Raw genomic sequence first — 72,089 nt, forward strand, 5'->3', positions numbered from 1 at the left:
ACATACTGTATATACACGGATACAGACTTCACGTTAGAACGGGGAGATGTGATACGTCGCGCAGCAGCTTTGCAGGCAGGTGCCGCGGACCGCAAGAGCGACGCGCTGCTAACGATGTGCTATTATGGGATAGCGGTCCTAGTTGAAATACCTTATCCGTTCGCCCGCTACCGCCTCCTTCGCAGGCGGCGCCGCGCCACCACCCAGCGGCCTGTAGCCGAGCTGCAGCCCGACGCGCCGCGTTCCGTCGAAGGGCGTCGGGCTGCAGCTCGCACGGCCCCGGCGGAGGTGACGGAAGTTACGTCACACCGCGTAAACGTCGAACAAAGTTCCCGTCGCGTCGTTTTTTTGTTTGTTTTTTTCTCAATTCGAAAACACGCCTCACTTAGATCTCAACCACGCCGCGGCCCCACGCTCTCGAACAAGACTTGTCAGGGCTTGACAAATAAAGACAAACGTCGTGATGGAGTCTATGGTTTGCCCCCCCGAACCGAAGCAGTGGGAACCGTTGAATTCGGAGTGAGCGATTTCCGAGCGCCATGGAACGCAGCATCACGCACCAATGGCTGCCGCTTGGACGCGGCAGGTGTCTGTCAAAGTAAAAAAAAAACAAAAAACACGATATAATAAAAAACGTTAAAAAAGTCCAAAGTGCATGTCCAGCAGGTAACACAAGTCTGAACTGTGACGCCTCACACGGCTGACGTCCATTACGACGCCGCTTACTAAGTCAGGGCGGTGCTTTTGGAGCCTCGGCTGCTTCCGTAGCAGGAAGTTTTGCGGCGTTCACTTTGTTCTGCACTGATTTAGTTTCCACGGCCCAGGTCGGAGTTTCTCCTCCTTTTGAACACAAAGCGTCACATCTGTAAGTTCAACTGCATATAAAGGCTTTTAGTGGCAGCCGTTAAACTTGTTTAGTGATATCTTCGTCAGGATTTAGACCTCGAAACAATGTTTATTTGTGTTGTATAGATTCAAGATTCAAGATTTTTATTTGTCACATACATATACATACTTCCATACATATATGCAGTGAAATGTAATGGGCGGTGTCACTGTGTAGGAGCATGTTATGGTCTTAATTACCACGTGTTGTTTGTAATGATGTAATTATGTACTTTTACACACCGTGTTACCACAGTATCACTGCGTGTACTGTATTACCACCGTTATTACCTGTATCACCGTGTTGCCACAGCATCTCTACAGTATGTGTATTATGGGTGGAGTTATCTATCTATCTATCTATCTATCTATCTATCTGTCTGTCTGTCTGTCTGTCTGTCTGTCTGTCTGGCTGGCTGGCTGGCTGGCTGGCTACAGTCTCTATCTGTCTATCTGCCTAGCTGTCTGCCCCCCGCCCCCTTCTAGTAGTGCAAATACATTACAGACCACCACAGCTGCAGTATCTAATTCTTAAATATAGCATCAGTTTATAGGTGCACAGTATAGATCATCTCATTATATATAATCTACAATATGACACAATGGAAGTAGAGTGTTTCCTCTGCTTGGAAATTATTACATTATAGGCAACATGACTCTAAGTAGAGCTGGGTGATCGCTATATTTTTGGACGAAAAACCCCCATATCGCTCATAAGATATTCACGCACAAGAAATATTGGAGAAACAATCATCAGATATGAGTTCAGAACACTCCTTAAAGGTGACATTTATCACCATATTAAGATAACCAGAATCCCAGATGGTAATTACGCTCATGTCACATTCAGAATCTGTTTATTTCGCCAAGTTTTCGACAGAATTTTAATGATTGGTGCTTTGTTGAACAGTTAATTAATTGCGTTACGTCAAAAAATTGTAGACTGTAAAACATACAACAAGAATAGGAAATTGTACAAAAATAGGCAAATTTCGTCAAAATATGCAAAATATGCAGGATAAACAAAAAAAGCAATACTATGCACAGGTTTCTGTCCGACACTACTCCCGGAAGTGACATCAGTCACGTTTTTTTTTTTGTATGCACGGGGCTTAAAACGAAGTCAAAAAGCGTTTATAAAATAATGACGTTAACATCAACGATGGATGTCACCATATTCACAATCAGTACATCTAATTTCGTATAAGGGAGTTGTGCGTATTTGCACTTTGTAAAGGTAGTTTTAAACTCATTCTTGGAACATGGAAAATGTCCAGCTGAGGAAAACTACTCGCTGTTGTTCTGGAAAAGACGAGTTCTCCCACTTTCCCTGAGAAATGTTGTGATGTGAAAACCACAGTTCATCCGCAGCCAAAGAGGAGGATACGCCTCTCGAATACGGTGTGAAACAAGCTTGAGTGGCACTATGGCTGCTAGTAATGTTACTGGTATGAATAAAATACAATTTAAATATAGGTGGATGTACTGTACAGATGAATTAATATGAATGCAATACTAAAGAGAATACCAATGTTATTAAACAGATACATGGCCCAGTCCTACCTCAAAGGGTTCTGCAGTCTGCGTTAAAACTTCAGCAGCATCAAATGAGCTAAATACATCTTTTAAGCTGACTCTTTACCTTAAAATATTGGTTTATACTGTGTGTCCTCTGATCTCCATCCCTGTCCATTCAGTTCTGCAGGACTCTGTGAGAAAAGGTGTAATAACACGCCTGTGTGTGGTGATCAGCTGTCAGATGATGACTTCATTGTCAACGTGATGAAGAGCAGCGAAAGGTAGACACACACACACACCTACATATGTGTGGTAATTTGATGTTCTCTTTAATCAGAATCTGTTTTATTCATCAAGTGTTATCAAATCATCCTAAAATGAAGACATGGCTGTTTCATGAGAAATAGTGCTGGTTGCTGGGCAGGATCTCACCATCTTAGTCAGTATCGATTCAATCCAATATCGATCAAATGGCTCAGTGAATATCAATTATACATATATTCTATATCCATATATTGGCATTTAATACAGAATGAGAATCACTGCCATATTTTTAGTTTACCATCTGACGTGGGTTTTAAAAATATTTTAGCTACAAATTCGGTGCGGGGTCCTTGTGGAGCCGCACGGCATTTCTCTATTTTTGTGCGGGAGATCTATTTTTTATTTTCTTTCAACTGCGCGTGGCTACGCAGCCTTTTCAATAGAAACATGAGATAAAACTACATAAAAATGTCTACATAGAAATGAAAATAATGTTTATACCCGTTCTACATAAAAAGAACTAACTATAGTGCTTGTTTTATTTATTTTTTTATTGTGAATGTTTTCAAAATATTATATATATAAATATTTAAATATTTACAAAAATTAATATTTGAATTACCCACTGTCCTGGACACCTCAACTTATGCAAATTATAACAACCAACCAATGAACTTGAACCCTGTCTCCCCCACAGTCATACACACACTACTTTTGAAACACTTTTTACACCTTTTCACTTTTTTTCCTTAATTAGAAAGACACCGAAACTGTAAAACAATGATACATGCCAAACCATGAGCCCATTGTACTGTTTCATCCCTAATAGATAGATAGATAGATAGATAGATAGATAGATAGATAGATACAGTATACAAATATATAGATAGATAGATAGCTGGATAGACAGAAGGATGATAGATAAATAGATATATAGATAGATAGATAGATAGATAGATAGATAGATAGATAGATAGATAGATAGATACAGTATACAAATATATAGATAGATAGATAGCTGGATAGACAGAAGGATGATAGATAAATAGATATATAGATAGATAGATAGATAGATAGATAGATAGATAGATTCAACCCGGAAGGGAAATTTCAGTATCACAGCAATACAATAATACAGCAATAAAGTAATGCAATAACAATATAAAAAAGAAAATAGCCATAAAAGGTCATATTAAATATACGGTCCTATACAATAAACAGTGAAGCAGAAAGAGGAATGTACAATAAACATGACGTTAAACACGCCCCTTAAACGGCAAACAAAATGTTGGCAATAAGCCGATACACCAAAACCTTAAAACCGACTGTAAACATACATACGTATTAATAAATTCACGTTATGGTGGTTGTGCAAAGTTTTTTTTTTGTTTTTTTTTAGGAAATCCAACGTTATTTCACTGTAACTTTTCACAGTTCTCACACTTGTCTTCTATCTTTTACTTCCTCGTTCTCCCTCGGTTTCAGAGCAACGTCTGGAAAAATCCAGAGTTACATAATGCGGGTTTCTAGGAAGTCAGCCTCAGCCTTAAGAGCTTTTGTAGGATCGGTTCCCTGTTTTTCACCCAGGTTTATTATTAAAATGTTTATACGTACTGCTCTGCTGCAACTTCCCACTTGGGCTTCAATGCCATCCAATGGGGCAAGTGGTTCATGTTCTTTTTTGAACATATTCCCAGGTGTCTTCATGTACTTTTGAACATTTGTTGAATAACAGTAATATCAAATTTTTTTTCAAAAACTTGTAATCACTGCAGTACATCCAGAGCATATTGTTGCTACAGCAGATTGGTAGTAAGAAGCGACACAACCTCCCGTTTCTATTCTCTAGTTTGTGTGGATGTAGCTCGAAGAGCCGACTTCTAAGAAAGCGCAAAGGAGTTAAGTAAAATGAATAAAGACAACCAACGTGACAGTGGAGTATCACTTTGATTGTTTTCCTTCATGCATTTTATTCTTCTGTCCTTGTTTTTACTTTCCAAAAAAATATTCACTCCCACAATCAAGATTTTATTATCAAGTTCGGAGGGCAAAATTTTACTGGCTACACTTTATACACCACACATCAGTTAGTGTGTTCATATATATATATATATCCACACACACACACACACACACACACACACACACACACACACACACACACACACACACACACACACACACACACACACACACACACACACACACACACACTCAGTTGTTTTTTCGTTTTCTGTTTTTGATGATCAAAAAAATGTAATATGGGTTGTTTCTGTTTTTTTTGTACAAACAGAATATTTTTAGAACAGGAAACAAACTAGATAAAGTCGGCTTGTGGCTTCAGATAAAAAAAAAATAGTCGCTGAAATAAAACGCTGCGAGTACTCGACCAATCAGAAATGTTCAGCGCTGCAAGCCACACCCCACCAAAGTTCCTGGGCTTTCGAAAAGTACTACCCCCGGAGCAGGACCCCCGAGCAGGGACACAGACCCTGGTCCCCGCCGTTGGAAGCGCAATGAGTTCCTCCAAAGGCTCCTTGATCCTGGGGGAAGGTTCCTGCGGTGGGAACGCGGCTAGTGATATAGTCAAGTCAGGTCAAGTCAAACTTTATTTAAAAGCCCATTTCATAGCAGGTCAATACAGTGTGCTTTACAGAGAAATACAACCAGAGAAAATACATAAAATATCTGTGCAACCATAAGCACAGTCAGTGCAGAATTAACAGATCTCACAGCATAGAGAACACACACATAAATCTCACAACACAGAACACACACACACACACACACACACGCACACACACACACACACACAGAACTCAGCCATAGACTGTTGTGAACAGCAAGGCAGGGTGTTCCATTTACTTGGGCATGGATACAGAAGGCAGCCACTGCCTGTGGACTCGAGAGTTCTTTCTGGTTAGTGTGTAATGAGCATTACTTTTATATACTGAGGTGCAAGGCCATTTAGAGCTTTATATATGAGTAGCAGAATCTTACAAATCAATCCTGGTTTTAACGGGGCGCCTATGTAAAGATATACGTGTGAGAGGGGTTTGTGGCTCTATGGACAAAGGAGTGGCTATAATTACATCAAGCCTTTCCGAACCGGTTGTGTTTGTTTAATGTCAGGGTGTGATCCTCTGTTTACCTGTGTGTGTGTGTGTGTGTGTGTGTGTGTGTGTGTGTGTGTGTGTGTGTGTGTGTGTGTGTGTGTGTGTGTGTGTGTGTGTGTGTGCGTAGCCCTGCCCAGCGAGGCCTCCTCCAGCTATGGAGGCCTGGGCTCTGTGAGGAGCTGAGCCCAGAACGACCCCTGCTGTCCAGGCCCGTCCTCCAGGTGGCACTGGGTGACCGCCACGGCCTCCTGCTGGCCCAGGGTGCTGTAATATTATTCATACCATTAATGTTTTTCAGCCCCTTTGGGATTTTGCGCAATTGTATTGTAACTGTTGTAACCCAAAAATACTGGCTTTTTGCAGCATTTTTTCTCAAATTTTGAAATTTAATTTGCAAACACGCAAAAAAAAGGTTATTTTTAACGTAAAATAGCTGCAATAGGCAAAATATATAATTTTCTATTTCTATTTAGTTTGAATTTTTATTACCTTTTTTTTTTTTAACAAGACCAAGGAAGACAGTAATACATCATCACTTCCTAAATATTTTTCTGTTCTTTAATACTTTTTGATGATTTTCTAAACATAAAGAGCCATGAGCCCAGAATTAAAAAAATCCCCAAATACTTTTCAACAAACAAACACAGTTATCACTCCTTGTGTCTCATCGGGGAAATGGAGACAAATTTAATGCGGAAAAATATATTCAAATATTGCAGAGATTGCGGTTGAATTCCTTCCATCCTTCCTCCCCTTCTGCCTATCTTCCTTCCTTCTTTCCTTTCTTCCTAACCTTCCGTCCTCCCCTTTTCTCCCACCTGTATTCCTTCCTTACTTGCTCCCTCCCTTCCCAACCCCCTCCAGGTGGTCTGGTGTACTCCTTCGGGGAGTTGCCATGGAGACAGTGCGCGTTGGTCCCCACCGCGGCTCCAGTCCTGGAGAGGGCGCTGCTGGGCCGGCCGGTGGTCCAGGTGTCGGCAGGGGGGGCCCATTGCGGGGCCCTGACGGAGCAGGGCGGGGTCTACATGTGGGGGGAGAACTCAGCCTCTCAGTGCGGGGCGAGCGACACCCACACACAGCAGGGAGAGAGAGGTGGGCACACTCGATAAGTTATACTTCCTTCCTCCCTCTTCCTTCCTGTCCTCCTCGCTTCCTAACTGCCTTCCTTCCCTCCTTACTTCTGTACTTCCTTCCTATCTTCCCTTCTTCCTTCCTTCCTCAATTCCAACTCTCCTTCCCCTTCCTTCCTTCCTGACTTCCTTATGTCTTTCCTTACTTCCCCCTCTGCCTAACTACCTTCCTTCCCTCTTTACTTCTGTAGTTCCTTACTTCCTTCCTATCTTCCCACCTTCCTAAATTCGTTCTCTCTTCCCCCCTTCCTTCCTTCCTTACTTCTGTACTTCCTTGGTTCCTTCCTATCTTCCCCCCTCCCTAAATTCCTTCTCTCCTTCCCCTTCCTTCCTTCCTTCCCCACTTCCTATATTCCCAAATTCCTTCCCTCCTTTCTCCCTCCCTGTATAAACCATTCCCCATCCACCCCCTGTCCTCCGTCAGCTTCACCAGAACCCGTGATGGTTCCAGAACCTTCTCCGCTCGGCGTGGTGGACCGAGATGCGGTTCCTCCCGTCGCGGTGCGGGTGCTGGAACTCTCCTGCGGCCAGGAGCACACGCTGGCGCTATCTGCCCAGAACGAGCTCTGGGCCTGGGGCAGCGGCTGCCAGCTGGGCCTGGTGAGCCGGAGCTCCAGCTCCAGAAGCCCACGGAAGGTAGAAACGCACAAGAAGGGGTGGAATTAGGTATAATCGTTGACACAAACATTGGGGAAATTTTATTAATTTGTTAATTCAAATAAAAAAACAAACCCTAAAATCTTTCTTCCAGAGGTGGTAGAAGTGCTCAGACTGCTTATTTAAGGAAGAGTACAAATACCCTGATATAGCCCAAAATGACTCTGGTAAAAGGAGAAAATAATTATATAAAAAAAACAAAAACACTGCTGAGTAATAGAAATAAGCAGGGATTAAAGTAATAGATGGTCAAAAGCTGTTGACCCTAAACTGATGATGAGATCTTGAAATAAAACAGAAAGTAAAACTAATTTGCACAGAAACTCAAGTAAACTCGCTTTACTTTTTTGTACGCTGTGTCAGCACTGGTTTTCAGTGCTTCTGTTTTTTGTATCCTGTGAAAATGATAATAAATATACCATTTGAATTGATATTCAATAAATCAATGTTTTATTCACTGATCTTCCACTTCCTGGTTAGTACTTCCTAATTATTCATAAATCCTTTCTAGGTTTTTTCTGTATTTTACTTGGCTCACTAAAGATTGTTAAATGCATTTGGTCGTTTCCTTCTCTCAGGTGGAGCATCTGGTCGGCAGACATATAATCCAGGTCAGTTTATTGGTTCTAAATTAACCTCGTCTGAAAACAATCTGTAAAAACATAGAAATATGCAGTGAGAGTTTGATAGTATGTATAATAAACTAAAATTTCGATTTTTATATTTACTTAAAAATAAATATTTATATACAGTATATTTAGGTTTTCAAAGTCAGAAATGTTCTTGTATAGTCCTGAAATTGTAATAAACACGTGGGAAACATTGGAATTCTTGTTCTATGCTTTAAAAGTAAATTAAAAGAAAACTAAGGTCACTTAAATATCCCTGTGTAATACATACGTCTGTATCTGGACAGAAAGCATTATTATTATTATTTTTATTATTATGATGATTCTACAGTATTGAGGACTGGGGTGCTGGAAAAAATGTGATTCCAGATTATCGTCAAATATAATTAAATATCACTTGGCAGGTGGTTTGTGGTGGCTACCACAGCCTGGCGCTGGTACGTGGCTCACCAGCTCAGAACCCCAATACCCGGAATGCATCTGCCAGGTGTGGGCGGCGCCAGCCAGCCCAGGTCTCAGAGCCGGAGCGGGAGGAGACAGATGCAACTGACCACGGCTACTACTGCCCCCTGGGGGTGGAGCTTGCCGATGTCACACCCGGAAAGGCACTAAAGTTTTATGCTTAAACTATCCTGAAATAATAGTAAAAAATGAATAAAAGTACAAAATAAGTAAACCGCTTTCTATGGTTTCAGTGACACTGAAGTTAGTTTTGTGCTTGTAGGCCAGTCCACACAGAGGAAGCCCCAGACGAAGGCCGGCCGCTGGACAAAGGTCAGATGATACTCAAAACCTGCTTTAAAACAGCTGTCATAATCCTTACACTGCCATAAACATGCATTCATGATCGTTAAAATGAACATATAATTATATCTAAACCATATCTAACTATATTACTAACTATAATATCTGCAAGGCAACATGTGATCCCACGTCTTCCTGCGGTTGGTCTCTTAGCAACAGCCCTAGCAACACGTGGTCCTATTTCTTCCTACCTTTTGTTTCTTAGCAACAGCCCTAGCAACACGTGGTTCTACTTCTTCCTGCGTTTGGTCTTTAAGCAACAGCCCTAGCAACACATCGTCCTATATTCTTCCTGCCTTCTGTTTCTTAGCAACAGCCCGAGCAACATGTGGTCCTACTTCTTCCTGCGTTTGGTCTCTAAGCAACAGCCCTAGCAACACATGGTCCTACTTCCCGTGTTTGGTCTCTTAGCGTCAGGCCTGGTAACATATTTCTGAGAAACAGCCCTAGAAACACATGGTTCTACTTCCCGTATTTGGTCTCTTAGCGACAGCCCTAGCAACACGTGGTCCTACTTCTTCCTACCTTTTGTTTCTTAGCAACAGCCCTAGCAACACGTGGTCCTACTTCTTCCTACGTTTGGTCTTTAAGCAACAGCCCTAGCAACGCATCGTCCTACTTCTTCCTGCCTTTTGTTTCTTAGCAACAGCCCTAGCAACACGTGGTCCTACTTCTTCCTGCGTTTGGTATCCAAGCAACAGCTCTAGCAACACATTGTCCTACTTCCCATGTTGGTCTCTTAGCATCAGGCCTGGGAACACATTTCTGAGAAACAGCCCTCGCAACACATGGTCCTACTTCCTGCGTTTGGTTTCTTAGCGACAGCCCTAGCAACACCTCTCTTGGCAACAGCCCTAGCAACACATGGTCTTCTTCCCGTTTTCGGTCTCTTTGCAATAGCCCTCGCAGCACATGGTCCTGCATCCTGCGTGGGGTCTCTTAGCAAAAGCCTTTGTGACACGTAGTACTACTTCTTCCTGCGTTTGGTCTCTTAGCAACAGCCCTAGCAACACAAGGTCGTACTTCTTCCTGTGTTTGGTCTCTTAGCAACAGTCCTAGAAACACAACACCCCCTACAACCACTATAACCGCAGACCACAGAGGCTCATCAGGGAGGGATCAACAGGACCCGGACGGACAGGCCCGTCCTTGGACCCAGGCAGATGGTGGCCCTAAAGCCTGCCCCCTGGTGGGCTGGAGGGCCAATAAGAACTTCCCCGATGAGGCAGAGCTGAGGGAGTTTCTGAGGAGGCTGTCCGGACACTCATTGGAAGAAGACGAGGTCAACCAGTGTCCAGGGGCCAAAGAGGCCGGCCCTGCAGCCAATCAGACGCCAGGTCAGGGAAACAGGAAGTAACTGTCCTTAAAGGAACATGATTAGGTCCTTGCACTAACTTTTATAAATGGTTGCCAAGTTGGAGACCATGCATCTGCTGTTGGTTGCCAAGAGTGACAAAATGGTTGCCAAATTTGAATGGTTTTATAAATGGGTGAAACTGATGTGAAACTGAAATAAATGGTGGAAATTTCTGAATAACCGGACGGGCACAAGACGGTTGCAACTGGGCAACTGTTATTGTCGAGCCCTGATTACACTCTGGAGCTGCTTCACAAAACACGAGGCTACCATTGCTGCTAATGCTACCGCTACTGGTACTGCTAATGCTATTTCCATAGAAAAACATGAAATGGCTAAACACCTCAAATAACTGCTCCTCTCTCCCTTCTCTCATAAAATTCTCCCTTTTGTCCTCCATCAAATGTTGTTCTTTCTCCTTTTTCTGTCCTCTGCCCATCCTGGCCCTCCGGCTCCACTCTTCCAGAACCGTATGTGGATCCCTTTGACTCCAGTTATGACGAACACTCCGTGGCTGGGACTCACACCGAGGGGTGCGTTCCTGTTTGGTTTAATATTGTTACGGTTCACTGAGCGTGAATTCAGCACTTTAAATCGTTTCAATACACGCCTATTTATGCAGATATTTATACCTCTCAGGGCTGATTTCTCATCTTGAACCCAAAACCCTGTTTACAGCAGGTTTGTCTAACAGTACAGTGGAAGTGTCGACACACTAAAACGTAACCATCGCGGTTACCGCGGTTACCCACCCCAGTCTGATAACTGTTTAACGTGGCGGCCATTTTGCTTTTACATCACACTCTGGGTGGGAAATTCAACCTGGAAGAGCCGGTGAACAACTGGAACACTAAGCCGTTCTGAGGAAGTGGACCAAAAACCTGGATTCTGTCCCCTTAAACACTCTTCAAAGTTATAGAGAAACAGGCAGATGAAGATGTAAATATAATAGACACCGACTTTTATTTGATCGTGTTGTTTTGGAAGGGGGAAGGATTACGTTAGCGTTGTACCACTCTTCAGCTGCCCACTTTTACATGAACTTTTTCCACTTTGTCTCTAAGGTTAGATGGGGGACGGAATTTGGTTGTTTTTTGGTCCACTTTGCCACGATGGCTCAGTTTTCTAGTTGTTTAAATAGCTCCAAAATGGCAGCCATGTGAATATGGAATATGTTAATGAGCCCGTGTGCAGAACCGCAACAGCAACAAACAGGAATTGAAACAGGAAACAAACAAGCTGACATTGGTAGAAATGGCCGCCCTCTCTAAGCAGGTGGCTTTGAGTCCTCTATACTGTCTGAGCTCTGACCTCAACCCCCACCCCCCACCCCAGCAGTGGAGGAGGCCCTGCACTGCCCCCCTCTACTCCGTCGGGTGGTGTGGAGGAGGTGGAGGCAGTACAGGAGGAGGAACCAGCTGAAAGGACGTCCAGTCCGTCACGTGTCTATGGGAAGCCGAGGAGCCCGACGACCCCCCGGAGCCGCATGCCGCCTGGATCCCCGTCCAGCGGCCCTCGAGGTCCGTACCCCAGACTGGACTAGGACCCGTGTTTATCAAGCGCCTCAGAGCAGGAAATCAGACCAAACTGCCCAGAAATTCTCAGTGACGCAGATTAGGGCCTACTTTTAGCAGGAAAATAATTACTTCATCTTTCTTAAGAAGGAGACTGCTCCTATAGGTGACGCAGATGGCGTTCAGGTATCTTCAATAATAATAACAGTGGCGGGGGGTGCTGACGGCACCGGGTGACACCGTCAGAGGGGCTGACACTGTGGCTACGTCTTGCCCAAATCATCAAAAGTTAAACATGCATCTTGCCCATCCAGTCAAAAGTCGCTCTGCGATCAGACTCATCAGAGCGGGTGACACCAACCCCCGGTGACGCCACTGGATAATAATACAAATAATAATACAAATTATAATAAACTTTTTAGCTATTGTAGATCATTTCTGTGGTAGAAATAACACCATATAAAATCCTGTGCACTTTCTACAGAAACAAAAGTTCCTGTAACTTTACGTTTTTGAGGCAACAGAGAAGCTCTGACTTTGTAAATGTGATGATTTAGGTCCTTCACAGCTCATCACATTGCCCCGACAGTGCCAATAATAATGATTATAATGCATTTATGCAAATCTCTGGATTCCCTTGGGGTCATAGGTGTCATAGATGATGGTGTATTAAGATGTTGGCCCCTTCACAGACAAGGATGAATATGTTCTAAAAGAAAAATTCAATAGGACTATGTACGTCTTTGATGTTTCCATTTTGCAGCTCAGTTATAAAACCGTGATGTCATTGCCTCTCAAAGAGAAGTCCCACTCCTGTGAAGGTGGAGGAAGCTTCAGAACTGACTTTATGTCCTTGTGGACAGCTCTGTCCACCCGACACAGGTTCTTGGAGGGAGACGAAGACTTCCTGGCAGTGAGGTGCCGACACGGCGGGTTTTTATTATAAACAACCAAAGAAAAGGCTCGCCGTCCAAACGTGAACATAAACTATAAATCGGAATGCTCAGGGCGCCACAGCGTCCATTCTGCCATCTGGTCTGCATGCTCTTGGATCCTGCACCACCCGATCCTCACTGCAAGACAAACAACACATAAGTAAACTCTCCCAGCAGATTCTGACCAATCAGCACCGTCGGTGGGGGACAAACGGCATTGTGCTGTTTGTCCCCGCCCCCTCATCTGCCACAGTCCTACTCTAGTATAGGTGTATTTTTCTCCTAGTGAAACTTTTAGGGCGATTCCTATGAGTGATTCTGATGAATACAGGCCCTGGTCTTGCCAAACCTTGTCAACAGCAGAACCTGGTGTGTGAATGTATAACCAGTGGAGTGTTTGTTCCAGGGCGTCGGAGTCCCGGAGGAAGCCCAGGCAGCAGGCACCAGGCTGGGGAGGCTCCGGAGGAGTTGCCCTCCCTGGAAACAGAGGTGTGGAGCTGGGGCCGCGGGGCGGAGGGCCAACTGGGACATGGAGACCAGCTGCCCAGGTGAGGAGACAGGTTCTCTCTTGTGTCCGAAGTGACAATGATAGACTGCAGTGTTCCTCAACGTGGGGCCGGGGACCCTTCCAAATCCTCCATCGGGTCCCCGGGCAAGATGATCACTAGTGAAACTTCACTGTTATTTCATTTCCATGACGTTAGAGAATGTTCAATAATGACTGTTTGGATCTTTGTTCAATTGTTCTAACTAGAGTATGTGTTCTAACATTATTTATCTGACTATTATATATTTACATAACTATAATTAGTTTCTATAATTAATTTCCTCCCTGTTTCCAGACTCCAGCCTCTGTGTATTGACACTCTAACAGAAGAGGAAGTGGTCAAAGTTGCTGCAGGAAGTCACCATTCACTGGCACTAACCGCTGACGGCCAGGTAACACAAACCCACACTGTCCAGATATTATTATATATATGTCTGTCCATCCATCCATCCATCCATCCATCCATGCATCCATCCATCCATCCATCCATCTGCTGTGTCTTTAATTCAGTTCAACTCTTTGGTTTGTTTAGATCAGGTTATGATGGACTAGTGCTCCCTCAATAACTGTCTGTTTCAGGTGTTTTCGTGGGGTAGCAACAATTGTGGGCAGCTGGGACACATAAACACTCCAGTTACTGTTCCTCAGAAGGCTAAGGTAACAGACAGACACACACACACACACACACACACATAGTAACTATACAATCATTGCCACGTTCGGAACTGAAACGCGGTATTTTGTCTGTTTCCGTAGCTACCAGACGACGTCTCCGTGTGGGACTTGTCCGCCGGCCTGGACCACTCGCTCCTGTTGGTGGACAGAGACTGCATCCAGCCCGTCATCCTGTACTGCGGCCAGCAGCGCCAGTCCCTGAGTCAGAGGTCGTCCCCGGGTCAGAGGTCGTCCCCGGGTCAGCGGTCGTCCGCGGGTCAGAGGTCGTCCCCGGGTCAGCGGTCGTCCGCGGGTCAGAGGTCGCCGAGCAGGACAGAGTCGTACACCGTCAGACCGTTCTTACTTCCCTTCTGTGTGGAGGTCAGCATTTCAAATTTACTGTCCCAACCTTCAGCTGAACCTGAAGTGGACTGAGTGTTTATGCAGTTTAATGAGTTGCATACAATTTGTGACTTACGAGATCCACTTTCTTCATGACGTATCCCAGCATGCATTTTGGCAACAATGCAATGACCAAGGGAAAGCCATTTGAAAACAAACCACCTGGAACTTCCCAAGAACATAGTCTGGACTCCACCCTATTCTCCTCCAATACCAAAGTACTGAGGTATTTAGAGTACAGGTACTCCCACTTAACGACCGAGTTCTCTTCCTACAACCTTTACTCGGTCGTTAAGTGGGAGTACCTGTACTCTAAATACCTCAGTACTCCATCTCGGGTCCAGTTTACACAACTTTATGAACAAGCTCTGCACTTGTTTCATGCAATGACAAACTAACCTGTGAAAATGATTTTTAAATCATATACAGTACAGTAACGTTTTACATTTTATTATAAAAAATAGAAATGGTCCTCATCACATCCTCTTTTGTCCCTGACCCCACATTGAATACCACCGCTGTGATTCAGATAACATCTGTCATTGTGTGCGTGTGTGTGTGTGTGCGTGCGTGTGTGCGTGCAGATGGGTTACGTGCACAGTGTGCACAGCGGGGCTCAGCTGTGTGGCGCTCTGGCTGACAACAGCAGGGTGTGTGTGGTGTCCGCTCTGCACGAGCTCTCCTCCAGGGAGCGACGCAACCACCGCAGCCTGCAAGGCGTCAGGAAGGAGGTCCTGAAGACGCTGCTCGCAGGTCAGCACCCCACCACCCCCCACCACCGTTGTTGACCCGCCCTGGACGCTGTTTATAGCTGCAGAGCTCGACATTAACTGGACAACAACGGTAACGATGGGGGGCGTTGTCAACCATCTTGTGTGGTCTGGTGGCCCCGTTATCAGTGTCTTCATTTGACTTGGTGTAATAAAATAAATACGTGCAGGACGCAGTACCTTGCCACCTCTTCAGAAAGTGGAATTAGAGTCATTCAGGTGCATTGATTTACTCCGTCAAATATTGCGAAACAAGTTTGATTGTTTACATATGGGAGGATAAAGTGCCGTTCTCACCATATAGGGCTTTTGCCCGCGATTAATATATTATACTAATTAACTCATTACCAAATTATTGTCATTATGTAGGATGATTATCACACAATTGGGCAACCTTTTTATCAGTCTTGGCAACCGAAAGCTGATGCCTGGCTGCCAATTTGGCAACCTCATAATAATGTGGTGTCGGGCCCTGGGTTGGCTAAATACAGTAAACAGTAAAACACACAAGATGATTTGACAGCTAGTACAATCAGCGTCCTCCATCTTGGCAGGTCAAGGGTCACCAGGGTTTGAACCTGGCAACCATTGGCTTCCTACTGCAAGCGAATCCACTGATCAGGAATTTGCCTTGAAATGAAATTAATTTGGTGTGAAATTGTGTGTGTGTGCGTGCGTGCGCTCTCTGCAGACAGCGTGCGCATGTCTCTCGACTCGCCGCGCACTCGCCTCTTGGTGGCGCTGTCGGAGAGCTTCGTCCGTCTGTCCGTCCTGACGGGACGACACTCCGTTGCCCTCAGCAACTTCCTGCGAGAGTCCCAACACCGTGATGTCACTTCCCTTCCACTGCTCACACAGGAAGGCCTCTTCCAGGAGACTTACAAAGAGTAATTACACCTTGGAATGTAACTGCAATACAAGTGTAACCGTCCGTGAACAATAAATGATCACGCTCTCCTTTGCTCTCTCTCTTTCTCTATCTCTCTCTCACCCCACACTCCCTGCTGCTCTCTCTCTCTCTCTCCAGGTATAGCCATTCAGTGGGAAACTTCCAAGTCATGGGGGGATTCCAGAACCTTCAGAAACTCTCGGAGTAAGATCTCTGTACAAACTGGTCGTACTGGGCAGCTCCGGGTGTCCAATAAAGCCTGTTTCAAGTGATTTAAAGTCATGAAAAATACCTCAAGTGCACGAACGTGGACGCTTTGAGCTTTTCGAAGCGGCTTTCAGGCGTGGTCGTGTTCTGATGTTGTCGCCTGGAATCTTTTTTTACACAATGTAAGCTCAAAACTGCGGTACCAAGTGGCACAGCTAGGGGCGCTGTAGCAGGCACCGATAATAAACCGCCAGAGAGCCTCCCGAATCTACTGTCTTACATCCCATATGGTTTTAATTAATTTATTATCACGTTTTTCTTCCTTTTTATATTCAACAAAAAATGTTCTGCTCCTCATCATCATTCTAATCCTCAGATCAGATTTGTCCTCTACTCTCCCCTCGTGGAGTGCGGTGTATTACCTCCTGTTTAGTGCACAGTTTGTTTCAGCGACGTTTGCGTTGACGTTGTTGCGTAAGGTGTGTTTGGACCCTCGCCGTGTGGATGTTTAGGGGCTGGCTGATGGTCTCGCTGGTTGTTCCAGGAAGCGTGCTGGTCCTCCTCCAGCCCAGCAGGGGGCAGCTCCTGAGGGGCGAGCGGCCGAACAGGACGACCCTCTGAGGATCCTCTACCAACCACTGGAGCTGCTACACCACTACAGCAAGAGCCTGCTCAAACTGGCCGCCTGCTTCCACCCCGTACGGACCTGTCTGTCTTCCTGCCTGTCTGTGTCTCTGTCTGTCTTTCTTTCTACCTTTTGTGGATTCATTCTTTTTTTCAGTTTTTTATCTTTTGTTTGTTTGGTATTTTTCATCTCTTTTTTTCATTTTTTCCTTTTCTTAGTTTCTTTCTTTTGTTTTGTTTCTTTCACTCTTTCTTTGTTGGTTTGTTTATCCCTTTTTCTTTCTTTTGTTCATTTGGTAATTCATTTGTTCCTATGGTTCTTTCTTTCTTTTTCTTTCTTTCTCTGACTGTCTTCCCTTACTTTTAATCTTGAACTCTTCGTGAATGCATCAACCACTCACTCATCAACATCTCTCTCTCTCTCTCTCCCTGTCCAGTCCAGTGCAGAGTACAAGTCTCTCTATCAGGGCTGTTGTCAGTATGAGACTCTCTCTCTCTCCCTGTGGAAAAAGAGGAAAGGGGCCGAAAAAACCTTGGACTTCTGGACAAAATACTCGACAAAACTCCCCGTGAGGCTGTGTGTGTGTGTGTGTGTGTGTGTGTGTGTGTGTGTGTGTGTGTGTGTGTGTGTGTGTGTGTGTGTGTGTGTGTGTGTGTGTGTGTGTGTGTGTGTGTGTGTGTGAGAGAAATTTGCCAATATTTTCGAAATTCCCGAGCTTTTCAATTTTCCCACCCATGGCAAACCCTGGTACTGTGTGTGTGTGTGTGTGTGTGTGTGTGTGTGTGTGTGTGTGTGTGTGTGTGTGTGTGGGTGCGTGTGTGCGTGTGTGCGTTTCAGCGCACGGTATGTGTTCCAGAGCGCCGCTTGGTGTGTGAGAGCAGCGACGGCAGCGTGAGTTTGATGAATGGCGGAAGATTCTGCAGCGATTGGTTCGTCCTGTTCAACGATGCACTGCTGCACACACAGGTACACACACACACTCAAATTAATCTAGATTAATAAATTGAATTCGGCGATCCGATAACAAAAAGGGTTAACACCCTCCAACACCACCAGCCACACCCACATGTGTGACTTGCCAAAGGCCCTGTCCACACGTCTATGAATATTTTTGAAAGCGTAGGACGAGAACAGCGTTTCAGGAACTGGAACAAAGCTTTTGGAAAACTCCTTCCAGGGTTGTGTAGTTCTCCGTGTCAGGAACGGCGTCCTTACAGTGTTGTGTCTGAATATTATGAGGAGGCTCAATACGCTGTGTGTTCCTCATGTTCTTCTGTGGTGGTTGACACCAAGTTTTATGGCATGTTTTTGCCCCCTACTGGCCTGGAATGCTTATGTGAGCGTTTTAAATCGTTTAGTGTTCTCGTGTGGACAGAGATGTTTTGTTTTTTTTAAGTGCGTTTTCAGAAAAATCCAGATACTGTGGACGAGGCATCAGATAGACCTCGTCCACTGTTCCGCCTCATTTTGTTATAAATTGACATTTATTATTATGTAATAACATGCACATTTTGTAGTAAACATCTTGAAATAATACAAAATATCGTTTTGCTGAATTTTGTGATTTTTATTTTTTATTTTAATTTTTATTTTGTGTACGCCTCTGGATTTTCTGGATTTCGGGTATGAAAAGTGAAATGTTATCAAGAACTCAAGTGAAACTTGATATGGATGAAAACAGCAAGTTTTGAGTGTTATTACATAATGTGTTGAATTATTACATATTCATAAAAAGCTGTTAAACGTGTCTAACCAACAAACAAGTAAAAACACATACACTAGATGCAATTCAGTAAAATAAGAAGCAATAAGCCAATGAATGAATAAAAAATAAATACAAATATTCTCTCTCTCTCTCTCTCTCTCTCAGTCTTCCTCTCACACTTTCTATCCGTTGTCGTGTCTCTGGGTTCAGCCTGTGACGGAGGACAGCAGTGGACTGTAAGTAGTACACACACCTCGGTACACACTGCAGTTCCTTGCTCTGGTTCCCATGGTAACCGTGTTGCATTGTCTCCGCCAGCGTCGCCATCAAGCTGACGTCCCCGGAGCAGAGCCTGGTGCTGGTGGCCTCCTCGCCCCAGAAGAGGGTAGAGGATCTGCTCCTACTACGCTAACTGTGTTAGCCCGGTGCAAGGCCGCAGATGGGATCAGCTAGCCTAGCTCCGTCCAGAAATCATTGACGAATAAGAATCTAAACATAAAAAGGAGATGTTAGTTTTAAAATGCAGCGGCGTTCAAAAGGGCTCTCAACTATAACTAGTATAACAACATATAACAATACCCTCCTGCCTTCAGTCCTGAGCAAGGCGGCAGTTGTGGCAGGTGATGCCATCTCAAGGCAGCCATGTTTGTTTGTCCTCTCTGATTCTCTTTCCCTCCCTCCCCCATCCCCCCCTCTCTCTCCCATCCCTCTCTCCCCCCCTTCTGTCTTTCTCACTCTCTTCCTCTCCCTCCCTTCCTCCCTCTACCCCTCCCTCTCTCTCTGTCGCTCTCTCTCTCTCGACTCCTCCCTCTCTCGCACTCTCTTCCTTTCTCTCCCTCTCTCCCTCTGCCCCTCCTCTCTCCCTCTGTTTCTCTCCCTCTCTCCCTTGTCTCTTATTATTTTTTTTTTGGGGGGGGGGGGCAGGGGGGTTCTTTCTGTTTACTTTTTCTCAAGTATCTGTATCTAATTTGAACATATTGAAGATGCTCCCACCCCCTCCCTCCAGAACCAGTGGTACCGCTCCCTCTCTGGGGCCGTGCAGCAGGTCCTGGGGGACGGGGCCCAGGGCCGGTGTCGCTCGGCCTCCTACACCTTCAGCAGCGACGGAGAGAGGGAGAGAGAGCGCGGTCTCCGGGGCGCCCACTACAGCGGTGTCTGGCGGGCAGCGCGGCTACACGGCAGGTCTGTGTGTGTGTGTGTGTGTGTGTGTGTGTGTGTGTGTGTGTGTGTGTGTGTGTGTGTGTGTGTGTGCGTACTGTAAATATGTAAAAATGCATATTTGAAAAAGAGCAGGGAAGCGTAACCATGTATTTTTCTCTCACCGACATACATTCAGGTATTAACTTAAATTAATTGTTCACAAAATTGTGTGAACAATTAATGTGTTTGTGTGTGTTCTGTACATACTGTATATACACTGCAAAACTTTCAGATAAAAAAAAATACCTTTAGTACCCTTTAAACGTAAAACTCTAGTTAAATTAAGCAATTTAAGAATTTTAAAAGATTAAAAAAAAAAAAGCACCTACCAGTTGGGTGATCCAATTTTACTCGATGAAATTTCTTGAAATAATAAAACAAATAAAATAAATCTTGCAAATAGAAATGATCTTTTATTCTTCTAAAACAGTCCATGAAGCGGTTATGCTCTTAAAATAATAATTTATTCTTATTTTACTTCATGAAATCCCTAGAATTAGATATTTTTCTGGAGTTAAGGCAGTTGAAGGGATGTTTTCATAAGCCCCACACGCAGGTCTAGACGAGTCGATTTGTCTTGAAAATAAAAAAAAACAATCCGTGTGTGTGGTGTTCCAGGGGAGCCTTGACGTGGCCGGACGGCGGCAGCTACACGGGGAACTTCAGGAACGGACTGGAGGACGGGTTAGTAGCACCAGGACCAGGTCTGGCCTCCCAGCTGAAGAAATGCTAAAAGTTGTTCAATAATCATGACATTTGAATTCATGCGGTCTTAATTTCAACACAAACATTTTTACTTAATTATCCATACATTTCTACACGCTAATGAATGACTCTTAATCAGATTCACATTTCTGATGATATAAAACCCTGGACCCGATACTTACCTTACTCATTTATCCTTACCTTCATGCTTACCTGGGGAGAGAGTTCCAAGAAGATCCTTGTACCTAGCTGAGGTTCAGAGGTTATTAAAGTACTGGTTCCATGTATTCCACCTCCTAATCACTTTGCTTGACTTACCAGAGAATCACCGAGTTTATAACCTGCCCTGTTTCCACCGGATCCTTACCTCTCTGTTTCAAATATATATATAGTACTTACCTGCAGTACTTTTCCTTCATTGGGTAAGAGAGATGATTTGTCCAGAAACTTGACTTACATCTTGTTAAAATGTGCCTTAGAAGGCTCTTAAATTTGACTCTGATCCCTGCAGCCACTCTTAATGTGAATAAGGTCTTGTTTCCGTGCAGCTATGGAGAGTGTCTGCTTCCCAACAAGCTCCTGGAGAAGATGGATTTCTACCAGGGACACTGGAGAGACGGCAAGATCCACGGCTTTGGGAAGTACAGGTCAGGGACAGGTTTCAGTGGGAGGTCTTTTATGTTCATTTTATGACACAACAGTGTAATAACACCTAGGGAGAAAGGCCATGAATATGAGAGCATCAAGAATCTAGGTGAACAAGTTAATTTGAGTTTAAATGATAAAAACTTTATATTTATTGCATTTATTTATTTCTAACATTGGCCACGAAATATATATATGTCGTATCATGAATATAAAATATCAACTATACCAAAATCTGGCACAAAACACTCATAGAAGTATTATGTGGAATGGAACCCCTCACCCTGGCACTGTTGCTGCCTTGCCCATAGTTATGCCGGTGGCGAGGTGTACGAGGGCTGTTTCCACGAGGGCCATCGCCACGGTTACGGCATGCTGAGCTCCGGCCGGATGGCCAAGGCCTCCGCCAGCGTGTTCATTGGACACTGGGTCCACGACAGGAAGAGCGGCTACGGCGTGCTCGATGACATCACAAGGTACGATATTTAATCCAATATCTCGATTGCCATCATTTGACAATATTTTGGGGATGACTGTTGGTGCTTTCATAGGATATTTATTAACGCACTAGAAATAATCATTAGTAATGTGGATACTATGACCACTGCTTAGAACAGTGAAACAGTCAATGAAGGAAAACAATGAATTTACTGTAATAACGGCCGGGCGATGTATGGATATGATATCGGTGTCGTGACATGCAGAGTTCTCACCAGGTTCTTGAGGTGCTTGAGGTTCTTGAATTTCGTCCTCAGAAATGTATGTACTTGAATACCTTGAAAATAGGCTCTTTTGTGCTGAAGTGCTTGAAAAGTCCTTGAAAAACACACATGAAAACTCATTGAAAACCTGTGATATTTCCCCCTTGTTGCCTTTTTGTCTCCTTGTTGTCTTCCTGTTGTATTATTGTTGTTGTCCTGTTGTATTCCTGTTGTCATCTTTTTGTCTTCCTGTTGTTTCCATGTTGTCTTCCTGTTGTCTTCTTGTTTTCCTGTTGTCTTTTTGTTGTCTTCCTGTTGTTTCCATATTGTCTTTTTGTCTCCTTGTTGTCTTCCTGTTGTATTCTTGTTGTCCTGTTGTATTCTTGTTGTCCTGTTGTATTCTTGTTGTCTTCCTGTTGTTTTTGTGTTGTCTTCCTGTTGTTTACATGTTGTCTTGTTGTTTTCCTGTTGTCTTTCTGTTGTCTTCTTGTTGTCTTTCTTATGTCTTCCTATTGTTTTCCTGTTTTCTTCCTGTTGTCCTGGGTGGTGTCTCAGAGGACAGAAATATATGGGCCTCTGGCTGGATGACCAGAGACACGGCAGGGCGGTGGTCATCACTCAGCACGGCGTCTACTATGAAGGAAACTTCAAAGACAACAGGATGACTGTAAGAACACTTCTAAGGATGCATACTGCTCCGTGCACTTCTAAATGGTGCACAGTATACTGTACGTGGAGGTGGAAGAAGTACTGGAAAGCCGCACTTGAGTAACTTGAGTTGCCAGGTCTGCATGACAAACCCAGCCACCCCTCAATCCACAGACAAAACAAAACAACACTTTAACACTTAAAGAGGGGGATGGTGGCTCAGGCGGTAGAGCTGGTGGTCTAGTGATCTAAAGGTCGCTGGTTCGATCCCAGGCTCCTCCTGCTAGCAGGCTGTAGTGTCCTTGAGCAAGACAATTAACCCCTCATTGCTCCTGATGGCTGCGTCCGTCGGTGTTTGAACAATTGTAAGTCGCTTTGGATAAAAGCGTCTGCTAAATGACTAAATGTAAATGTAAATGTAAAGAGATGCCCATTCCGCAGAAAACCACAGATCTGGCAACTCTGACCAGGGGCTCGAGAGTGTTTGTTTTCACTCAGCTAACTGCTTATATGACGCTTCATTGGCTAACACTCGTTGTAACTGGCTTCACTAACATCATTGGTTACAAGTTTCGCTCTGATTTTATAATGTAGTAAGTAATGAAGGTGTTCAGGGGAAATGTATTGGAGTAAAAGCATACTTTTCTGGAGCTAAACACGTAAAAGTAAAATTCAGCACAAATATAATCACTCAAGTAAAGTACAGATACTCCCAAAAAATACTTAAGGACAGTTGCAAAATATTTTTACTTTACACTACTGAGTATACGTAGAAAAATTGTGTGTTGTGTTTTAGGGCAGGGGTCTGCTGCTCTCGGACGACCACACAGCGTTTCATGGGGAGTTCTCTGAAGACTGGACTGTCAATGGAAAGGTAGGACACACCGCCGACGCACTGCGACGCGCCACACTGTTGGTAGTGATGAAAGGTTGGACTCTCTTTGGAGATCCGGTTCTTGACCAGTCACTCGGTAAAGAGTCGTTCAGTTTTCCGACTTGACGTTAATTTGGTTCTGTTGGTGTAACGCACAGGGAGCGAGGGAGGACTTCCTGAACGATGAACGAGAGGAGGAGTCGGTTCAGCTCTGAGCTGTGAACGGAATTCTCACCAAAATCAGTTAATTCTGTCAAAATTATTTATTTTGGTGGATTGCAAAGTGTACATCAGTCACATTCAATATGAATTGTGCCTTTTTTGCCCTGGGCTTTCATTTAGTCCTCAGTCACTTTCAGTTTGCCAGTTAAAGGTTCACTCTTTTTTTCCTGAGTCATTTAAAAGATTGGTTCCAAAGAACAAATCGTTCACAGGTTTGCATTAGTAGGCCATAATAATATGATCAGTTCTCTGGGTTTCTGACGTTTTTAGTGGTTAGGATGTTAGTGTGACGTCAGATGATATATAAAGATGATTGAGATCATTGTAAAGTTTGTGCCGTGGTTGGAAAACACTGTTTTAACCTATCTGTCTATCTGTCTGTCTGCCTATTGACTGGCCTGTATATCCTATTTTCCATCCATCCTTCTCACTCGCTCCCCTTTCTTTCTCTCCTCCTCTCCTCCTCCTCCTTTCAGGGAGTCCTCTCTCTGTCAAACGGAGACAGTATTGAAGGGGTCTTCAGTGGACTCTGGTCTTCGGGGCTGAAGGTGTCAGGAACGTTCACCAAGTTCCTCCTCCACCAGGAGAACGGGAGCAGGAGCTCCTTGCCGTGAGTAGCTGTGGAGATCCGTTTTCAGAAGCCTTGTGTGTTTTTTCAGCCACTAGAGCTCCAGTTCATCATAAGCTGATCAAAACAAACCAAGAGTTGAACTGGACAACACATATGAGTGATACCTGGACAGATAAAGATGTGTGTGTGTGTGTGTGTGTGTGTGTGTGTGTGTGTGTGTGTGTGTGTGTGTGTGTGTGTGTGTGTGTGTGTGTGTGTGTGTGTGTGTTACACGCAGTGAGGCGGGCAGCTTAGCAGTGTGTGCCGACCAGAGGTGGCAGTGTGTGTTTGACGAGTTTTGGTCCAGACTGGGGTGTTCTGCTGGTTCTACTGGGCACGCAGACTGGAGGACCGCCTGGTACAGCATCGCTGTCACCATAACGACCGGACGCAGGGAGAGGTACACACACACACACACACCCAGTTGAAATGTCTCTTCCTGCTTTTAAAGGCGGCATTACAGAAGAGTGTTTAAGGGGACGTATTATGCTCCTTTTTACACATGTTGATAATATACAGTAGGTCTCTGAGGTCTCCAAAACGTGTCTTAAAAATACGGTTCAGATTATGCATTCCAGCCATTCTAACATGCCTCTATAATATGCCTCTATGTTCAAAAACGGGCTGTTTGAGTGGGAGGAGCCACCCTCCCGAGGCCCTGAGATCCGTGAGCCAATGGGGTTTGAGCCTGGCTTCCGCCTTGCGTTGTATTCACTCCAGAACTTTCACTGATTTCACCTCGTCAGTCCACCAAAATCTGTTTCTGAACGAATCTGAGGCGAGAAATAATGGATCCAGTTGCTGAATCTTCACTCTAGGGTCGCAACGGATCACAGAACTCACGGTTTGAGTCACTGATCGGATAATTCTTTGGATCAGCAAAATAAAAAAAATAAAAAGAACGGTAAACGGTTACGGTTGAGTTACACGGCAGGTGTGTGTGTGTGTGTGTGTGTGTGTGTGTGTGTGTGTGCGTGTGCGTGTGCGTGTGCGTGCGTGCGTGTGTGTAGTCCAGACCTCAGCAGGTCTCAGAGCCGAGCGCTGGAGAGGCTGGAGTGGATTCCACAGCCAGGACAGCCAATCACAGCCTCCGATTACAACAACGTCCGCCACTACCTGACCAGGGTACACACCTGTCTGTCTCTCTGTCTGTCTGTCTGCCTGCCTGCCGTACAGGTATTTGACATCGACGTCATTGACATTGACGTCGTCGTCGTTCCATATTACACTATGAATTACAAGATGTCTACAGATCCAGTTTTTTTTTACTAAAATTAGGCCTTGAATGTCATTGAATAGTCTTTCATCCTAATTTCGACATAAACATTTTGTTTGATTAATTTAATTTAATTGACTTACCTTTCCAAAGTACTGTTCAGATTTATTCCCAATCTCTTCCCTTGCTGTCTGACCTGAAGGAAACTGTTCTAATCCCAGTTCATAGAACGATCCAGCTCAGAACCTGGTTCTACCCGACACTTGCCTCTCTGTTCCAAATACAGCAAATACCTAAAAAAATGAATAAGAGGAACAGGATTTGTCCAAAAATTAGTATTAAGTTTAGTTAAAATCTGTCTTTAAAAGTTTCAAATGTGACTCCCTGACGCCGTCACAAACCCTCAATGATGCTGTTCAGTGTGATTCAGGTTTTCCCGTCAAGCAGTCAGACGCCTGCTGCTGTCAGCCTGGCCACTAGGGGGCAGCGCTGCACACAGGTCAACGAGGTTCACACCCGCGTTTGAACCGGGGACGTCTTGATCCGCAGCCAAATGCTCCACCACTGAGCTCCACCCGAGGCTCCAGATAAACAAAAACGGCCCCATCGCCCTTTTGTTGCCTCCCTCTGCGATAGATAGTGACTTAATAGACATTTATTTCCATTAAAATCTTTGAGATTGGTGATTGGAGTAAATCTCAGAGCAAGTACTTGTTTACTTCCACTGATGTAAAAAGGTCAGTGTGTTACTTCTACTCAGGGTATTTATACTTTTACTGAAGAAAGAAGTCTGAATACTTCCTCCACTGGTACTGTATGAGTAGTGTGTGGGTTCTGTGTGTTAGTACTGAGTGTGAAGACTGAGTACTGTGTGTGAGTATTGATTGTGAGTACTGTGTGTACTTACAGGCGTGTGAGACCCCCCTCCACCCTCTGGGCTGGCTGGTGGAGACCCTCGTCACCACCTTCAGGATCAGCTACGGCGGCTGCAGCCACTTCCTGCTGCAGCTCGCTGTGCAGGAGCTGCGGTCCTACATCAGCCGCTGCTGCGCGCTGCTCAGGTACTGCTCTACTCCTCCCCCTCCTCTACTCCTCCTCTACCCCTCCTCTACTCCCCCTCCTCTACGCCTTCTCCTCCTCCTCCTCCTCTTCTCCCCTACTTCTCCTCTACTCCGCTGCTGCACACTGCTCAGGTACTGCTCTACTTCTCCTCTCTCCTCCTCTTCATCTCCTTCTCTCTCATCTCTCCTTTCCTCCTCTCTCCTACTCTTCATCTCCTTCTCTCTCATCTCTCCTTTCCTCCTCTCTCCTACTCTTCATCTCCTTCTCTCTCATCTCTCCTTCCCTCCTCTCTCCTACTCTTCATCTCCTTCTCTCTCATCTCTCCTTCCCTCCTCTCTCCTACTCTTCTCTCCTCTGTCAATGACAAATGACCAACTACTACGTAAACACCACGTACTTGAGTAGAAAATAAATGTTTTTATCTTGACACATTCATGTCTCTTCTCCTTCGTTTCTGTATTTTAATATTTCTTTTCAATAAATTATTGTTCATATAAATATATAAATGAGTAAACAAACCCAAGTGATGCTGACACTACAGGTTCCTGTTTCCATGGCTACCAGAGGAGGGCGCTGTCCTCCCCTCAGACAACACACAGCAGGGGTGAGTACAAACGCACACACACTGATACACACACACACACACACACACACACACACACACACACACACAAAAATTCATCTAGATTAATAAATTGGAGGATCCGAATTTTAAATTTTATAATTTATAAGGAATTTTATAAGAAATCTGCATTTCCAAAACTGACTACATTGTGTGTGTGTGTGTGTGTGTGTGTGTTACAGTGTGTGTGTGGTGAGCTGCTCCTCCCTCATCATGTCTGTTCTTCTCCCAGGTATGTACCCTCTCCTCCTGCTGCTCCTCCTGCTCCTCCTCCTCTCCCCCTCCTCTCCTCCTGCTCCGCCTCTCATCTCCTCTACTCTCCTCTCCTCTTGCTCCTCATCTCCTCTCCTCCTCCTCTCCTCTTGCTCCTCCTCCTCCTCCTCCTCTCATCTCCTCCTCCTCTCCTCCTGCTCCTCCTCTCATCTCCTCTACTCTCCTCTCCTCCTGTTCCTCATCTCCTCTCCTCCTCCTCTCCTCTTGCTCCTCCTCCTCCCCTCCTCCTCCTCTCATCTCCTCCTCCTCTCCTCTCCTCTTGCTCCTCCTCCTCCTCTCATCTCCTCTCCTCTCCTCTCCTCCTCCTCTCCTCCTCTCATCTCCTCCTCCTCTCCTCTTGCTGCTCCTCCTCCTCTCCTCCTCCTCCTCTCCTCCTGCTCCTCGCCTGCTCCGAACATCTGGTCCTTTCCTCCTCCCAGTAGTGGACCGTGCATTTCAGACCTTGGCCTCCAGGGGGCGTCTCCCATAACAACCATCTGATGAATTGCCTGTAATACAGACATTTATTGGACATGATCATATTTTGGAATTTGATTTATTTTGGAAGGACCCGTCGCTGTTTAACGCCTTCTCCCTTTTCACTTTTCACTTTTCACCTGCTACGTTGAGCTGCAGGAAGCTGCATGTTCATCAAGTTTCTTGACTCAAACAACCGTCGACGTTTGCCTCTAGCATTTGGCAGACGGTCAAATGCTGTAACAATCCATCCAATGGAGTCATTTCCCGAAGCGTCACGTTCTACCATGTTTGTTTACACATCCCAACAGGATGGACTCATAATAATATTATTATTATTGATAATAATTATTATAATAAGCATAATAATAAGCGCGAGGGCCACCACACATAGTACACACACGACATACTGCTGCTACTCCATCCTCGAGGAAACACTGTTTTCATGTCCCTATTCATAGTTCTATTGATACACCACAGTATACGGTGCATACTAACATACTAACATACTAACATACTAACATACTAACATACTAACATACTAAGTAACAGCCTTTATTTACCGGTCCACTCACCTGTTTGACTCGCCTGTGATTTCCTTCCAGATGATAATAATAAACAGGCTTCCCAGTAATAACATATAATAACTTCTCTTCCCTCCCTTCCCTCCAGGCCTGTATCCCCCTCTCCTCACACTCTACTATCAGAAGGAGGAGAGTCAGGCCGCCTCCTATTGGCTAAAACTGCTGCGACTCAACACAGAGGCTGACCAATCGCTGCTCAGCTTCCTGGGGGTCAGCAGGTAGATCGCACACACACACACACACACACACACACACACACACACAATATACACCTAATACAAAGTAAACACAAAACACTTGGCTGTTTTTTGCAGGAAGTTCTGGCCTGAGTCCACATCTGTCCTTCGTGACTCCAAACAGGTCTGTCCGTCCGTCCGTCCTTTCAGCTGTCCATAGTTTGTTTTCCTGCCATGTTTTTGTTTTGATTTGTCCTTTTATCTTCATCCATCCATCTCTGCACCTCCATCTGTCTTGTACAACCCATCTACTCCCTCTCTCCCTCTCCATCTCTTCCCCTCCGCCCCAGGTGGAGTCCGGCACTAAAGACTCCTGCTTCGTTTCTGCGGTGGAGACGCTGCAGCAGATCAGGTCAGAGCCCGGGACGTGATGTCATCGCGAGGTGTCACGTGACAAAGTGTGATTTCAGATGATCTCTCTCTCTCTCTCTCTCTCCCTAGCTCGACCTTCACTCCGTCAGACAAGCTGCGTCTGGTTCAGAGGTCATTCCAGGAGCTGACACAGGAAGTGACAGCTCAGATGGACGGCGCCCACTTCCTGTGGTCCATGGACGACCTGTTCCCTCTCTTCCTGTACGTGGTGCTCAGAGCCAGGTGGGACACACACACACACACACACACACACACACACACTCTCTCTCTCTTCTGGAGAACTTCATCATGCAAAGGACTATTCTGCCACCAGCTGGTCCATGGCAGCCTTAGTGTTTGCAGCTGTAGTGAAAGTGGCTGTCGTCATGGCGACGGTGTTCAGACGTGATGAGTGAAGGTTGTACCGACAGGATCAGGAAGTTGGGGGCAGAAATGAGTCTGATGGAGGACTTCATGGATCCACACCTTCGGCATGGAGAACTGGACCTGATGTTCACCACGCTCAAGGTAGGAACGCACACCCTCCAGGGTTCCTTCCAGGTCCTTGAGGCGCTTTCGTCCTCACCAATCCAAGCGCGGGAATGCCTTGAAGATGGCCCCTTTTGTGCTGAAGTCCTTGAAACAAATCACTGAAAACCTTTGATATTCCTCCTGGCTGTGAGGACATGGATGGTGAAGGGAAGTGTAAATTGAATCCACTTGGTTGAATACTTTTAAAAAGTAGACGACAATGAGATTAATATCAGATATATCTAAATATTACAGATATAATAATAAATAAGACAATGACACCAGAGTATATTTTATTTAATTAAGATCACCTTGAAAATGGATTACATTTGTTTTACGTGAAGTCCTTGAAAATGAAAAATAATCCTTGAAAAGCCCTTGAAAGTGCTTTAATTTCATTTTGTAACGCCCGCTCTCCCTCCCCCTGCCCCTCCTCTAGGCCTGCTACTACCACATCCAGCAGGAGGACACCTAGGGCGGGGCCGTCTCCCTCCCACCACCGGGAATATTTAATATATTATTTGATATGATGTTATTTTTTAATATAATTACATATATGATGCAATCATACGCTAAAAGATTCCAGATATAAAACAAGTCCCGGCTCCTCTCCACAGAGCGACCTGGTCAAATTGAAGGGACATCATTTAAAGTATTGTGAGGAAAATAAACCTACAGTGTAGGTGCGTTGAAACGCTGCATCCGTTTGATGAATATTTTTTATATAATCAAGATCTTTTTCTGTGCAAAAAGGCGATTATTAGGTTTTGGTTTTTTTTTTTACACATACTTTTCAGTTTGTAGGTGTCATTTCTATGGTGTCCTACAGAGGACGCTGTTTCCCACTAATTGTCCATGTTACTGACATGTAATGTATAATAAATATAATTAATAATAATATAGTTATAATAATAACTATAATGTGATAACACTCACATTTTGTATAAAAACCTTGAACGCAAAATATTAGAAGTTACAATGTGTTGTAAAAAAAAACTGAGATGCTATTCACTCCTAAAGTTTGACACCGAATATACATGAAAACAGCAATTTTGAAGTGTTCATATTTCATACTGTGTTGAATTAGTACATAGTCATCATAAAAGGTTGTAATAACCACTGCATTATCCAGACGGGCAGTACAAAATGCAAAGTTAGGTTGGTTGGTTGGAAAAGCTTGTGTTACCTTTGAACAGGAGAACTGTCACGATCATGAAGGACATTTGGGGATTAATAATAATAACAACATTGTCTTCGTTGATTTTGTGCCGCTGCAACGGTGTAATAACACACGTAACCATTCCATGTGTTGCAACATGAAATCTGGATTATTGTGATCAGTTCAAACATTTGTGATCAGTAGATGATGTAATAACAGGGTTTGAAACCTGATTCAATCTTTGACCAGCTAATTAAAAGACACACACACACACACACACACACACACACACACACATACATATATATATATATATATATATATATATATTACTATTATTATTATTTTTTTACTTTTACATTGCAGCGTTTGTAGGGCGAACAACACATTACTACATATAGTGATGGATTTTGTTACAAATTGTATCTGTACTAACACTGGATGTGGAATTTCCAAATTAATATTTGACTTTTAGGAAACGCTTCAAATCGATTTGAGGCATTATGGGATGTTTGATGTGCGGCCGCGTTTATCAAAACGCAATTATGATTGTCATGACTTACTGTGTTAAAACACTTTCTGCTAATCACAGAAACGGACATTTGGTTGAATTTGCATTGGAAAGTCATGATTTCCTGGAGGGACTGGCTAAAGGAAACAGACCTTTTGAGAAAGTGGAAAAATTACATCTAAATATTTTTTCCCAGTTGTGAGTTCAGTGGAGATCTAACCCTCCAGGCAACTCCTTTTACAACCAGTCACTCAACTACTGGGAAATGGGAAATCGGGGAACGTTTTTCCTATTGCAATAAAATATTGGTGAGTAAAAGCAGTTTGTGGTGCGTGTGTGTGTGTGACGCGGTGAATAAATCTAAGAAGAATGAATCCTTTAAGTATCTTTCAAGGGGTGACGTGAATACGCTGATGTCGCCTCAGATTTTGGATTTGGCTGAACCTTTTCCCGCACTTTTCACAGTCATACGGCTTCTCTCCCGTGTGACTACGCTGATGAACTTTAAGACTGGTGGACTGTTTGAACCGTTTCCCGCAGTGTTCACAGTGATACGGCTTCTCTCCCGTGTGAACGCGGAGGTGCACTTTCAGATCGCTGTTTGTCATGAAGCTCCGCCCGCACCGCTCGCAGGGGTACGGCTTCTCCCCGGTGTGGCTGCGGTGGTGTACTTTGAGGTGGTCCAGCTGCTTGAATCGTTTCCCACAGTGTTCGCACTGATACGGTCTCTCTCCCGTGTGAACGCGCTGGTGCTGCTTCAGGTCGCCGCTCACGTTGAAGCTCTTCCCGCACTGCTGGCAGCGGTGGGGCTTCTCCCCCGTGTGCGTGCGCTGGTGCGATTTGAAATGCTGTAACCGGCCGAATCTTTTGCCGCAGTGCTCACAGTGATGCGGTTTCTCTCCCGTGTGGGCGTGCAGGTGGACTTTCAGATCGCCGTTTGTCATGAAGCGGCGCCCACACTGTTGACAGTGGTATGGTTTCTCCCCCGTGTGCGTGCGCCAGTGCACCTTGAGATGACTCGACTGTATGAAACTTTTGCCGCACTCCCCGCAGCGGTGCAGCTTCTCTCCTGCGTGACTCACCCGATGTCTCTTGAGATTACCGCTTCTATTAAAGCTCTTCCCACACTGTTCGCAGTTGTATCGTTTCCTTCCCGGGTGAGTGCGTTGCCGCTTGACGTGGCGAGCTGACGAAACGAAAGGCTTCCCACAACCGCCACAGGTGTGAATTTTGTGCGAGTCGTTCTGTTTGCGGGTGGCTCCTCCTACGGGATGACATTCTTCCGAAGGGAGGAGACCCTCCGCTCTGACCGCTCCACTTCCCAGCTCTTGGACGCTAAAATCACCGCTTCCACTCTCGCCGTGGTCATGGGAGATCTGAGATGTGGAGGAGGACAGACACTCCGGACAGGAAAACCCCTGAGTAGGAGCCAACTGGGGGTCCTCTGCTGGAAGAAGAGGGAGAAAAATACCAGAGTGCAATAAAAAACGAGGCAGAAATGATGCCAAGAATTTAGCGGTGAAGTGACTTCACCATCGACAGCTTCATAAACAGAAGTGAAGTAATTTTATTTTTCTACACCATTTCTAATTCTCTGATGGTCTCTGATGGTGGATAACAGACAAAGATGCTTGAACGCTCTTATCTGGCCTTCTGGCATCACTCAAGGCTGTTATAGTCGCCACAAGCGAGCCATGTGGCGATATTCTCCTGAAAGACAGGGGGCACTGTGCACAAACCACCAGGGTGAACTGAAAGAACTGCTGAACACATTCCAAAGTCATCCTTGGGGAAGGATCTGAAAAACTAGAAAGGAGTAGTAAAATTAAAACACTAAGTGTTAAACGTATACGTATAAAAATATTTGGACAGCGACAGCACTATTCCTTCCATGAATCTGGTTATTTTTGTGGTCAGGCATGGATGGATAGTACCGATTGTACCCGTGGACCTCTTTGCACAACCTTCCTTTGGAGGGCGTCCTTCTTGAATGACCTAAAGTGCACGGCACCGAGTTCCAAAATTTAGGAGGTGCGTGCCTTTGCATAAAAAACCGCTGCAATGACGCCATTTATGGCCCACGCACTAAACGACACTACGGCTGCAGCGACTAAACCGGGCTTCGGCCAGACCACAGTGCACGATTGTACCGTTATAACCAATGATGGTGAATAATGGAACAAATTTTTTTTTTTTCGTACTACTTCCATTAACACCTTAGAAGGGATAATGTGGGGTCAGTCACAGTGTAGCTACACTGCAGCATAGCAAACTATTCACCCAACCAAAGAAAATTAGTAATGAATTATTTTGTTTTATAGATGTGAAACTGGACATAACCGCTTTCATCTCTTCCAGTCTTCCACTGTAGTTTCTATGCACAGTCACAAGGTTTCGCTGCTATCTGGGGTAAGCATTAGCATGGAGGCTGCATGATACGAGTGACGTGAATACAGCCCAGAAGACATTCTTTTACCACAACAATTGATTTATGGTCCAAGAATGCCGGGATTATTGGGGTTGCCCATCAGGAATTGTTGTGTGTCATCGGCATAGCATTGACACACGAAACAGGCATAAAATGCAAGCCATGGAAACAAGTTTAGAGAGAACGAACTTGGACCAACAACAGAACCTTGGGGAACCCCAGATGTAACGGCGGCTGAAGAAAAACAAGGTTTCAAGAAACATTTAATGATTTGACCAAATTACAAGCATCAATAAAGTTGAATTAGTACTGTGAATACCTGTAGTACTATATATTATTATATTATACTAGTATATATATAATTTTGCTTATATTTTATTAAAAAGTGGAATCAACAATTGATGAAGTCATTACCTGCTGACATTCAACAGCTTGGGAGGAGAAAAATGAAAACTTACCTGACGGAGGTTGTCTGGTCTCCTTCCGATCTTCATCACTGTCTTCAGTGTCAGTTTCAGAAGAGTGTGAAGAGAAGAGCTGCTCAGCACCAGCTGGTTCGAAAGCAGCAGCTGGATCTGAGCCAATGGCTGCTTCTGACACTCCCCCGTCCCCTCCGTCAGATTCTGTTTCCATCTGTTCAGTGGAGCTGCTGGCTACAGGTCCTGCCTCTCTCTTCTCCTCTGTTTGGCGCTGATGAAGCTGGGACCACTGAGCGCACTCTTCATCATGTTCAGTCTTCACAGTTACAGGGGGGAAGGGGAACTGGGTGATAGCAGCCTCCTGACCGACACGGAGCTCCTCCTCTTCCTCTTTAATGTGTGGGGGCCCTGGCTCCTCCTGGCCCAGACTGGGGCTCCACCCGTGCTGCTCAGGGGGAAGCTCCTCTTTACAGACAGAGAGCTGCTGGAGCTCTGGAGGCAACACTGAAACACAGACACACAGAAAGACGTGTCAAACCTCAAGATTGGCACATTCTACTATATACACCTGCATTGAGTTTGATAATACTCAAATCTCATCAAAGTTTACAAGAATATAATATACAATAATAATATACAAAAATAATTAATATACAATATGTGATTTTAATAATAAATTACATTTTCCCTATGCTTGTTAATAAACTATTGCTCAATCACATATACTATAACCAGAACATACAGTACATGAAAACATTGATACGAGATAAAAGTTCTCTCTTAGGTGGTGTTCAGTGCTTTGATGGACAGAGGGAAAAAAGAGGTGCTTGCGGCGGTTGAGCCTACACTAGGGACCCTGAAACATCTGCCTGACGGGAGGAGCTGGTACTCAGAGTGGAGGACATGTGCAGGGCCTGAAATTATGTTCTGTGCCTGTCTGATTAAAAACAGCCGGACGGGAGGGATGTTTCCCGACTCCCATAAACTTCATGGCTCTCTGTGTGAGGAGTGTAACCTGGGCCTTTAGCTGGACAGACAGACTGCCAAACCATACGTATTTGCCGTAGCATAGTGGGCAAGGCAAGTTTATCTGTAGAGCACATTTCAAAAAGGAAATTCAAAGTGTAAAACATCAAAAGCATTAAGACAAATGCAAAAGAAACACGTAAGAAAAGGAAATATAATGCAGAAAGTTAAAATATAGAATACATAGAATGCTTAAAAGTTACAGTGCAAGAAATGAATCAAACAAACCTTGTTTTACTCTTTGTCAACAATTATTTGGCCTATTCCCCGAACGGCATCATATTTTGTCAAGGTGATATTCTAGCCCCAGAGAACCTGTCTGGAGATCTTACAGTTTTCTGATATCGCTGTTTCAGATATGCCAAGGTCGTTATAATACAGTGCGCACCAAGCCACGAGTATTCACGTTTCAACAACAAGGCATTTCAAAGTGCTTTAAATCAAACATCAGAAGCATCAAGACAAAGTGCAAAAGAAAGACGTTGTAAAAGGAAGAACACGTTATAAAGCTAATGCATAAAATCAAGTCATAAAAGTGATAGCGCAGTAAAATACATTAAAATTTGGTTCAGTAATACATGCATATTTTGACCAAGAACTGCGTGGTTGGCACACAAAATGTGTGCAGGTTGGTAGGTCTAGAACTCGATAACACGCTCGAGTAACACGTTATATTCACCTAGTTTGTGTGTGTGTGTGTGTGTGTGTGTGTGAGGGTGGAGGAGCTGCCTGAGCCACGCCCACGGTGAAACACAGAGCAGATGAGAGAACAGAAGCAGAGCGACCAGAAATGACAGCAAAATGTGTCTCAGCAGTTTTTTTCCCCTGTTCATTCCGCTCAATTACATTCATTTGTGAAATGGTTTACACAACGTCAGTAATACATTATTTCTTTGTGGATTTAGAAATACATTGTAGTATTGGGTTCGGGTTAACCCTTTTATTGGAGTATTTAATGATTTTTCCCATTTGTATTTATTGCATTATAGGCATCTATAAATTGTGCAACACATAAATTCCCTCCATAATGTGTTTTTATCAACTTTGAAACGTACAACATTTTGGCTACATTACATCATTTATTTAGCACTTTTGTTCAAAGCCATTTCCAAAAATATTTTTCCATAAGTTCAATTATAAGTAGAGTAGTTATGGATATAAAAATTGAGCAGCAGCAAACAGCAAGTCATTTTGATCGTAAATTCCCACGTGACTTGAACGCAGCATCTGTAGGAGTAACAGTGGCACAGTCCACCGTGGATTCCAGCGCAGACAAAACTCAACCAGGGACTGTGATGGTGGTCACTGTGAAAACTCCAAAAGACAAGGAGGAGATCACGATTTCGGAGGTTTCTTCTGTCGCTGAGGTACTGTTTTGGTTTTGTCATGTTGTTACTTGCAGTAGCGGCGTCTCTCCCCAGCGCTGTGAAAAAACGCTTAGGCACGCGCCCAAGTCTTATGACGGTAGGGAAAACCCTGCCATTTATTCTGGCATCAAGCTGGCTAAAATGTTGTGTAAACAAACACGCATGTAAACACAACGGGCAATTATCAAAGTCATGTCCATATCCTACGGTAAGTCGATATAGTAATTATCGCGACACGCCTACTAACCACGAGGCTTTACTAAAACACAAAATGATTTGGCCAAACTATAAAGGTCAATAAAGTTGAATTAACTAACAATTATTTTTATTATTGATTAATCTGTTGATAAATTTTTCAATTGATCGATAATGTTATCCTTAAAATGTCAGAGAATGCTGAAAAAAGTCGATCACTGTTTCCAACGCCAGAGGCGACGTCCTCAAACGTTTTGTCCACAACACAAAGATATTCAGTTTACTGTCATGTAGGACGAAAGGAACCAGAAAATATTTACATTTAAGAAGCCGGAATCAGAGACTTTGACATTTTTCTTCTTTAAAATGACTCTAAATGAATAGATTATTAAAATAGTTCGCGATTTATCTAATAGTTGATTACTAATCGAGTAATCGTTGCAGCTCTAGTGAATATCTTTAGTACTCACATAATTTGCATATTTTTATTAAAAGGTGGAATCAACAATTGATGAAGTCATTACCTACTGACATTCTTCCGGTCAACAGCTTGGGAGGAGAAAAAATGAAAACTTACCTGACGGAGGTTGTCTGGTCTCCTTCCGATCTTCATCACTGTCTTCAGTGTCAGTTTCAGAAGAGTGTGAAGAGAAGAGCTGCTCAGCACCAGCTGGTTCGAAAGCAGCAGCTGGATCTGAGCCAATGGCTGCTTCTGACACTCCCCCGTTCCCTCCGTCAGCTTCTGTTTCCATCTGTTCAGTGGAGCTGCTGGCTACAGGTCCTGCCTCTCTCTTCTCCTCTGTTTGGCGCTGATGAAGCTGGGACCACTGAGCGCACTCTTCATCATGTTCAGTCTTCACAGTTACAGGGGGGAAGGGGAACTGGGTGATAGCAGCCTCCTGACCGACACGGAGCTCCTCCTCTTCCTCTTTAATGTGTGGGGGCCCTGGCTCCTCCTGGCCCAGACTGGGGCTCCACCCGTGCTGCTCAGGGGGAAGCTCCTCAGGGGGAAGCTCCTCTTTACAGACAGAGAGCTGCTGGAGCTCTGGAGGCAACACTGAAACACAGACACACAGAAAAACGTGTCAAACCTCAAGATTGGCACATTCTACTATATACACCTGCATTGAGTTTGATAATACTCAAATCTCATCAAAGTTTATAATATACAATATATGATTTTAATAATAAATTACAATTTATTGTGCTCATTAACAAACTACTTGCCACATGGAGGAAAGTTGCTGTTAATATCAAAACGTCATCGTTAAATGTTAAAAGACAAACTAAAAAAGGGAGATGGAAGCTGCTGGACCTGTGGTGGGGAGAATGAAAGGCATTTACGAGGTTCATAACTCCGCCGAAGAATCACTTCTCAGGTGAGTGAGCCTCCTCCAGATACGCTTGTAAACAGCCTTCTGAAGAAACAAAGCTGAACCAATCCGCCTGACACCGTAACCAACACTACTCTGCTCGCTGCTCATAACAAAATAAGTGAAACTCAACTAAATAATTTACCTCGTCTAGATCTATTAGATTATTCCAAGGTAATTATTTCTAAAGCAATTATATTTTGGGGGGGGGCTCTACAAAGCTTCCGACACATTAGAGCACCCCTTTATATATGAATGTGGTGAGAATTTCAGAAGTTTTGTATAAATCTATGTAACCATCAAATTCAAAATGTAATGACTTTAAGTCAGAGTTCCCCCCAAATGGTGATCCCTCCAATCTGAAATTGAATTGAAACAAATTCCTTATCTCAAATGAATTCAAAGTTGACCTAAAAACATAGCACAATTATAATCCCTGCTATCAAAAATTGTAGGACATTTCTACGAGATCAGTCTCCTTATATTTGTTTGGTAATTCAGAACCTGAATCAGATGCTCACATATTTTATGATTTAAGTCTCGATTAATGTTTCTTTATTTCAGTCCCTGAAGATTTCATCAAAAAAAGCTCTCCTGACTTCAAATATTCTTCAGAATTAAAAAAAAAAAAATGTATGATTGAACAATTACCAATAGTTTTAGTCATGTAAAAAGCCCCCCCTTACACATCGGTTTACTTTTTGCATCTGTAAACTTTTTGTTTGGTTTGTATATTTTCCCGATCATTCAAATACGCTTTATCAATATCGTTTTTTGCGCATCCATGTTGGGTTTTCCAATAAAGTTTGAAAAAAGATATGTCACTAGCACCGCGATCTTGGCGCAGTGTCTGACTGCAGGAGCTGCATTTCACTGCTGTGAGAAAAGGTTAAAACTTGGGCTTTTCCAAACCAAATAATGTATAATTATCTTATGCACATTTTTTTTCCCCCCAATAACCTCTCGCCCCTTAGCCCTTGGTGCAGATGATGATTTGTGCGCCACAGCACAAAAAAGTAATTTATGCTACGAAATATCAATATATTATTTCTACCAACACTTTCACTGCGCATAATGTACACCACACCAACATGGCGGCCTGATGTTCTTACTGAGGTGTCAAGGTTTCACTTTAAGCATCGTCCAATGGACATTGAGGAAACAACGGACTGTAGTGTCTTATCGTTGTACCCTCTCTTTGTGGATACTTGGACCAAAGTGCTGAGAGCTTGATGGCAGCAAAATATAGGTAGACAGATGATGGACAGATAATGAATGGACAGAGACATGATGGACGCTTCGTACAGACCTATGTGCAGCTTGACTCCAGGTCTTAGTATTAAATCCAGCACTTTGTGCAGCCTGCAGATCTCCTGCTCTGCGCACCTTTGTCTGCTCTCATGATCCACCACATAGTCTTCAACATCTGAGGATGTCTTCGCCTGCTGCTGTGAGCTTCTCAATCACTAAAACGCTCACTTCTTTACCTACTTTTTAGCCAGGGAACAAGGCAAATCTGCAAGCTCATGTTTTATTTGCTCTGGCAGATGCATCTGGTCCCCCTTCCGGTCAGACAGACTCCCAGCCGACCTGGCTCGGGTCGGGCCAATCACAACCGCTTATCTAATATGGGCCAGGTTTGATAGGATGATTGCACAGAGGAGCGGCGCTGAGGCATTTTCGTAAACAACCAAGATGGCTGCCACTGATGTGGAACGGTCTGCTGAATCCACTATTGGGACAGTATTAAACAAACTGGACGGTATATTTTCTCTTAAAGAAGAACAAAGAACTACACTTAAAGCCTTTGTTGATAAGAAAGATGTGTTTGCCATACTTCCAACAGGATTTTGAAGGTCCTTGTGCCATATTATCAAGCTGGCAGCTGTTTTCCAATTATTTTCTTTTATGTTGTTCACTATCCTTGCAGCATCTGGGTGGCAGACACTGCCAACAGTTTCGGTTGATGGGTAATGGGTGACCTGAAAGATAAAGGAAAGGGTTAATCAATAAGTGTCGGTGTTTCACTGGCATATTTGTCAGTGTGAAGGATTGCGATGGTGTATACATTGACATTGTGGTGAAATACACTGACTGTTAAATATGGTGTGGTTTTATTTATGAAGATCCCCAGTTGCTACTGCAAGATAGCATCCAGCCTATTCTTCCAATGCATGAAAGAGGGATGACTTGAGTTCGATACTTCCATCATCCCCACCTTCTCCCGAGTCACTACCCACTGCCCAAACCCCATCTCTGCTCAGGCATGAGGTCACAGCAAGGTACTCCAGAGGAGTGGAAAGCCATGTTACTACGCTGCTCATCGCCCACACCAACACTAAGCACAAGTGGGAGGCTGCGGTGTCACTACATAACATGCAGCAAATTGTTGCATAACATCATGACACCTATAATAAAAAGACACTAATCACACTAACAAATCAGGTGCAGTAGTCTTTACTCGTCACGACCCTCAGTTTGCCCATGCAGGCATACTAGGAAGTATGGATAGACTACCAAATGAAATTAACTTCAGAGTGCCTGGTAGCCTACAGAATGGATGCTATTGGATGGATGTTATTCTCGAAGTCTAAATATGTCACATTTAAGGAGCAGGAGTTAACACCACTTCACAACCAGCATACCCCTGCAATAGTTGGCCTGGCGGGCATGGATATTCCAGTCAGAGTTGTAGTTGCCAGATTTGGGCAAAACGTCTTCGGAGCTTTTGCCGTGTTTGGTTCCGGACTCCGTTCATCATCATCTGCTGCTGTTGTAGTTGTTGTTGTTGTTGTTGTTGTTGTTGTTGTTGTTGTCGATGCCGATGCTTCTTCGTTGGAATAGGATTGTCTTTCTTCCACTTCCCATCTTCTAAAAACCGGTAAATCCCGTTCGATTCTTGAAAGCAGGTTGGTACACTTTTGACAAGTTCGTATAGATTTCTCGGGACTTTTTGTCAAAGTCAGTCCAAGATCGACAAGTCGGTCAAAAACGGTTCTGGCCCTTCCCGTTTTTTCAAATATCTTGGTAGAGTGGCTAATGACGCCGTGTGTTTTCAAATTCTTGTGGCAAAAACGGCAACACTCGTTCACAGACATATCGGTGATAGATATGTAAACAGATGTGCAAGATATGTAAACAGATGTGCTAGATATGTAAACAGACGGGTAAACAGATGTGCTAGCTATGAAAACAGATGGTTTAACAGGTGTGCTAGATGTGTAAACAGGTGTGCTAGTTGTGTAAACAGGTGTGCTAGATGTGTAAACAGGTGTGCTAGATGTGTAAACAGGTGTGCTAGTTGTGTAAACAGGTGTGCTAGATGTGTAAACAGGTGTGCTAGATGTGTAAACAGGTGTGCTAGTTGTGTAAACAGGTGTACTAGATGTGTAAACAGGTGTGCTAGATGTGTAAACAGGTGTGCTAGATGTGTAAACAGGTGTGCTAGATGTGTAAACAGGTGTGCTAGATGTGTAAACAGGTGTGCTAGATGTGTAAACAGGTGTGCTAGATGTGTAAACAGGTGTGCTAGATGTGTAAACAGGTGTACTAGATGTGTAAACAGGTGTGCTAGATGTGTAAACAGGTGTGCTAGATGTGTAAACAGGTGTGCTAGATGTGTAAACAGGTGTGCTAGATGTGTAAACAGGTGTGCTAGAGAGCTGTTTATATGTTTCCGTCGCTCAGCGCCTTGTCACACGTTTCATTGCTCCGGTCGAAAGGCTGGAGCTGCTCAGCCATTGTCCCTGGAGCCGCCGCCGCCGCTGCTGCTGCAACTCCTCGTCGAAGACGGAACTCGAAACGCTCCTGTCACCGCACGACAGGATCCAAACCGGAAGGACAATAAACGGGAGCGGGCGCGGCAACGTGAGCGGCGCGATATACTTCCGGGTCAACGGGTGCGGCCTGCAGCGTGCGGCTTCTCGCTCTGCCAGGTTGGCAGCGCCCCCCGTGGACGAGTGATGTAAATGTGTGTGTGTGTGTGTGTGTGTGTGTGTGTGTGTGTGTGTGTGTGTGTGTGTGTGTGTGCGCTCCAGCCTCCGCTTTCTGTTGGTTTGCTGTGGAAGTCTGATTATGAATCTAAACAAATGCATTCACTGATTTGGATAGTAAATAAAGTGATATAACATATTATCAAGATATCAAGACAATTTGCTCATTTATTTTTTAAAGCATTTTCGACTTTACTATAATTGATTTATCTGAGAGCTTACTGTGATAGAACATGTTCTGTGTTATTTTGGTAAATGCAATGTTTGCCCATTATTGTACATGATGCAGTCTCAAAAAGCTGACGGTGACAAAGTGACCACAATGTGTCCTGGATTGATGTGGAAGCACTATTCATCTGTCACCTTGCCATGCTGGAATTCCGTGTGGTTGGTCGTCTGAGGTTTTTGATTGTTTTTCCATTCCCGAATCCATGTGAAGTTTCTGATAGCACTAGATAACACTGCCCAAGTTGATGAACACTACAGCAAAGGCACATACACAGACCACTGGTTACTACCACTAGGGGCGCTGAAGCTAGTGGTCCAGACCAGCTAATGAGTGGTCTTTGTGGGCCATCCTTGGTCCTTCTGGTCCGTCCAGGGCCCTAGGTACCAGATGTGTTCGGCTGCCAGATCAGCTCGGGGCTCTGCGATTACAGATGACGTCCTACATTAAGATCGGCTGTACTTTGGAAAGTGTGCAGAAGCCATGTTTTCGCTCTTTAAATGAGCAAATTTTGATCGTGCGATTGTTTGTGTATCGAAAGAGATCTACATCTAATAATATATATAGATGTAAAAAAATAAATAAATGTTTTGCTGAAGTCTGGGACTAATATTTATTCGAAACAAATATAAATGCCAATATTTACATCTGAAAATTACATCTTTCTATAGATATTTTAATAATACAATACCAGATATATATTTGTAATGTAGATTTTTAATATTTTAAACGTAGATAGTGACCCATCCGTACACAGCTATATATATATTGTATTCTTTCAGCCTCTCCTTGTGGTCCAGACTGTTGAGTGGTCTGTCGCGTGACTGACCAAACCCTAATACCCCAACCCAGCACATTTTGCAGCTGCACTGTTGGCTGCACGTGAAAAACATCGGAAATTGTTTTCTGGGTCAGAAATTAGGTTACATCAGATTTGTTTTCTATCTCTACACCACTCAAATTGTTGAACAAACGCCAATCCTACGGTTCCCTTTGTTGCAAACATTCAGATCAAGATCGTAATAATATGAACGTCACTACATGATGGAGAGAGTCCTGACCGCTGTACAGTGTTGTTTTAGATGCATTTAAAATGGTTTCTAGGGTGAATACGAGTGCTGCCGGTTATCGGACAAGGCCTGTGATTGCCCGTCTAATCTACAGCCTTGATGCATATTGATAGAGAATTTGGCTAGTGGTAGGAGTGTGAATCTGTATTTCTCAGGTTGGAATATACAGGGAGTAAATTAACCAGTTAAAAGGGGGGAAGTTTTAGCGCATCTCAAATCTTAATTGTCTGATATTTTCTTGCAAGAAACCCATCTCAAAAAGGATTTTCACATGAGGCTAAAGTGTAAATGGATTGGACAAATAGATCACTCCTCAATGGTAGATAACCAGGGCAGGTATGTCATTCAAAGGGGACCTGCACTCTGGGCCTTTGACACTTAGAAATATTTACAGCCCCAATTTTGACAGTGCTGAGTTGTTCAGGAAGGTTCTGACACCTGGTTGGGGTATCCTACCCTTTTAAATGAAACTATAACATTCAAAATGAAATAAAAAAGTCAATAATAAAATAAACACCAGGGATATAAGACCACTGAATTCCCCTCCCCCATAGAGAGGGGGTAATCTAGCGACTGTGGGTGCTGGGTGTGCACAAGCCAGTGTATCATCAGTGCTGGTCCCAAGCCCGGATGAATAGAGAGGGCTGTGTCAGGAAGGGCATCCGAAGTAAAAAACATGCCAAATCAAACATGCAGACAACAAATCTCATTTCCATACTGGATCGGTCGAGCCCCGGGTTAACAACGACCTCCACGTCAACCAACAGGGTGCCAATGGAAATTGTGTTACTGTTGGCCGAATAAGAAGAAGAGGGGGAAGGCGTGTCCGGAGAAAGCAGGAGAGGAAGAAGGGTAGGAGAGTAGAGTTGAGAGTAGTAACTTTGAATGTTGGCACTGTGAAGGGTAAAGAGAAAGAGCTGGCTGACATGATGGAGAGAAGGAAGGTAGCTGTACTATGTGTACAAGAGACTAGGTGGAAGGGGAGTAAGGCCAGGAGTATCAGAGCCGGGTACAAACTGTTTTACCATGGAGTGGATGGCAGGAGAATGGGATAGGGATAGTCTTGAAGGAAGAATATGTCAAGAGTGTTTTGGAAGTGACGAGTGTTGGACAGAGTGATGAGCACGAAGCTGGAAATTGGTGTATTGATAAGGAATGTGGTCAGTGCATATGCTCCCCAAGTTGGGCGTGAGATGGAAGAGAAAGAAGAATTCTTTAGTGAGTTGGATCTAGTCGCGGAGAGCGTCCCCAAGGGAGAGGGAGTGGTCATTGGTCAGATCTCAATGGGCATGTTGGCGAAGGGATCAGAGACATAGGTGACGAGAAGGTGATGGGTAGATATGGTGTCAAGGAGAGGAATGTGGGAGGCTGTTGTGAATACGTATTCCAAGAAGAGGGAGGAACACAGGCGACATACAAGAGTGGAGGAAAGTACACACAGGTGGACTACATCTTATGCAGGAGGTGCAATCTGAAAGAGATTAGTGACCGCAAAGCAGGAGTGAGGGGAGTGTGTTGCTAGGCAGCACCAGATAGTGGTCAGTAGGATGACTCTGGAGGCCAAGAAGAGGAAGAGAGTGAAAGAAGAGCCAAAGATAAATGGTGGAAGTTGAAAAAGGAGGAGTGTTGCATGCAATTTAGGTAAGAGGGAAAGCAGGCAATCGGTGGGAATGAACAGTTACCAGATGACTGGGAAACAACTGCAGAAGTAGTGAGGAAGACGGCCAAGAAGGTACTTGGTGTGTCATGTGGGAAGAGGAAGGAAGACAAGGACTCTTAGTGGTTGAATGAGGAAGTACAGGAGAGCATAGAGCAGAAGAGGTTGGCGAGGAAGAAATGGGATAGTCAGAGAGATAAAGAAAGTAGACAGGAATACAAGCTGATGCGGCGCAAGGCAAAGAGAGAAGAGGCAAAGGTATGTAAAGGTAGGTAAAGTAGTCGAAAGATTGCTGTTTCGAGCCCAGGCTTCTCCTGCTAGCATGCTGTAGTGTCCTTGAGCAAGACACTTAACCCCTAATTGCTTCTGACGGCTGCGTCAGTCGGTGTTTGAATAATTGTAAGTTGTTTTGGATAAAAGTGTCTGCTAAATGTAATGTAATGTAAGCAAAGGCAAAGGAAAAGACATAAGACGAGTTATATGAGAGTTTGGACAGTAAGGAAGAAAAAAAAAAAGGACTTGTACCGATTGGCAAGACAGAGGGACCAAGCTGGGAAGGATGCACATCAGGTTAGGGTGATGAAGGACAATGATGGGAATGTCCTGACTAGTGGGGAGAGTGTGTTGAGAAGGTGGAAGGAGTACTTTGAGGAGTTGATGAATGAAGAAAATGAGAGGGAGAGAAGAGTGGATGATGTAGGGATAGTGGATCAAGAAGTGCAGCAAATTAGCAAGGATGAGGTGAGAACAGCATTAAAGAAGTTGAAGGGCCAAACAACTGAACTCCTTTTATGCGCGGTTCGAGTCTGGCAACAGCACCGCTAGCTCGCCGGCTAATTGGAGTTACACCGCTGGGGATGAGCGCACACTCTCAGTGTCCGTGCATGAGGTCAGGAGGGCTTTGATGCGGGTGAACACCAGGAAAGCTGCGGGCCCAGACGACATATCTGGGCGAGTACTGAAGACCTGTGCTCACCACCTAGCTCCGGTTTTCACTGCAATATTCAACATCTCCCTGGCTGAATCAGTGGTCCCGTCCTGCTTCAAGAGGTCCATCGTCGTTCCTGTCCCGAAGATCGCCTCTCCTGCCTGCCTGAATGACTACCGTCCGGTGGCCCTCACCTCGGTGGTCATGAAGTGTTTCGAGAGGCTGATTAAGGATTATATCTGCACCACCCTCCCCCGCACCTTGGACCCGTTACAGTTCGCCTACCGGCAAAACAGTCAGGATGGGGAAGCACATGTCAAGCTCCCTCACCCTGAATACAGGATCCACCCAGGGCTGCGTCCTCAGCCCCCTACTGTACTCCCTGTACACACATGACTGTGTGGCCAGGTCCAGCTCCATTACCATCATAAAGTTTGCTGACGACACCGTGGTCGTGGGCCTGATCACCGACTGCGACGAGAAGGCCTACCGCGAGGAGATGGCTGACCTGTCACTCTGGTGCCAGGACAACAGCCTCCACCTGAACGTCAGCAAAACTAAGGAGCTGATTGTGGGCTTGAGGCGTGGATAACAATCGAGGACTTCTGTCGACAGGGTGAGCAGCTTCAAATACCTGGGAGTCCACATCACAGAGGACTTAACATGGACTGTACACACACTCTGGTGAGAAAGGCGAGGCAGCGTCTTTACCACCTCAGGCAGCTGAGGAAATTCCGGGTCTCGGTGAGGATCCTCAAGTCCTGCTACTCTGGAGCAGTGGAGAGCATCCTGTCAGGCAACATTACTGCCTGGTTTGGGAACTGTACTGCTCAGGACAGGCGGGCCCTGCAGAGGGGGGGTGTGTTCAGCTGAACGTATCACTGGAACTACCCTCCCCCCCTTGCAGGAGCTATACACCAGGAGTAGTGTGTAGTAGCAGAGCCCGCAGGATCATGAAGGATCCTCATCACCCCAACAACGGACTGTTTCAGCTGCTGCGGTCAGGCAAGCGCCTCCACAGTCACACAGCGAGAACAGAGAGACTGAGACAGAGTTTTTTCCCGCAAGCCATTAGAACTGTCAATGCTGACCTCACCAGGGGTCCTCACTGAACCATACACATAGGCTCCACTACCTTCTGTACTGTATGTAGCATACTCTACCGCATACTGTGTCACTGTTCAGGGTTGTTCGTGTTGCCGTATTGCTGCACCGTACTGTTGTATGCTGTATTATACCAAACACTACCTCACTTTATTCACATGCCACTTTAATGCACATATCGGTATATACATAATTGCCTATTCCATATACATATTCCCTCTTTCATTTTTATTGTATTTTATTCTATAAGTATTCGACTTACTGTATTACGTTTTAAGAGTCAGTTAGTTGGGCTATTAGACATTTTTCCTAGGACATATTGTGTGTTATCACCGGGTGCGTTGCATTACATTTCACTGCATATATGTATGAAAGTATGTATATGTAAGTGACGAATAAAAAAAAATCTTGTAGTAACTACAGGGGAATAAAGTTGATCAGCCACAGCATGAAGCTATGGAAAGGGTAGTGGAGGCTAGGTCAAGAGGAGAGGTGGGGATCAGCGAGCATCAGTATGGTTTCATGCCAGGAAAGAGTACTACAGATGCAATGTTTTCTTTAAGAATGCTGATGTAAAAGTACAGGGAAGGCCAGAGGGAGTTGCACTGCATCTTTGTGGATTTAGAGAAAGCATATGATAGGGTGCCGAGAGAGAGTGTGGTATTGCATGAGGAAGTCGGGGGTGGCAGAGAAGTACGTAAGAGTGTTACAGGATATGCATGAGGGCAGTCAGACAGTAGTAAGGTGTGCAGTAGGCCTGACGAAGGCATTCAAAGTGGTGATGGGATTGCATCAAGGATCAGCTCTGAGCCCTTTCTTGTTCGCAATGGTGATGGACAGGTCAACAGATCGAATCAGGCAGGAGTCTTTGTGGACTATGATGTTCGCAGATGACATTGTGATCTGAAGTGAGAGTAGGGAGCAGGTTGAGGAGAGCCTGGAGAAGTGGAGGCATGCATTAGAGAGAAGAAGAATGAAAGTCAGCAGGAGTAAGACAGAATACATGTGCCTGAATGAGGGAGAGGGTGGTGAAAAACTGAGAATGCAAGGAGTGGAGGTGGAGAAGGCGGATGAGTTCAAGTACTTGGGGTCGACCATCCAAAGCAGCGGAGAGTGCGGGAGAGAAGTGAAGAAGAGAGTACAGGAAGGGTGGAGAAGATTGTCTGGAGTGATCTGTGACAGAAGGGTTCCAGCAAGAGTGAAGGGGAAGGTCTACAGGATGGTAGTGAGAGCAGCCATGTTGTACGGTTTAGAGGCAGCAGCACTGACAAAAGGCAGGTGGCTGAACTGGAGGTGGCAGAGTTTAGGATGTTGAAATTTTCATTGAGAGTGACAAGAACCGACAGGATTAAGAAAGGCCAGATTGAGATGGTTTGGACACGTCTGTAAGGAGAGATGAGTTACATTGGGAGAAGGATGTCGAGGATGGAGCTGCCAGGCAAGAGGAAGCCAAAGAGAAGGTTTATGGATGTGGTGAGGAAGGACATGCAGGCGGTTGGTGTAAGGGAGGAAAATGCGCAGAACAGAAGGTATTGGAGGCAGATGATCCGCTGTGGCGACCCCTAACGGGAGCAGCAGACCGAAAAAGAAGATAGTGGGTGGGGTCACCTCAGTGAGATAGGGTTGATTGCTCCATTGTAATGTGGATTCTTTCATCAATGGGTTTGCATAGGCTAGGTGTGGCTGCTTCCAGACCTTAGGACACAACGATTGGCCATTAAGTTTAAAAACAAAGGTAGCCGTGGCTTGATCTGCAGCCTGCTTTGGGAGTCACTGAAAAGTGGTTAACTGCAGCCATTAGTTGTCATTCGGTAGAGCAATAAGGGTTCAATAGATCCTAAAAATATACTTCAAATGAGTATTACCATAAACACTACAACATACTTTATTTTCAATTATTTTTCTTTGTAGTGTCAAATGTACATAATTGACCACTTTATTGTAAATTGCCTCGTGGAGCCCACCTGGAGTACCTTCATGGCCCACAGCTCATACTCCAAGCCAGTTTCTCAAAGTAAGTTACTGAAACACATCTATGCTGATCACTTCTGGAGTCAGTGAAGTAACCAAATTAAGTCCATGAGTTCCCAACTCAAATGTTTTAAGGAGACAATGAAAAACCAGAATTAAGGAATGACTATTTTTCAAGTGACAGTATTAGTCATATATTTTACCCAATAGTTTAAGGCAGTCTTTTAACCGGCTTGTACGGAACTGGGGAGGCAAGCAAAGGCAATATACAAATGAGTCAAGTTAAATCTCAGCTGGTAAACTGACAATATAGACAAATATGTGAGACACCAACAGAAGATCTTACTGCTTTGTAGCCAGGCAGCTTGGCCCGCCAACTGGCCCTGGGGCAGATAGCCCGCCAACTGGCCCTGGGGCGGATAGCCCGCCAACTGGCCCTGGGGCGGATAGCCCGCCAACTGGCCCTGGGGCGGATAGCCCGCCAACTGGCCCTGGGGCGGATAGCCCGCCAACTGGCCCTGGGGGGAGCTACTCTGAAAATTAAGGCTGTAACTGTTAACAAAATCTGAGTTGGCACCATAACCACGCGGCCGCATGCTACTCAGAAGTTCAGCACTATTGCCACCAGACAAATATTGCACACTGGGTTGGTGATCTTCATACGCTTGATTCTTAAAGTAGGCCCCAGATCCAGGATAAGCTGCAAAGAGACATGCACGTTTTTAGCCTGTCCAGAACACAACATGGTCAATTTGGCAGAAGGAAACCTTTCATTGCCTTTTCACTATTTTAGTAGTTTACAATCAAAGCTCAACTCAATATTACACTGTCAACAGACTAGTTTCTGGGCTTTGCGTGAATTTTCCAACCATTAAAAATCATATTTACCACTTGCTTGTTGTCCAGCAAGCAGAGCCAGTAGAATCACCCTAGACAGGAGATCAACATTAGGATGTAATATCCTCAGAAGTGATACAATATTGAATTTACAACAAAACAAACTACAGCTTCCTTATAAATAAATAAAGAAAACCCCACCTTAACATGAACCCCATTATTCCAACCCAAGGGTAGGCAGCTACAAGCCCTCTCTTCAGAAGAACTGCCTGGAAACTGACAGAGCAGGTCACTGTTGTCCCCGTTTTAAAACCATTTGACAGCCAATCACCTTCTTAATTCATTATAAAATTATTAGAAACAGGTGGCAGAATGTGGGGTATGAACTGGAAGCCTCGCTCCTTCTACAACCTCCATTAAACTCAATACCTTTATTGGTCCACCCAGTCCCCTTAATTCCACCTGTTTCTCTTTGCCATCAGGTTATGTTTTGTTTTTCAGTTTGTTTCAGCAACTACTGGAAAAGAAGATGAACTTCTATCTTCAGCAGAAAGAACAACTTTATAATATGGAAATAATGATTTGTCTGTGCTTCAGCATTTTTTTGCTGGCACAGGGATCTTGCGTTCCTTCTTCCAACCAGAGCAGGATGTTTAGCTAACGTCACGATGGACCTTCAATCTGCTGTCAATGGGTTACATTCCAGAAAGTTGCGCAAAAGTTCTCTTTAGCAAGAACAGAAAAGATTAAACCAAACTACCAAAGGGAATTTTCAGCGAGAGTGACACTCATGTTGTTCCAGAAAAGCCTTTGCAAGAACACCTGTCCAAATCGGGATGATATGCAACCCAGATTTGTCTGTTTAGCTGCTTTCACACATGCACTCCGGACAATATCCAGATCATCAGGTCCGGACATTATCTGGAGTTACCCTTTCACACATGTAGCTCACAATTGGAGCCTGTCCGTGTCAGATGCGGTCAGGCTACTTGGAAATACTCCGTTTGGTAGGGGTGGGTGGATCCATACCTCTCATTTTGAAGATTGATTTTAGCATTGATAGCATTAATACCCATTAACACATCAGTTTCTCGGTTCAAAATTTGTCAAAGTGTTAGTTTTTTAAATTCTACGTTATATACCCTCACTTTCGCTTGTTTGGTGCCAGTCACTGTTCTTGTGGTGAATGGGAGATCCTTTCTGCACCATGCCAACTTGGATTGGTACAAGCACAATATCGTATTCACATTATCCATTTGTTCAACCAATACAATCTGGAGCTACTGAAACAGCAGCCACCCACCAAGTTAACAATACAGCTTGGATTCCAGTGTGCCTCAGTAAAAATTGATTTGTCACGTCCAAAAACACTGGGGCTACTTCCAGTCCTTGTGTAGGACGGAGACCGCAGGTGGCCACTTGCGCCTCTGCATAAAAGCTTATTACGCATGGTGTGACACAGGAATGCAAACGCCATGAATTTCCATAAATTTCCTTTTCATTTGACTTGATAGCAATTAAAGTTAACCTTGAATACAAAGCTTGAGAATTAATGGTGGGATAATATCACAGAAGATTGGTTTTGACATTACAGAACTAATTATAGCGCAGCCTTCTGTATTTTCTTTCATCGCCCATGTGTGGCTCCGAATATGCAATGAAATTTGAGTAAAACAGAGATATACAATAAACAAGGGCGGCACCGACAGCAAGCTTCTGCAGTCAGAACTATCAACAGCTCACTGATGCAGAATACTCGTGTAGTTAACGCTGAACCATTGCATGGTGTCGATCAGCCATTCCCAAACTTCATTAGAATAGTTTTTATTGCCAAGTAAGATTACACTAACAAGGAATTTGTCTTGGTGTTCAGAGCATGCGGTTAACAAATGTAAACTACTGTTTTAGTTAGCTGTACAGTTTGTGCAGGAATGTGTAAATGTTCGGAGTATGAAGTAAAACAGTACATGCAAGGATAAGTCCGTAAGAATGTTAATGTAACGCAGTGACAGGTGGTACCCCCTCCCTTAATTTTAACATGTGATTAAGTTGGCCATATGTAATTAACAAACCAGCATGGCGTTCGTCCCACTTGGTATGCTGCTGGAAACGCAATTTCTGTTAAGCAAAGAGAAGGTTCAGTCCTTTTGTGCTGGCCCTCTCAGGAAGAGTTGAGAACTGTTTCATGGGCCTTTTCCGGTAGGACACTGATTTTATAATCTGTGGCAGACAAATGGCCGTCCAATTTCCAGTTCAGTCAGCTTGTGTCACGGCTTTCCTTCCTCACTGGAAAAACAGATTGAGCCAGTTACATGTGGTACACTTATGGGTCCCGGTTTGAAAATGTGGCCACCCCACAGACAATACCCTGACATATCCATGGCTTCTGAAATGTTTGTAGTCTCAAATGTATGTAATTGAGACACTTTATTGTAAGTTGCCTCTTGCAGCTCACCTGGAGTACCCTCATGGTCCACCAGGGGGCTGCAGCTCATACTTTAGCTAACTGTTCTCCTGGCCAGTGTTTCTTAAACACTTCTGTAATCAGTGAAGTAACCAAATTAAGTCCATGGGTTCCCAACTCAGATGTTTTGAGACCAGAATTAAGGAGTAGCTTTATTTTTCAAGTGACAGTATTAGTCATATATTTTATCCATTAGCTTAAGGCAGTCCTTTAACCGGCTCGTACGGAACTGGGGAGGCAAGCAAAGACAATATACAAATGAGTCAAGTTAAATCTCAGCTGGTAAACTGACAATATAGACAAATATGTGAGACACCAACAGAAGATCTTACTGCTTTGTAGCCAGGCAGCTTGGCCTGGGAACCCGGCAGCTTGGCCTGGTATCTGGCCACCTGAGGCGGGTATCTGGCCACCTGAGGCGGGTATCTGGCCACCTGAGGCGGGTATCTGGCCAGCTTGGCCTGGGAGCCCAGCAGCTGGGGTGGATAGCTGGCCACCTGGGGCGGATAGCTGGCCAGCTTGGCCTGGGAGCCCAGCAGCTGGGGCGGATAGCTGGCCACCTGGGGCGGATAGCTGGCCAGCTTGGCCTGGGAGCCCAGCAGCTGGGGCGGATAGCTGGCCACCTGGGGCGGATAGCTGGCCACCTGGCCCTGGGGCGGATAGCTGGCCACCTGGCCCTGGGGCGGATAGCTGGCCACCTGGCCCTGGGGCGGATAGCTGGCCACCTGGCCCTGGGGCGGATAGCTGGCCACCTGGCCCTGGGGCGGATAGCTGGCCACCTGGCCCTGGGGCGGATAGCTGGCCACCTGGCCCTGGGGCGGATAGCTGGCCACCTGGCCCTGGGGCGGATAGCTGGCCACCTGGCCCTGGGGCGGATAGCTGGCCACCTGGCCCTGGGGGGAGCTACTCTGAAAATTAGGGTTGTAACTGTTAACAAATTCTGAGTTGGCACCATAACCACGCGGCTGCATGCTACTCAGAAGTTCTGCTTTGACAGCACTATTGCCATCAGACAAATATTGCACACTGGGTTGGTGATCTTCATACGCTTGATTCTTAAAGTAGGCCCCAGATCCAGGATAAGCTGCAAAGAGAGATGCATGTTTTTAGCCTGTCCAGAACACAACATGGTCAATTTGGCAGAAGGAAACCTTTCATTGCCTTTTCACTATTTTAGTAGTTTACAATCAAAGCTCAACTCAATATTACACTGTCAACAGACTAGTTTCTGGGCTTTGCTTGAATTTTCCAACCATTAAAAATCATATTTACCACTCGCTTGTTGTCCAGCAAGCAGAGCCAGTAGAATCACCCTAGACAGGAGATCAACATTAGGATTTAATATCCTCAGAAGTGATACAATATTGAATTTACAACAAATCAAACTACAGGTTCCTTATAAATTTAAGGGAGAAACCCCACCTTAACATGAACCCCATTATTCCAGCCCAAGGGTAGGCAGCTACAAGCCCTCTCTTCAGAAGAACTGCCTGGAAACTGACAGAGTAGGTCGCTGTTGTCCCCATTTTAAAACCATTTGACAGCCAATCACCTTCTCACTTCATTATAAAATTATTAGAAACAGGTGGCAGAATGTGGGGTATGAACTGGAAGCCTCGCTCCTTCTACCGCCTCCATTAAACTCAATACCTTTATTGGTCCACCCAGTCCCCTTAATTCCACCTGTTACTCTTTGCCGTATCTGCCATTAAGTTATGTTTTGTTTTTCAGTTTGTTTCAGCAACTACTGGAAAAGAAGATGAACTTCTATCTTCAGCAGAAAGAACAACTTTATAATATGGAAATAATGATTTGTCTGTGCTTCAGCATTTTTTTGCTGGCACAGGGATCTTGCGTTCCTTCTTCCAACCAGAGCAGGATGTTTAGTTAACGTCACGATGGACCTTCAATCTGCTGTCAATGGGTTACATTCCAGAAAGTTGCGCAAAAGTTCTCTTTAGCAAGAACAGAAAAGATTAAACCAAACTACCAACGGGAATTTTCAGCGAGAGTGACACTCATGTTGTTCCAGAAAAGCCTTTGCAAGAACACCTGTACAAATCGGGATGATATGCAACCCAGATTTGTCTGTTTAGCTGCTTTCACACATGCACTCCTGACAATATCCAGATCATCAGGTCCGGACATTATCTGGAGTTACCCTTTCACACATGTAGCTCACAATGGGAGCCTGTCCTTGTCAGATGCGGTCAGGCTACTTGGAAATACTCCATTTGGTAGGGGTGGGTGGATCCATACCTCTCATTTTGAAGATTGATTTTAGCATTGATAGCATTAATACCCATTAACACATCAGTTTCTTGGTTCAAAATTAGTCAAAGTGTTAGTTTTTTAAATTCTACGTTATATACCCTCACTTTCGCTTGTTTGGTGCCAGTCACTGTTCTTGTGGTGAATGGGAGATCCTTTCTGCACCATGCCAACTTGGATTGGTACAAGCACAATATCGTATTCACATTATCCATTTGTTCAACCAATACAATCTGGAGCTACTGAAACAGCAGCCACCCACCAAGTTAACAATACAGCTTGGATTCCAGTGTGCCTCAGTAAAAATTGATTTGTCACATCCAAAAACACTGGGGCTACTTCCAGTCCTTGTGTAGGACGGAGACCGCAGGTGGCCACTTGCGCCTCTGCATAAAAGCTTATTACGCATGGTGTGACACAGGAATGCAAACGCCATGAATTTCCATAAATTTCCTTTTCATTTGACTTGATAGCAATTAAAGTTAACCTTGAATACAAAGCTTGAGAATTAATGGTGGGATAATATCACAGAAGATTGGTTTTGACATTACAGAACTAATTATAGCGCAGCCTTCTGTATTTTCTTTCATCGCCCATGTGTGGCTCCGAATATGCAATGAAATTTGAGTAAAACAGATATACAATAAACAAGGGCGGCACCGACAGCAAGCTTCTGCAGTCAGAACTATCAACAGCTCACTGATGCAGAATACTCGTGTAGGTAACGCTGAACCATTGCATGGTGTCGATCAGCCATTCCCAAACTTCATTAGAATAGTTTTTATTGCCAAGTAAGATTACACTAACAAGGAATTTGTCTTGGTGTTCAGAGCATGCGGTTAACAAATGTAAACTACTGTTTTAGTTAGCTGTACAGTTTGTGCAGGAATGTGTAAATGTTCGGAGTATGAAGTAAAACAGTACATGCAAGGATAAGTCCGTAAGAATGTTAATGTAACGCAGTGACAGGTGGTACCCCCTCCCTTAATTTTAACATGTGATTAAGTTGGCCATATGTAATTAACAAACCAGCATGGCGTTCGTCCCACTTGGTATGCTGCTGGAAACGCAATTTCTGTTAAGCAAAGAGAAGGTTCAGTCCTTTTGTGCTGGCCCTCTCAGGAAGAGTTGAGAACTGTTTCATGGGCCTTTTCCGGTAGGACACTGATTTTATAATCTGTGGCAGACAAATGGCCGTCCAATTTCCAGTTCAGTCAGCTTGTGTCACGGCTTTCCTTCCTCACTGGAAAAACAGATTGAGCCAGTTACATGTGGTACACTTATGGGTCCCGGTTTGAAAATGTGGCCACCCCACAGACAATACCCTGACATATCCATGGCTTCTGAAATGTTTGTAGTCTCAAATGTATGTAATTGAGACACTTTATTGTAAGTTGCCTCTTGCAGCTCACCTGGAGTACCCTCATGGTCCACCAGGGGGCTGCAGCTCATACTTTAGCTAACTGTTCTCCTGGCCAGTGTTTCTTAAACACTTCTGTAATCAGTGAAGTAACCAAATTAAGTCCATGGGTTCCCAACTCAGATGTTTTGAGACCAGAATTAAGGAGTAGCTTTATTTTTCAAGTGACAGTATTAGTCATATATTTTATCCATTAGCTTAAGGCAGTCCTTTAACCGGCTCGTACGGAACTGGGGAGGCAAGCAAAGACAATATACAAATGAGTCAAGTTAAATCTCAGCTGGTAAACTGACAATATAGACAAATATGTGAGACACCAACAGAAGATCTTACTGCTTTGTAGCCAGGCAGCTTGGCCTGGGAACCCGGCAGCTTGGCCTGGTATCTGGCCACCTGAGGCGGGTATCTGGCCACCTGAGGCGGGTATCTGGCCACCTGAGGCGGGTATCTGGCCAGCTTGGCCTGGGAGCCCAGCAGCTGGGGTGGATAGCTGGCCACCTGGGGCGGATAGCTGGCCAGCTTGGCCTGGGAGCCCAGCAGCTGGGGCGGATAGCTGGCCACCTGGGGCGGATAGCTGGCCACCTGGCCCTGGGGCGGATAGCTGGCCACCTGGCCCTGGGGCGGATAGCTGGCCACCTGGCCCTGGGGCGGATAGCTGGCCACCTGGCCCTGGGGCGGATAGCTGGCCACCTGGCCCTGGGGCGGATAGCTGGCCACCTGGCCCTGATAGCTGGCCACCTGGCCCTGGGGCGGATAGCTGGCCACCTGGCCCTGGGGCGGATAGCTGGCCACCTGGCCCTGGGGCGGATAGCTGGCCACCTGGCCCTGATAGCTGGCCACCTGGCCCTGGGGCGGATAGCTGGCCACCTGGCCCTGGGGCGGATAGCTGGCCACCTGGCCCTGGGGCGGATAGCTGGCCACCTGGCCCTGGGGGGAGCTACTCTGAAAATTAGGGTTGTAACTGTTAACAAATTCTGAGTTGGCACCATAACCACGCGGCTGCATGCTACTCAGAAGTTCAGCACTATTGCCACCAGACAAATATTGCACACTGGGTTGGTGATCTTCATACGCTTGATTCTTAAAGTAGGCCCCAGATCCAGGATAAGCTGCAAAGAGAGATGCATGTTTTTAGCCTGTCCAGAACACAACAACATGGTCAATTTGGCAGAAGGAAACCTTTCATTGCCTTTCCACTATTTTAGTAGTTTACAATCAAAGCTCAACTCAATATTACACTGTCAACAGACTAGTTTCTGGGCTTTGCTTGAATTTTCCAACCATTAAAAAAATCATATTTACCACTCGCTTGTTGTCCAGCAAGCAGAGCCAGTAGAATCACCCTAGACAGGAGATCAACATTAGGATTTAATATCCTCAGAAGTGATACAATATTGAATTTACAACAAATCAAACTACAGGTTCCTTATAAATTTAAGAGAAAAACCCCACCTTAACATGAACCCCATTATTCCAGCCCAAGTGTAGGCAGCTACAAGCCCTCTCTTCAAAAGAACTGCCTGGAAACTGACAGAGCAGGTTGCTGTTGTCCCCATTTTAAAACCATTTGACAGCCAATCACCTTCTCACTTCATTATAAAATTATTAGAAACAGGTGGCAGAATGTGGGGTATGAACTGGAAGCCTCGCTCTTTCTACTACCTCCATTAAACTCAATACCTTTATTGGTCCACCCAGTCCCCTTAATTCCACCTGTTACTCTTTGCCGTATCTGCCATTAAGTTATGTTTTGTTTTTCAGTTTGTTTCAGCAACTACTGGAAAAGAAGATGAACTTCTATCTTCAACAGAAAGAACAACTTTATAATATGGAAATAATGATTTGTCTGTGCTTCAGCATTTATTGCTGGCACAGGGATCTTGCGTTCCTTCTTCCAACCAGAGCAGGCTGTTTAGTGAACGTCACGATGGACCTTCAATCTGCTGTCAATGGGTTACATTCCAATAAGTTGCACAAAAGAAAGAAAGTCCTCTCTCTCTTTAGCAAGAACAGAAAAGATTAAACCAAACTACCAACGGGAATTTTCAGCGAGAGTGACACTCATGTTTGTTCCAGAAAAGCCTTTGCAAGAACACCTGTCCAAATCTGGATGATATGCAACCCAGATTTGTCTGTTTAGCTGCTTTCACACATGTACTCCGGACAATATCCGGATCATCAGGTCCGGACATTATCTGGAGTTAGCCTTTCACACATGTAGCTCACAATTGGAGCCTGTCCGTGTCAGATGCGGTCAGGCTACTTGGAAATACTCCGTTTGGTAGGGGTGGGCGGATCTATAACTCTCGTTTTGAAGATCGATTTCAGCATCGATAGCATCAATACCCATTAAGAGATCAGTTTCTCGGTTCAAAATTAGTCAAAGTGTTGTTTTTTTTAATTCTACGTATATTTTTTGCCTCACTTTCGCTTGTTCGATGCCAGTCACTGTTCTCGTGGTGAAGGGGAGATCCTTTCTGCACCATGCCCACTTGGATGCCGTCTGTGAACGATGGCCGCCGCCTCTCCCTCTGCGAGCCTGTTTCTTTTTTTTTTGTCATTTTTTTTGTAAATTAATACAAAACAGCAAAATTGGACAATCCTGTAACGCAGGAGATAAATTCACAACATAAACCCCCAGTATCGGTAGCGATATTAGTGATTCTTCACTGGTATTACTTTGTATCGGATCTAAACAAAATTCTGCAGTATCGCGCACCCCGAGGAACTACGCAGTCTGCATCCCGTAAACCAGTGGTTCTTAAACTTGTTTGAGTAGCGTGCCGCGTCTAAGAGCTTTTTTCGGCTGAGTACCCCCTTCGCCGGCGTCAGAAGATTAAAAAATAGGTAAATAAACATAAGTGATGTGCTGTATGTGCGTCGTATGTGTTTTTTTAAACATTATTGTGGCGGAGAAAGGGGCGTGGTCCAGCACCGGCTGCTGACGACAGCACAGCTCCCTTATCCCATGGCCACCAAGCTGCCTCCAATCGGCCCAATCATTAAAAAGATTATTATTATTATTATGATCTACCGATGGTTACCGATGGATGACCAAAAGCCGTTGACCAAAATATGAAATTTGTATAGCCACAATTTGTATTTAAATGCCACACCAACCTTCCAATCTGCAATTTTTTTCTCCAAATGAACGACTGTTTGTCAGCGTCCTCTTTATACACTTGATTAAAAAATCAAGCGGGGGTGAAGGTCAGGCCGCAGAGAGGGCATTTCCCTTTCTTGTGGCTGGGGCTATAGCGGTGAAATTCAGTTGAGAATTGTCGTACCTGTTATTATACCGACAGTAACCAGTCGGACGATAATGAATACGACAAAGGCCGAAACCAATTTGCATCTGAAAAATGTTCAATAGTTCCGTGTTAGTGGTGTTTCACTTCAATAAAGCCCGTTCGCCACTGGAACCCTTTTGCCGCGATGCCTCCAAAGGTGTCTGGCGGCGAGGACTGCGTGGCAGTTGGACTGCATCCAACTGTACGTATATGACCGTTTATACGTATATATCTCAAATTTCCCCCAAAATTCGTCAGCCCGCGTCGTGAACTCTGAGCCAAGATGGTGGCCTAACGTACGTATCTGGCTCGGCGCACTGGTTCTCATTAGATCCTCTCCCAGCGGCCACTGAGGAAACAACGAACTGTAGTGTCTTACCGTTGTACCCTCTCTTTGCGGATACCATAGCCCTGAGAGCTTGATGGCAGCAATGTATAGATAGAGAGATGATGGATAGATAATGAATGGACAGAGAGATGACGGACGCTTCATACACACCTATGTGCAGCTTGACTCCAGGCCAACGCTCACCTCTTCACCTGCTTTTACCTCTTTCCCGCAGAAACAAAACCCTTTCCGCAGCAGCAACTCGCGCTCGAATAGAAACTGGGAACAGCTGGAGCGGTGTGAACCTCCCTCCTGAGGCCCTGGGTTCCGTGAGCCGACGGGTTTTGAGCATGACCTCCCTCCTGGGGCCCCTCCTTTTCCGTAACTTTGACTGATTTCACCGGATCATTCCACCAAAATCTGTTGCTGAACAAATTCGAGGCGAGAAATAATCAATCCAGCTGCTGAATCTTCACTCATATTTGATCTACAGGGACATATTTAGAAGTTTGTTCCAACTTTCGTGGCCGTGCTTCCAGCTTGTGGGAAAGCCCAAACGGCCCTGCATGTATGTAAGTAACGCTAGTCTAATACTTCTTTATGTCATTGAATATTACAATAACACTGAAAAAAGATTAATATTTGTAGTCACAATAAACGCTTTGTTGTTGAAAATAAATTTACGGATCCGACTGTTTAAGATTCAAGATTCAAGATTCAAGATTTTTATTTGTCACATACATATACATACTTCCATACATATATGCAGTGAAATGTAATGCAACGCACCCGGTGATAGCACACAATATGTCCTAGGAAAAAAAATTAAATAAAATTTAAAAAAAGTAGAAAACTCCTTTCTAATAGACCGACTAACTGACTCCTAAAACGTAATACAGTAAGTGGAATACTTATAGAATAAGATAAAAATATATAGAATAAAATACAATAAAAATTAATTGAAATAAAATGGAATCGATAGAAGGAATATGCCTATGTATATACAGATATGTGCATTTAATACAGATATGTGCATTTAAAGTGGCATGTGAATTAAAGTGGCATGTGAATGTGAATAGTGTGAGGTAGTGTTTGGGATAATACAGCACAGTATACAACAGTACGGCGCAGCAATACGGCATCACGAACAACCCTGAACAGTGACACAGTATGCGGTACAGTATGCTACATACAGTACAGTAGGTAGTGGAGCCTAGTGCATGGCTCAGTTAGGACCCCTGGTGAGGTCAGCGTTGACAGTTCAAATGGCGTGCGGGAAAAAACTCCGTCTCAGTCTCTCTGTTCTCGCTGCGTGACTGCGGAGGCGCTTGCCTGACCGCAGCAGCTGAAACAGTCCGTTGTTGGGGTGATGAGGATCCTTCATGATCCTACGGGCTCTGCTACTACACCTCCTGCTGTATAACTCCTGCAAGGGGGGGAGGGTAGTTCCAGTGGTACGTTCAGCTGAACGCACCACCCTCTGCAGGGCCCGCCTGTCCTGGGCAGTACAGTTCCCAAACCAGGCAGTGATGTTGCCTGTCAGGATGCTCTCCACTGCTCCAGAGTAGAAGGACTTGAGGATCCTCACCGAGACCCGGAATTTCCTCAGCTGCCTGAGGTGGTAAAGATGCTGCCTCGCCTTTCTCACCAGAGTGTCTGTGTGAACAGTCCATGTTAAGCCCTCTGTGATGTGGACTCCCAGATATCTGAAGCTGCTCACCCTATCGACAGAAGTCCCATTAATCCACAAGGGTGCGTGCGTCCTCGATTGTGATCCACGCCTAAAGTCCACAATCAGCTCCTTGGTTTTGCTGACGTTCAGGTGGAGGCTGTTGTCCTGGCACCAGAGTGACAGGTCAGCCACCTCCTCGCGGTAGGCCTTCTCATCGCAGTCGGTGATCAGGCCCACGACCACGGTGTCGTCAGCAAACTTGATGATGGTGTTGGAGCTGGACCTGGCCACACCGTCATGTGTGTACAGGGAGTACAGTAGGGGGCTGAAGACGCAGCCCTGGGGGGATCCTGTGTTCAGGGTGAGGGAGCTTGACATGTACTTCCCCACCTTGACCACCTGGGGGCGGCCTGTGAGGAAGTCCAGGATCCAGGTGCACAGCGGAGCATTCAATCCTAGCTCCAACAACTTGACAGCCAGTCTGGTGGGGACTATGGTGTTGAAAGCTGAACTATAATCAATGAACAGCATTCTAACATAGGCCCCCTTCTGGCCATCCAGGTGCGTGAGCGTGGTGTGCAGTACCTGGGGTTTGTTTCCCATCCAATTTCGCCCGCATGGGATGCTCATGATTAACCAGTCGGTCGTTCTTCAGTGATCTGTGACGCCGATCAAGTCAACGATCAAATTAAAATCATTATTTTGTCACGAGTGCTGTGAGGATGAAAATGTTGTAATTGTACTTGTCCGGCAGAGGGAGCTATACAACCTTCACCAGCCTTTCTGATCTTACTCCAAGGTTCGTTTGAAACGCTTTGCTGTGTGAGGGGGAAACACAGCGCTTCAACCGGACGTTGGCTGTTCTCCAGAAATATTGCCATAGCTATTATGGAATTACTGTTAATGACTCCATTATTCAATCATTTTAAAGATCATCGATCAAGATTTTTAACCCCTAATGAAACTGGGGTGATTTTATTTTGGTCACCCTATTTTTCACGTATTTAAGTTGTATAACCTCATAAAAACGTCAAACTTTCTTACCGGTTTTGGGTTGAGAAAAACCCAAACAAAAACAAATAACACCCCTGGATCTCTGAGAAACAAATCCAAATCGTTTTAGAAATTTGTGTCATCAATATATAGATCCATCGTATTTTAAAACGCTCCTTTTCTTTCTTTCCGTGGACGTGCAACCGAGGCTGCAGGACAGACGGTCATTCCCACTGCCCTGGCCGTCGTGTCACAACGAGAAGGAAGGACGACGCGTGCAGGCATTTGCAATCCTGCATCAGGGCCGCACCTCTGCCCCCGCCGACGTCGTTCATGTCGGAAGTCCGGGGCCCTGGGCATTCCTGTGTGCGCAAGCTTTCAAAGGCCAAACGAGGTTTTCTCTTTGGGCCCCACAGTCACCGCCTGCAGCTACACTGGAATTTGTAGGGTTTTTTTATTCGATTTGATTTGATTATTTTTTATTTTATTTTTTTTCTTCTGATAGGTTTTACAGAACTGGGTGACAATTATCAATGTAATGGTTTGTGGAGCTTCAGAGCCCATACTTATCCCCTGTGGTTTGGAATGATTGAAAAGGCGCTCATACATTAGTATATTAATGATATGTATACATGGGCATTTGTTTTCGCGCTTCAAAAATGATTTAACAAATTTGTATGTTTTGTGTGTGTATATATATATAGTCTTAATATATTCATAATGTGATTTATAATAACTAGTTTTCATTTAATTATGTTTAGTGAACTATGACCTTGAGAAAGAAAATACACTACATCCTCCGACCAGCGGGGGCGATGGCTCACAGAACTGGGGGCCTCAGGAGAGAGGTCTGCCGCTGGACCCTTGTGAAACTCTCAGTAAACACGGGGTCAAACGCGGAGGCGGCGTGGTCTACTTCCGGGTAAAAGAATGCTGCTTGGAGCTCCTCGTTCTTGTAGAATGGCAGCGCTTCCTGTGGAGGACAATGTGAACGGAACATAAACTAAGATCACATGTAATTAATCCCCGCCCATCCACATGATGTAGAAGAAGACGTGATTCATCAGACCAGGCCAGCTTTCGGTGGTGTACAGGGGTCAACATGGACACTCTGAGCGCTCCCATACGCAGCAAGCTGTGATGCACTGTGTGTTCTACACCTTTCTATCATAGCACCATTCCCTTTTTCACCACTTTGTGCTACAGTAGTTCTTCTGTGGGATCGAACCAGACGGGTTAGACTTCGCTCCCCACGTGCATCAATGAGCCTTGGGAGCCCATGACCCTGTCACCGGTTCACCAGTCGTCCTTCCTTGGACACTTTTGGTAGTAACCACTGCACAGCGGGAACAGCCCACAAGACCTGTGGTTTTGGAGATGCTCTGACCCAGTCGTCCAGCATCACAATGTGCTCCTTGTCAAAGTGGCTCAGATCCTTACGCTGCTTCAACACATCAACTTCAACAACTGACTCTTCACTTTCTGCCTCATACATCCCACCTCGACAGGTGCCTGTCAGTGGTTATCTATTTTATTTTTATTTTTTTTACCTGTGCTGTGAGCATGTTGGGCATACAACACAGTATTTGTATGCATTGCATGTAGGACAGCGTTAGTCTGCAAGTGGAGTTCAAGTTCTCAACCTGTAATCCAACTCTCTATTAATTCTTAAATCATCAAGAACTGCTGCAATAACTCTGTTCTATGGACGACCTGTAGGATGACAAGGGCACAGTATTTTATACAGAACCGCTGTCAGTGGTGTTAATGTTGTGCCTGATCAGTGTATAGTCCAATTGTATACCTTCTGAGAACGCGCCCAGCTCGGCTTTGAACGCACACACAGCTTCAGCCGTTATACCTGTGTGTGTGTGTGTGTGTGTGTGTGAGTGTGTGTGTGTGTGTGGCTCTGTTTAGTTTTCCCACACACAACAATGATCCTCTTTCAGCTGTGTGTGTGTGTGTGTGTGTGTGTGTGTGTGTGTGTGTGTGTGTGTGTGTGTGTGTGTGTGTGTGTGTGTGTGTGTGTGACGTAGTATTTACTCAAATCTCTACGTTGTTCATGAATGGAAATACAGGGCAGAATAAACCTCAAAAATGAACAATAACAGCAGGCTGCCACTCTTGGGTCATGCGTCAACTGCTGGTTGCCAACACAATGGTTGCCAGATTGTGTCGCATTTTATAATTGGGATTCTGTGATAATGATCCTTTATCATTATAATCCATATTTCAGTAAATTCTTCCACCATTTGTGAAGTAAATGAATGCACCAGGTTTCTAAACATATTCTGCACTTACTTATTTTATTATATTACTTTAAAAGTGTTTGATAACAGGGCAACCAGACCGCACAAGCTGGTTGCCAAGGGCGGTTGCCCTGTATAATATCATTGAGGTACTAACTCATGGAGTCCAAATCCTAGGATGTGCAGAAGTACTTTGTGTATCAATTACATTTCTGTTTGTTTCAGTGACTGAGGAGACGTGGGCGGAACCCGTCGGTCAGAAGGCTGAAAAGCCGGATATGGATCCTGGAGCGGAGCCTCAGACCGGCAAAGGAAGAGAGGAAGCGAATGGAAAGTTCTTTGGAAAGTTCAGGTACATTACATTACATTACATTACATTTCGTCATTGATCAGACGCTTTTATCCAAAGCGACTTACAATTATTCAAACACTGACGGACGCAGCCATCAGGAGCAATTAGGGGTTAACTGTCTTGCTCAAGGACACTACAGCATGCTAGCAGGAGGAGCCTGGGATCCAACCAGCAACCTTTAGATGACTAGACGACCAGCTCTACCTCCTGAGCTACCGTCCGCCGGTACAGGAGCTGCTGCAGTTTGGTCTCCCTGACAGACCATAATATCCACATCCACCACCAGAGGGCAGTTTTTAAATTCCCAACAAGGCATGCGCTGCAGTGCAGAGCAGAATGTCCAGATACCGCTCAGCTTTTCTGTCATATATAGTCAACTTTACACAGAATCCAAAAACACACCCGAGACTTGGATGCTGCCCCCTGTGGCCACTGCATGAACTGTGTCTGTTTCGCATTGAGCTGATTTCCTGTCTGATCCGCCGAACACGGTATGTGTTTGTGCCGCTGTTGTTTATGTTTTTTTCCAAAACTTGCCCTTGACAGGGCGTCAAAACACGTCCTTTTTATAGTGTTTGAAACAAGCTCCAAAATGTGTATTTATGTCGTTTTCGATATTTTAAAAAATAAATTATATTTATATTAATATTTTTATACACAAAATTAATTCATAAAATAGCTGATTTATTAATGTGAATGTACCACCATCCAATGCTTATCATATATATAAATTATATAATATGTAACTTGCAGTTTAAAGGGGACCTATTATGGAAAAACTCATTTCCAGTGCTTGTACACGTACATTCAGGTTTCTGATGGAACTCCTAACACACACACTGTTGAATAAGAACGACCCAGTCAGTTTTTTTTATGAGCTGTCTGTTTCAGAAAACATGTCCTGAAAAACCCTGTTCACATTGGCAGCCAAACCCTACATCACGTTGGGCCACAGTAGAATTAGAACCGCCGTCCACCTGAGAAACAAACAAAGAACATTTTTTAAAAGAAAGAGGAATTAATACTACTTACTGTCCGTGAAGAAACTGCAGACGATGGAAATCAAAGTATTACAATAATGTGGTAGATGAACTGTAGGCTGCAGCGCACAATCCTCTGTGCGGCTCTCCAAACAAAACCAATAAAAATTGTTTGTATTTATTGTAGATGTATTTGTTCATTTTATTTGTATTTTATTTTATTTTACAACATGAAACCAAAAATCCCCGCCCTCGAGAGCCCGGTGCGTCGCGGTGCAGCGTCCGTGTCTCCCACAGGCTTGAAGAACGGCAATGAAAGTCGAAACAAACTTTTAAACGAGGCCCCGTAGATCTAATATGAGTGAAGATTCAGACACTGGATTGATTATTTCTAATTTCAAATTTGTTCGGAAAGAGATTTTGGTGGGCTGATGATGTCAGAAATCAATGAAGTTATAGAGTAAATTCAACGAAACCTGGAAGTCATGCTCAAACGCCGTTGGCTCACAGAACTTGGGCCTCGGGAGGTCGGCTCCTCCCACAGAAAACAGCCCGTTTTGGAGCAGGATGGTTTAGAGGCATGTTGCAATGGCTAGAATGCCACAGAGTGTCGCAGCCTTTCGCTGCGGAATCCGACTCCAGAGGAATGGATGGACTTCTGGTTTATTTTTGTCGTTGTCGGATTCGGTGTAAAGCCGGCGTCACTGTCCTTATTCACAGGACTTACACTGAGCATGACGACGATCTTCCCCTCATATCATGAGGATTTTCCAAGTGGCCAAGTGTTCCATCTTTAAGAATGTAAACATACGGTTTCTCATTTCTTCAGTTGAATGATATCAGTTGTTTTTCCCCATTTCACTGTCACAGTCCAGCATCAGAAAGACTGCAGGTGGTTGGGAAAGCAGTTATTCCTGGTTCCTGTGAGATTTGCAATGCTTTTCAGAACCTGAATCAGTTTATTTCGGCAGGTAGAACAAAAAAATAATAATAATCTAGATACGTATACAGAATGCATTGGGAAATAGCACCATCTACTGGCAGCGACTGGGAATTACGCCACCAACACTCTGCTCAACTTCATTTTCATCATTCATCAATCATTCTCCTTTTTCTATTCTTTTTTTTAATAGGATAAGATGTTATTAATTCCCGGAGGTAGGTTTAGGTTTATTCTTTGTTGGTGAATTAATCCATCTATTATTATTATTATTATTATTATAATTACCGGTATTATTATTATTATCATCATCATCATCGTCATCATCATCATTAATATTATGATATTATGATAATTATTATGGTGATTGCCTATTTGTTTTGATTTGATGATGATGTGTTTTGATATGACGGCGTCATCATAAATGATGGACTTTTTAAATACTGAGACATATTTCAGTAAATATACTGCTCCCCCCCCAAAAAATGAAATTACTTCCTCTAAGGAAACGTGTGTGTGTGTGTGTGTGTGTGTGCGTGCGTGCGTGCGTGCGTCGTGTGTGTGTTCTTTCGTTGCACCTGCAGTGTGATCAGCTGAAATGTTTGGGAATGTGTACGCGGAGACTTTCTCTGGGCTGTTTTTGTGCAGGTCGGCACTCTTTGGCAGAACATGTTAAACGGCGCAAGGCGTCCAAGTCGCGGGGAACGTTTTCCAGGCTGCACCTCGGGGCAGCCTGGAAATCCGGGTCCCGGGTCCCGGATCAGTTGCAGGGAGACAAGAAAACACTTTCACACCACATGGGATGTAGTACGCACGCTTAGTTTGTGTTGTGCACAAATCCAAAGGCCCTGGCCAAACCAGAAGAAAAGCTCACGATCCTGACTTACAGCTGTATTACTTGATTCCTGATGAACTGACAATCGTGGGTGACTGTGTCTTCAGGGGTACGGCCCGCCTCGTCGTACCAGAGTCACTGCAGAAAAGACTCATAGACATTGCTCCTGGGAACCATCAGGGCATTGTCCATGCAAAACAACGCCGAAGGGAACTGTACTGGTGGCCAAAAATGGACACACGATGACAAAGACAAGACAAAACGATGAGTCAGTTGTACCTCACAATGCTCCACTCCATCCTGTTCCACTACCTGCTGCTGCGTGGAGAAAGGTCTCAAGCGACATTGTTGGTCCTTTTGAAACTGCACCAAACTGCGGTTGAAACTGCAGGCTCGCAATTACGCATGGGAATTACGTCAACCGATGTCCGGAAGTGGCTTTTGTCACACGTGGACACTGCCATGGTCACTCAGTTCCTAACAGCGATCTTCTCGCGGAGGGAAATCCAAGAGAACTAGTGAGTGATTGCAACTGGAGTGAATGGAGCCAGCTGACCTCTGCTGAGTTCAGTGACTTTCCCAGACAAGGAGAAATTGTGCACCTGGAATCACCTGTGCACCACCCCCGTGATAATGGAGAAGTTGAGTGGTTCAACAGGGTGATGGAAGACTGTGTGTGCAGACCGCCCCAATGCGATCAACACCCTGGAAGCCAAACACAAGGTCCTTTCTTATTGATAACAGACTGAACTAAGCCCCTTCACAACTACTTTGTGGGAGGCAAATAACAAGAAAACTCCAAATTGTGGATTTGGCTCCTGCTCCTGTTAATGATGTCGCTGTAAGAGAAAGAGAGTGAAAGAGAAAGAGGACGAATCCAAACTGTTCAGTTATGAAGAGAAGTGCAAAGCGAGAGTATTTTCAACCCGGTTGTCCAGCGCGGGACAGGAATCCAGGGAAGGTCGAGAAAGGAGAACAGAGTCTAATGAAAAAGGTAGACCTAACAGGTGTAGAAATCCGCCTACTTGGGCTAAGGACTATGTTCTGGCTTAATAATAATAATAGTAATAATAATGATAATAATAATAATAATAATAATAATAATGATAACAATAATAATAATATTTATTATGAATAATAATAATAATAATAATAATAATAATAATAATATTGCTGCCTACAGATATAATAAGTATGTCTGACGGCAGCTTTACATGGGGTCCAGTTCATTCGTGTTAGATATGTATTACAGTTTTCCGGATTCTCAAAGTTGTTCGATTTTCACCATTACGAAGCATGGATTTATAAAGCGTTGGTTCATGATGTCACAAAGTGACTGTGTTCTCAATGTAACGTCAATGTTCTTTGAATTTTGGTTAAGGTTTGGACGACGACAGGTATGAAATGTTCCCATTGTTGTTTGGGAAAAGAAGTGGGAAACATCTTGCTTCATTGGTTTCATATCCAGTAACGGTGCAGGTGTTCCCTTCTGCTGGTGCTGAGGACAACATGTCGAATACTTCCTGCACAATATCAACTGATGGAAACATGTGTCCATAAACATTCCATCTTGTTGCTGATCACTTCATTGTTTCATCAATATTTCAGCTTCTCAACTTAAATCCGCATTTTCAATATCATCAATACAATGCAGATTCATTATTGCTGTTTGTGATTTTTGGATCTTCTTCAATTTTGGAAAGAGGATTAGCCCATTCATTCTTCATTGTAAATCCTTATACCACATGTTATGCAGTCTCAAATACACCAACGCCGACATCTGGCAATTTTTTCGGCATCTGGAACAATAACAAAACAAATGACTGAATTACTTTACAGAACAATATTAATAAATACATGCTATTTTATAAACATAATAAATACATAATAATAAATGTTAGTTGTAATTACTACTTCATTGTATTTTTATCTTAATAATCTACAATTGTAAAATTCAGTTTAATAGGTGACTTGTCTATATTCCAACGCAGACAACTTTTATGGAGCTTTAACATTAATTTGACATGAGAATTATTACGGAAGAACTTGCCAATACAGAAAACACTTTCTGTCTTTTCATTTAACTCTGATAAGTTTAGCTGCAGGAAACTGTTTACAGATGACGTTTCTTTATAACAAACGTTTATTTTTAGTCGTTCACTCGTCAACAAGCTGGACAGATTGGTCTGAAGCTGTGTGATCCAAAACGGATGAAACTAGTTAGCAGGTTACTGGTGCCACTGGTTAACTAGCGCTGCTTGGATGGCAGCATGTTCGGCTTCGACTCGTCGAAAAAAGAGCAACGAGTTGCTGAAGAGGAGGACGAGTAAGGTGAACATGTCTGAAATCAAGAACGGAAAATACTATTTCATATCAGGGATTTGGAATAAATGCTCAAATGGCTGTGTCCATCTGTCTGTCTGTCTGTCGGTCTGTCTGTCTGTCTGTCTCTCTGTCTCTCTGTCTATCTATCTATCCATCTGTCTATCTGTTCATCTATCTATCTGTCTGTCTATCCGTCTGTTGATCTATCTATCTATCTATCTGTCTGTCTGTCTGTCTGTCTGTCTGTCTGTCTGTCTGTCTGTCTGTCTGTCTGTCTATCCGTCTGTCGATCTATCTATCCATCTGTCTATCGTCTATCGCTCCATCTATCTGTCTGTCAGTCTATCTGTCTATCTATCTATCCATCTGTCTATCTATCTGTTCATCTATCTATCTGTCTGTCTGTGTCTGTCTGCCTGCCTCATGGTATATCCCCCCCCTCCCTGCAGGCCAATGGAGAGGCTGCACTCTAGGAACTCCTCCTGCCGCTCTGTGCGTGGACAAACGTCCAGATGAATCAGTTTCTTCTGCGGCGCTGGGCCCCCGTGACGCCTCCTGCAAGTAGGACACTGCAGCAGCTCACTTCAAAACCTGCACAGGGGCCCCGGCGCTTTTTGACATGGAACGCGTTTGTCCTCCCATGTCCAATTCCAGGCGCCGGTTTCAAATTGCAACTTCAGTATCTGTATCTGGCACAGACTTCTATGCTTTTATTCCTCTCCTTTGCTGTTCTACCTGCATCCGATGCACCATGTAAAGCACTTTGAACGGCCCTCGTGTGTGAAATGGACGCGCCTTTCCCTCCCTCTCTCGCTCCGTATCGCCGTCTCTCTCTCTCATTATCTGACCGTCTGTCTGTCTGTTTGAGTCTCCCAGAGCTCTTCATCCGGCGGCCCCCGTCAGGACCAAAAATACACCACCCTGACCTCCCCGACTGCCCCCCCCCCACAGCTCCCCCCTCTTCCTCCCCGTCTTAACTCAACTGGGCTCGGCCTCTTGGAATCATAACCCTCCGCCTCCCGCACAATGCGGCCGCTTGTGATCGAGTCTCGATTCTGACGCAAAAAGACGGAGAACATGGCGTCCCCGTGAGCGCCGGGCTGTGGATTTACGATCCCTGTCCCCCCGCCCGTCCCCCCGTCCCTCACATCCTCTCTGATCTCCTTTTTCCTCCGGTGACCCCCCTTCTCCGACTGACCCCTGGGGGTCATCAGAGCCCCCCCCCCCCCCTACAGCGAATGGCCCCGCTGGCCGCCGGCCCATCCCACGCTGCTTGTTTTACAATCAAATCACTATATTTAAAAAGGAGAAAGGAGCCAAGAGTCGGAGCGGAGACATCTGGTTGAAATTGCTCCTTTTTGTTTTTGTAATTGTGTCCCTCTAACCCCCCATCGGATTAATAAACACAACAACAAAGAAATAAACAAGAAAAACATTTGCACAACCACAGCAATGTGAATTTGTTGATACAGAAGTGTATGTTTTACCGTGGAAGTTTTTAGTTTTTACTTGACTTGTCATGAGTGATTAAAAATAAAGGTCTGCCTTTTAGGTTTTTTTCCTTTCAGTTTCTCATTTTTTATTTTTCTCTCCTTGCAATTCCCCCGTGCCACACCAGGGGGACGCGACCCACAGTTTGAATACCACTGGTTTAAGGCTTATTATTATTTTTTTTGTGTTTTTTCAGGTTCATTGCACATCACCATTACTATAAGTTATTCCATAGGACCGTATATTTTATTTTTGATGTGACCTTTTCTTTTTGGTCATTTTCATTTTTCTCTTTTATTATTGTTTTGTAATTTTATGGTTTTATATTTGTTGTTTATCATTAGGTTTATTGTATATTTTTCCATTATTTGATGTATTGCCATTTTCTTTTTTTATATTTTATTGTCTGTCTGTGTCTGTCTGTCTGTCTGTCTGTCTGTCTGTCTGTCTGTCCTTCCATCCATCCCCTGCATCAGAAAGTAGAGTGGGAGTGTGCAGGGATTTGATTTCAGGTTTTTGCAGCGTGTGTTTGGACCTTGCTTCACACCGAAGCTGTGATCGCATCCAATCTAATCGATCTATCTATTTATTTATTTATTTATCGCCAACACTAGATAAAGGTGGGTTACATTTACAATGGAAAAACGTTCATGTCCAGCTGATCAATCTACT

General features: G+C 44.5%; 1 protein-coding gene across 1 annotated transcript; it reads left to right on the forward strand.

The window, feature by feature from the left end:
* The first annotated feature begins 795 nt into the window (after positions 1–795).
* On the forward strand, positions 796–31,508 carry LOC307243962 (alsin-like). The gene is made up of 41 exons (XM_080018932.1): positions 796–865; positions 2,583–2,684; positions 5,911–6,044; positions 6,648–6,875; positions 7,338–7,549; positions 8,149–8,181; positions 8,604–8,804; positions 8,924–8,973; positions 10,051–10,340; positions 10,827–10,893; positions 11,696–11,880; positions 13,216–13,357; positions 13,652–13,748; positions 13,936–14,013; positions 14,113–14,391; positions 14,997–15,165; positions 15,874–16,069; positions 16,210–16,275; positions 16,823–16,976; positions 17,340–17,471; positions 17,741–17,869; positions 18,774–18,844; positions 18,927–18,993; positions 19,615–19,790; positions 20,427–20,492; positions 21,062–21,160; positions 21,470–21,634; positions 22,415–22,526; positions 23,304–23,381; positions 24,080–24,213; positions 24,452–24,613; positions 25,224–25,338; positions 26,339–26,490; positions 27,033–27,095; positions 27,296–27,345; positions 28,515–28,644; positions 28,741–28,786; positions 28,953–29,014; positions 29,104–29,256; positions 29,445–29,541; positions 29,984–31,508. Exons 2-41 carry the CDS (start codon positions 2,668–2,670, stop codon positions 30,017–30,019), a joined length of 4,893 nt encoding a protein of 1,630 aa, XP_079875058.1. The 5' UTR covers positions 796–865; positions 2,583–2,667; the 3' UTR covers positions 30,020–31,508.
* Positions 31,509–72,089: the final 40,581 nt, after the last annotated feature.

The sequence above is a fragment of the Zeus faber genome (genome assembly GCF_960531495.2).
Source record: "Zeus faber genome assembly, chromosome: 18".
NCBI classification, from domain to species: Eukaryota; Metazoa; Chordata; class Actinopteri; order Zeiformes; family Zeidae; genus Zeus; species Zeus faber.

Excerpts from the sequence above, each read along its gene's own strand:
- LOC307243962 (XM_080018932.1), top strand. Across the intron at positions 23,382-24,079 it reads ACTGGACTGTCAATGGAAAG|GGAGTCCTCTCTCTGTCAAA; the intron begins GTAGGACACACC and ends TCCTCCTTTCAG. Across the intron at positions 26,491-27,032 it reads CGCTGCTGCGCGCTGCTCAG|GTTCCTGTTTCCATGGCTAC; the intron begins GTACTGCTCTAC and ends CTGACACTACAG.